Below are 60,983 nucleotides of genomic sequence, written 5' to 3'. Positions count from 1 at the left end.
TAAGGTCTAAAGATGTCAGCGTTGTTTGGCTAAAAGTGTATGGTAGGGGCTGGGGCTCAGTGGTACCTGTGAAGCACTGGGTTCGATCCTCAGCACCGCATAAAAATAAATAAAAAGGTATTGTGTCCATCTACAACTAAAAAAAATATTTAAAAAATCTCTATGGTAAATGCTAGAGGTAAAAACACTGCGAAGATTCTAGAGCCTATCACTTAATTTTGAGGAAATTTTGAAAGTATTAGAGGAGACAGACATTTAAATAACTGATCAGAGTGATAGTATTTTGAGTGATCAAGATCCTGGATGAAAGTGCCTTTAGATTGTCTTCATCAAACACTCAAAAGCCCAGGTGTACATGGAGAACTCTAAGTGGGATGTGTATAGATGAACTGTAAAGATATTGTAGAAAGAAAAGTTGGCACCATGTCATGGAAACGTTGAACATTAGCTTATGAGAAGGCTTTTGCCCTCATGGAACAGAATAACAATTCCAAGCAGTTGAAACAATAAAGACTTCATTATTTAACTTCGGTTCAGAGATAGAGTACCTCCCAAGTTGGTAACTTGGGGGTTCAGCACACAGTCAACTCGCTTTTCTCCACCTTTTTACTTTGTCACCTGGGTCATTGTTAACAAGATAGCAACAGAAGTACATAGACTAGAAAGCTGAAGAGTGCATATTCTGTCTTTATTGGAAGTGTGGAAAACTAACCTACAAACTACCAAGTAACTAGAGTTGCATCACATCATTGATAAAAGTTTAGGATCTATACAGGACTACCACATTTGAATTAGACTGGGGCCTCAATCTTGTGGGGTTTCTAAGAAGCACTTAGCCATGAGGAAGAGAAATTCTGCTAGGAGGATGTCGGGGCAAGGAACAATGGGTATTGAGTGCTATACCAATTTATGAAGAACTTGTTAGCCAGCCACTAAAGATTCTTTGGGATTTTATTTTTACTGAAGGACAAGGGTAAGGGACAGGGGTGGGTGGAGCAGTGTGATAGTAGATGAAGCTAGTAACCAAGTTGTTGTGCCTTGTTGAAGGTCAGGGCAAAGGCTTCAGCTTTTCCTCCTAGGCTAAGATGTTTTGAGTAGAAGCTTTATATAATTTGATTAAAATAAATCCCTTTTTTCTCTAGTTGAGAAACTTAAGTGGGGCCAAGGCAGTTCTCAGTTGGCCTGGCTGAATGGCTGGTTGGTTTGTTTTAGTCACCAGTGGAGGGTATGGTGAGAAGTGAAGATCTGTATCTTTTTTGTTGTTTTTTGTGGGGGTGTGGGGGTTTACCTGGACTTGCACTTAGGAGCACTCAATCACTGAGCCACATCGCCAGCCCTATTTTGTATTTTATTTAGAGACAGGGTCTCACTGAATTACTTGCCACCTTGCTTTTGCTGAGGCTGGCTTTGAACTTGCAATCCTGCAGCCTCAGCCTCCCAAACCACTGGGATTATAGGCGTGTGCCACGGCGCCCGGCCTGGATTTGTTTTTAAGGTAGAAATATGGATTGGATTTGGGTACAAGAGAAAGAAAACCAAGATGACCTAACATGTTTAATTAAACGTTGGACATTGAATAGATAAAGCTGCAAAAGTTTTGGCTGAGGTTATCTTTCACCAGAGAGGTTTTATTTTATTCTGGCTGGAAGTTAAAGTAGAAGCAGATGATCTTTAACCAAGGATTCAGACTTTCTGAGGGCTGATCTTTCTTTGACTTGCCCTTATTCTAGAGCATCGGTTTTTCTGTCCTCTCTCAACAAGAAATCTGGGAATGTTTAACAGGTCCCCAGATTTGGGTGATCGTGAACTCCATTTTCTTTCTTTTTTTGTATTTCCAATTCTATGAGGTCGTTGAAAATTTAGGTCGTTAGCCATTTAGTGACCACTAGTTTCTTGTTTGCCAGTGCCATTTCAGCTTAGAATTAACTCTGATTTTTACCTCCCCAGGTGTGAAAGGCTCTTGACACCTGTAGGAGCTGCTTTCTGCTTTCCCTAAATGCCCTGCAAGAAACTCAGCAAATGTCCCAAGGAGAAAAAGCAATGGGAAAGTTCCTACCACTTTCTGTATTTCCTTTTTCCCTGGGATCCCAGTCCATCATATTCAAACCTATTGATTGCTCTTCAGAATCTTCAAATAACCTGTGTGGTTTGGTTGTGTTGTGTTTTGTCTGTTCCTGTTTTTCTTTTCAGGGAAATGTGCTCAGATTAAAGCTATTCAGTCATAGCTTGATCAGAGTAACTGGAAGAATGAATTGTCATTTACTGTTACAAGAAACACTGGAGAGGAAAGGGTTTTGGGGTGAGTGTTGGGCACATTAAGTTTTGAAGTTCAGTTTTGGTCACATTAAGCTTGAAAGGCACATTAGTCATTGAAGAGGAAATAATTGAGAAGAAGTTGGATATGGGAGTCTAGAGTTTCAGGAGACTAGTCCAGGATAGGGATAAGGATTTTTTGATTCAACAGCAGGTAGATGGCATTTAAAGCCATGAGACTTGAGATATTAAGGGAATATAGATGAGAGATGAGCCATTGAGCTATTCTAGTGCTTACAGGTCGGGAAAATGAGGAATAACTGGCAAAGGAGGATTAAAGGGAGTGGCCACAGAGGCGAAGGAAGATGCAGAAAGACTGGTCACCTGGGATTCCGATGTGGATAGCGTTTCATAGAGAAGGGAGAAATCAGGCATGTCTGATCTAATTCTTGAGCCAAATAAGAAGAGAAACATTAGATCCAGCAACAGAGAGGTAGTTGATGATCTGTGGAGTTAAGAAGGAGAACAGTCAATTGCACTGGATTTAGAAGAGAGTGGGAGGAGAGGATTTTGTGATTTAAGGAGCTGGTAGCAAATTTCACCAAAGGAAAAGAAAGAAATGAGCTGTACCTAGAAGTAAATTGAGTCTAGAGAGGGTTTTGTATTTTTTAATGGCAAAATTGAGTATTGAATATGTTTATGGAGTGACTCAGTCCATGGAGCACAGTGGAGGATGTAGGAGAGAGAATTGGTGGAATGATGTAAGTGAGAAGAGATGGGCTTTTATGCACAGGTAGCGGGGTTGGCTTGCACAGAAACATGGACGATTCATGTGTAGTAGAGAGAAAAGGTAAGTTGTGACCACAGATAATTCTCAAATTCCTTAATAATTAACAGGGCATACATAATTATATATGTAATTTCACTTAGTTATTATAATGACCTCAGGTAGAAATGACTCTCCTTAGCTTATAAGAGAACTGAAGTTTAGAGAAGTTAAATAAATTCAGCAAACTCATGCATCAAGTGATAGAAGCAAGACTTAAACCCTTGTGTCTTTGATCCTAGCACCTTTGAACTAGTGCATCAGCTTATCGTGCTTGTGGTCTTCCCACCTCTGACCCTCCCATTTCTTCCCTCGTGCATTCTTCCTTGCTGCCCCCTCATTCTCCACATCCCAATAATCACAGGTCCTGGCTTTGTTACTTGTTCCTTGATTCTGAAATTATTCCTTTTGTATCCTTCCTAATCTCACCAGCCACTGACCTGTTCATTCCAACCCAGTGTATCCTATATTGGACCTCCGATGGAGGCTCAGAATGTTCCAGCTGAAATGCAGCAGTTCTCTCTTCTAGAATTTCCATACCTGAACTGCCTAATGAGTTTAGGTTCCTTAAGCCACGGCACAACCTGTCACTGCCTGGTTACTGCCTGTTTTCCTATCTCAAATCTTACTGGTTTCTTCCTTGGGCCTTTTCCTCAATAGAGCTGGGCCTTGAAATCCCACGTGATATTTCTACCTCAGTGTCTGTGTTTTTTGCTTTCTCCCTGTCCCTTCTCCCAAATATTTTCTACTCATATTTTAAATTCTCAGCTCCAGTTGTTTTCTCCGTAAAGACTTTCTGATTCCTCTAACTTGGATTCCTGTAGTCCCTGGCCATATTTCTGTCTTTTACTCACCATGTGTCATTTATAATGGTCTGTTAAACATGTTTGTCTCTACAGCAAGGATGGAGTTCCTTCTGAATAGGGATCCTGTCCTGCTCTGTCGATAGCCCTACCACATAGCTTCACATTAAATAGCAGAAGTGCACAGTTGACCCAGGGAAGAGGAGAGGGAGCATCTTTTCCTATTAGATGTGAAAAAAGTGAATGTGTTAAAAAATATTTTAAATTATAGGTAGGAGAGTGCAAGAGAAAACTTAGAACAGTTTACTGTTCAGTAGACATTAAGCAGCTGCCTTAAACCAGGCGCTGTTGGAAGAGCTGGGGTTAGACAGAGATTCCTCCTAGCATGTAGACCAGAAAATTAAAAAAAGAAGAAAAGTTCAGAGAATGATAAGAGCTATGATAACAAAGTGGGGTGTTATGGTCAGGAGTTCTTAGTGGTTACTTTAGATGGTGGAAAAGACCCGAGAAATAAAAATAAAGACCCACTGTTGCAAGGAGGAATTGACCACAGGGAGTTTTAGGGTTCAGCAGTTCAGTAGAGTGTGGTAGCTGGAGCACTGTGACTGAGGAAGGAGCTAGCCTATCCGCCTCGTGGGATGGGAGAGGAGTTTGGATTAAGAGGAGCCATTTAGAAAATTAGAGGAGAATGATATGGCCTGAGTTATGGTTTACAAAGATTACCAATTACTACATGAAGAATGGAATGTGAGAGGTGAAGAGTAGAATACCAGTTTAGGTGTTGATGTGGCTTAGAGAGGGGAGATGCCTTAATTTAGGGCAATAGTAGGGAAAATGAAGATAAGGGCATGTTTGGGATACTGTGGAGAATGGATTAAGCTAATTTACCAATGATAGAAGTGAGAGTAAGAAATAGAGGGATACAGGATGACCACAAAGGTTTTGGCTTGAGTAAAATGACTCAATAATCATGTCACTCACTGACAGTCAACTGTTGAAGGAGTAGGCAATCAAGAGTTCTGTTCAGGATGTGTTGATCTTGAGATGCTATTGGGCATCCAAAAGCACACATCGAGGTGCGAGATGTGAGTCTGGAATTCCTTGCAAAAGTCGGAGTAGAAAGAACTGAGCTCTAAAGGCTTTATAGGTAGGAGGAAAACAGTGTGGTCTTGCTGAACCAGAGGTTTCAGGAACAGTGTCGTCAATATGGTTAAATATACTGAGAGATTTAAGGAAGATGAGAAGTACCCACTGGGTTGCCAGAGGGGAAGTTATCTATGAACTTGACAGTCAGCTGTTTCTTTGAGGTAGTAGAGATTGAAGCTCATGTGGAGTAACTGAGGAGAGCATACAGTTGCAGAATTAGAGCCTGTAACCATAGATCATTCTCTTCCAAGTTTTACTCTTGTCTTAATTTCTTAGTGAAGTGCATAGGCCTTTGGACTAGTTTCAACTGAAAAATGGGTAGCACATGAATTAAATTTTTGCCACAAGGGGTCGCCAATTCTTTACTGGTTTTATTAAGTAAAATAATGGCAGCACAAGTGTTATGTTACGTTAAAGAAATGCTGTTTTTTAAAAGTCATGTTTATAAAGTAGGTCATTTGGAAGAAATTATTTGCATTGTGGAGGGGTTTGCTGTCAGAGTCAGAGTCTTTCCTGTTTGACGAATGTGCATAGGTGTAGGGTGATGATTTGAGCTCCAACAATGGAAGATCACAGCTCTGGATTTAGAGTAAGACCTGAGTTCAATTCTTGGTTTGCATTACTAGATGTGTGACCTTAGTTAAAGTTTAAACTGTAGTCTTTGTTTTATTTTGTTGTTTGTTATTTTAAAACCAGAGATAGTAAAGCTTCTCTGCTCATCTTACTCAATGATCTTTGTATCTTAAAAGAGATAATGTAACAATGTTTAGAAAAGTGTGAAATGCTATGTTAATGAAAGATTTAAACATTATTTATGCCAAACTTTATAGTAAAAATATAATATATGTTATATATATTACATAATGAAAGTCGTAATAATGTGGACTCTCAGTTGTTTATGTTAGGCAAAAGGGGATGGTTTGAGGCTCAAAGGTCCTTCAAGAATGGGCACAGGAACTACCTGTGGGCTGCAGGTAGCCCTGGAGTTAGGGGCTTGAATGATGGCAATGTGTGTATCCCTCTCTTCTTTCAATCTGATGTCTTTATACTTTTTGGTCCAACTTGCTTTATTTGCCTCTGGGGAACATTGTGATATTATGAAGGTTTTAAGGACATCCAGAGGACAACAGTCTGTAGGTTGACTAGGTGAGATGCCAGGACTGGAGAAGTAGAGGCTATATTATTACCTTGATTTTGGTGAAGAGAATATGAATTTTGAGTTTTGCAGTTGACACTAATCTTCAACATTTTAAAAAATAAAACTCAGGTGCTCAGAAGCAGTCTAATATGTTTGAATCTGTATGTCTTTGTTTTCTTAAATTTGACAGTATTATTGTCTTTTTCTCAAAAGTTTGGAGTTATAAAAGGTTTAGATAAAGAGATTGATGAACCTAGTTTAGAATAAATTTAAAAAATAAATAAAAGATTAAAAACTAAAAATTTGGGCGGGGGTTGAAGCACAGTGGTAGAGTGCTTGCCTCGCATGTGTGTATGAGACACTGGGTTCAATCCTCAGCACCACATAAAAATAAATAAATAAAAAATAAAAGGTATTGTGTGCATCTGCAACTAGAAAAATATTAAAAAAAAACAAAACTAAAAAATTACCTAAGAAATGGCTAGGCATAATTTTTGACAAAAGAAACTTTAATTTAAAACTTTTTATAATGATATTTCTTTAAGACACATTCTGATATGAAATATATATTAATACTAGAACCTTTAATTTTTATATAATTCTTCAGGAATATATTCTATTGCATTTTATGAAATATATTCTATATTTCACTTCTTTTACCTCCCCAAATATGCTAATTGTTTATAACCCAAAACTCTTGAATAGAACTTTTTTTTTTTTTTAGTTGTAGATGGGCACAATACCTGTATTTTATTTATTCATTTTTGTGTGGTGCTGAGGGTCAAACCCAGTGCCTCACATGTGCTAGGCAAGTGCTCTACCACTGAGCAGCCCCTAAATAGAACTATAAATAAATGTTGTTTCCTGTGTATGCATTAACTAATTCTAAATCCTTTAGTTATCTGCGAGATCTCATCTAAACCAAATTTTCTTAACCTGAATTCTCTTAGTAGGAAGCAAAAGTATAAACTTGCTTTCACTGAATGCATGGGGGATCTTCTGCAGGACTGAGATTATACTGAAATCCAGAAGATGGAGACACTGTGACAGTTAAGTCCCTGTCCTGTCAAAAGAAAAGCATCTCAAAGTAGAGGTTGGGAGGCTGGTGTCTCCTGCTTTTCCCCTTCGTATAGCTTGCCTGGTGTCTGAAAACACTGGTAGTATTGGTAGGGTGTGCATTGTTGTGTATGACTCCTTGTCAATATTAAACACTTGGGTCTCTTCAATAAGAAACTCTAATGTAATGTAGATGAATAACTAGGCTCCCAAAGTGTGTTCAAGGACACTTGCCAAAAATTTCTAATATGTACTCATCCCTAGAATTTGTTTTAAAACTCAGGGCTTGAGACTCCTGGTTAAAATGGCACAAACTGAAGGTGAAGTTTCTTCTAAGTTCTAATGAAAGGGCATGGGCAGCAGGGACAGGGCACTTCCCAAAATCTGCAAGACCACAGTGGGTGGAAGCAAGGTGGTGGCAGGGTGATGGGAATTGAGCCTAGCAGTCTGTTTTTTGCCTGAAAAAGAAATTGACCATACATCAAGGTTGACAGACTGAGGTCAAGGGCAATTACAACATGTGTCTCTTGGCAAGCCCTGGGTCTGGGTTGACTTCCTTTGTTGGAGGATGAGGGTTAGGAGGAGCTGGAGGCTGAGGAAGAGGAGAAACTGAGCCTGTAACAAGCCTGTCATGGAAGAGGAAGGTTTTTTTTTGCAAGATACTGGGGATTGAATCCAGGGGTGCTTTACCACTGAGCCACATCCCTAGCCCTTTTCATCTTTTATTTTGAGACGGAGTCCCATAAAGTTGCCCCGGCTAGCCTTGAATTTGCAGTCATCCTGCCATAGCCGCCCAAGTTGCCAAGCTTACAGGTGTGCACTACTGTGCCTGGTGGAAGCTTGCTTTGAACAATTAGACGAAGGCATCTCTGAAAGTGAAACTCTTTGTTTTTCCTAAAGATGCCATTGGCACCAACAGGGTGTAAGAACAGAGAGCCATAAAGGGAAGCATTCTTAAGAGTAAAGATGACAACTGAATGTGATAGGGAGTGATGTTGTAGGCAAAATAATTTTTTGAGTGCTTATCATGTGCCTGGAATTTGTGTCAGGGGCTGAGGATAAAATTGTCCTTGTCCTTACAGTTTTTGAGGTGCCAGACAGGGAGCAGCATGCCCAGCACGGTGTGCTATGTGAAGTAACAGGCTGGACAGGGGGCAACAGCAGCACAGGGACCCCTGAACGTGTTGGGAATTGAGACAGCTTCCTGTGGGAGAGGTGCCTCAGCACAGACCTTAGGAAACGCAGGAGTTTGCTGGAGGAAGCAGGTGGGGCAGGGGTGTTCCGGGCCAAAGAATCTCCTGTGTGAAGCCTAAGAGGTGAGAAAACCTCAGAATTTTGAGGAGTTGAGAGAAGTTCATTGTATCTCAATCAGAGTATGAGTCAGGAAATGTTAAAAAAAAAGTGATTAAGAGGAAATTAAAAACACAATGATGGAATTCCAACCCACATTAGAGAGTGTTGTTGAATGAAAATCAGTAATTTAAAGAACCAACCTGAGAAATGTTCCCAGAATGTGAAGGATTAAAATTGTTGACCAAGTTCATAGATACGTAGGAGAAAGGATAATGATTCAACCTAAGAATCTTAGGTATTTCTATCGGAAAATACAAGCAACAGTTAAAGACCTCAGTAAACAAGTGTTTGCTGAATTGAAAAAGTACTTGAATACACAGATCAAAAGGATGCACCCAGTTCAAGTGAAGCTGTTTTAGTCAGCTCTGCATCGCTGTGGCCAAAAGACCTGACAATGCAGAGGAGAGAAAGTTTATTTGAGGCTCATAGTTTCAGAGATCTCAGTCCAGAGACAGCCTAGTCATTGCTCCAGGCCAAGATGAGGCAGCAAATCTTAGCAGAAGGACCCAACTGTTCAGCTCATAGTGGGGTCAGGAAGCAGATAAAGTGAGAGGGGAGAGGGGGCCACAGGGAAGATGAGTCCTTCCAGGGCATACCCCCCAGTGTCCCACCTCCTCTGGCCAGCCCCACCTGCCTACAGTGACCACCTAGTTAGTCCATTCAAACTAGGATGGACTGATTGGGCTACAGTTGCACAATCTAATGGATTCACCTTGAACATTCCTGCCTCAACACAGGAGCTTTTGGGAGACACCTCATACTCAATCCATAACAGAAGCTAATGGCAATATTTTTATATTACCAGGATGCAGGAAACAGATCTTACAAGTATTCAGGCATAGAGAAGCCAGTAATCTACGTAGGAATTTGGAGTGGGGACATAATTCAACACATAATACAAACCCAAATCCCATTTACCAAAGAAAATTAACATTGGTGACTTATTAAGTGGTTTTGAAAATATTGCCATGAATTCATTCTTTCCATTGATGGTGGGGGCTTTGTCCCCTGTCTCTGAGTTGGCAACTGCTTTGCCCAGTGATCATGACCCAGGCACCAGAGAGGGAATGAAAGAATTCCAGACATTTTTGGTCCCCAGCTATCAAGTCTTATATCCAGCTTGAGTCTTATTGACCTGAGGTCCCAAATATCATGGAGTCAGGACAAACCATTTCTACTGGACCCTGTGAAATTCTGCCACCCAGGACCAGTGAGCACAACAAAATGGTTATTAAGTATGATGTTTAATTTTATGTGTCAACTTGACTAGGCCACAGGGGGCCCAGATATTAGGATAAGAATTATTCTACATGTGTCTGTGAGGGTGTTTCTGGATGAAATTAATATTTGAATCAGTAGATTAAATAAAGCAGATTTCGCTCCCCATTGTAGATGGGCCTCAACCAATCCACTGAAGGATAAATAGAATCAAAGATGGGGTAAAGGAGCATTTGTTCCCTCTGCTGACCTCTTGAACATGGACGTCAGTCTTCTTGCCCTTGGACTGGGATTTACACATCATTGCTCCTGGTTTTTCAGTCCTTTGGACTCAGTCTGGAACTACACCACCATCTTTCCTGAGTCTCCAGCTTACAGATACAGATCAGGGACTCTGCACCTTCTATAATCAGATGAGCCAATTCTTTATAATAAATCACCTATACATAGGCGCGCGCGCGCACACACACACACACACACACACACACACTATTGATTGTGTTTCTCTGGAGAATCCTTATACATCATAAGCCACTAATGAGCAGGGGGACCAGTTACACAGCAATGAAAATTAGAAGTATTAAAGATTTAAGTATTAAAATATTAAATATTACGTCTTCTTTCTATGCCTTTGAAAACATCTCGTCCTGAATTGAATCATTAACTTCTTAGATCAATGAAAATGATAAATTCCTCAGAATGTGATATTATTTGGAAGTAGGGATTTTGAAGATGTAAGTAGTGAAGTCAGAATGAAGTCCTACTGGAGTGGGGAGGACCTTTAATTCAATATGCTGGTGTCCTCCTCAGACAGGGAAATGTGGACATAGTCAGACACAGCCCTGCCAGTGGGAGCAACGCCAAGTGAAGATGAAGGCGGAGAGTAGGGAAGCACTTTTACAATCCAAGGGAGGCAAAACTTGCCAGCAAACCACCAGGAAAAGCGTGAGGGCAGAACCTTCCCTCTTAACCCTCAGAAGGAACCAGCCAACCCTGCCAGCGCCTTGACCCTGGACTTCTATTGTTTAACACCCCCCCAAACCAGTCTGCAGTGCTTTATTACAGCAGCTCTACAAAGTGAACATAGGAGGCTTTTAGTTTACTATTTATGCTTTTAAGCATTTTTCATATATTTGACAAGGGACACATATTTCTTTAATAATGACAGAAGTAGGGTTGATTTCATATAACACTTTCAATTTTCATGCCTGTAAAACATGAAAGTATACCAAAATCTTGCTTTGGATGTGTCCGGGAGGTACTGTGATTACAGGTGATTTGTTTAATCCCTTCTATTTCTCTATGGTTGAATGTTCTCTTTAATGAGTGTGAGGAAAGGAAGGCTGGGGCGAGCTGCCAGGGATGTGGAAAGGGCCAGGGCTTCAGTGGCTTGCCCTGGGACCTCCAGGGCCACTGGGCAACTCTTAGCCTCTTTCCTGATGTGCAGCAGGGGAGTACATCTGGGTACTGCTGTGAGCCAAGGTAGGTGGACCCCAGCGAAGCACCTGGCGCCACCTGGTGCTGGTGCCTTCCTTCTCTGTGTTTGGCAACCTGTCGCCAGGATTATGGGCTGGGTGGGGGAAGATGTAGGTACTCTAAGGACAGGCATGTTCTTTTTAATGATTGTTAATGGAAGACCAAAGGCTTAAAAGACTAGGGAGCCCAGAGGTGGCTCTTACTGTAAAGCAAAGCAGCTTGGGGCTCAGGGCCTCTTGCTTACAAAGGTCCCACAGAGGCTTTGGGAAGAGTCCATATTGGGTTCATGTGCTTATGTGACTTTGTAAAATCTCCAAAAGGTATTTTGATATTATCAATTAAGACTGCTGTTTCCACGCTGACTTCCCATCCTGTTGGAAGGCCCTGGAGCGAGTGGCTGTGAGGATTTTAGGACGAGGCTAAGGGAAAGTTGACTTAATGATATATGTAGTTTAGGTTCATTGAGTGTCTTAGTCCCTCTGGGATGCTATAACAAAATGCCATCAACCATGTGGCTTGTAAACAACAGAAACCTAATTCTCACAGATCAGGAGGGTGGGAGGCTCAATGTCAAGGCACTGGCAGATTCAGTGTCTGGTGTCTGATGAAGACTCCTGTCTGGCCCATAGCAGGTGCTTCTTCCCTGTGTCCTCCCATGATGAAAGGAGTAGGAGGTCATTCCCGGGCCTCTTTCCTGAAGCACAAATCCCATTTGTGAGGCTGTACCCTCATGAGCCCAAGGTCTCCACCTCCTAATACTATCACCTTAGGGGCTGGGATTTCAGTCTACAGACTGTTGGGGCCACACTAACATTCAGACCACAGCAGGGTTTCTTTATGTGCTTTGCAGTCACTTCCTTGAAGAGGTAAGTGAGGAATAGCTGCCCTGGGGTGGAAGGGTTTCCAGAGAGACTCCCACTAGCCTTGGTGGCTTCCAATAGGTACTACTGTAAGAACTCTCCCACCATCTAGCGTTAGTAGTATGTGTACAGTGGAGGAACGAGGTTTGAAACAGATGGAGCCAGAAGGTAGTCTGTGGACAGATTCCCCCCACCACCAGCTCGACCCCCCCCCATTTTACATTGTCTTTATGCAAAACATGTGATAGAGTTTTCTACAAACTCAACAATCTCAAAAATTTTACATGGCCGTTACCAATAATGACAGGAGAAACTGAAATAAATCATTCTGAACTTCTGCCGTTGAAAGGAACCCCAAATTTCAATCAAGCTAAAAGGAAAACACCTGTCATTCTTTCTATAGAAAATATTTTCATTTTTAGAAAGAAATGATTTAATGCCTATGCAGTTAAAAATGTAGAAAAAGGAGCACTTGAGAAATATGTCAGGCGGTCAATAAAAGAGATGTGATCAGGAGGATTTGTTTGTTGTGTTTATCAGTTTTAGTGAATTTGTAAATTGTGATTTTGTTTCTCATTCTAAATAAATATTTGTGTTCATTTGTATTTGTAAACTTGCCTTTTCTTCCTTCCTTCCTTCTTAATAGAGAAACTCCAAATGTATATAAGCATTGGGGCCTTAAAATCTCAGTTTGACCTGACGAAGCAGAGCTTTCAGATTGATTCTTGTTCTTCTGCCAAGTTGTTATTTGAACTGATGTGAATACTTAGAATTGTACACTCTCTACTTTTCCATTTCCTACAGAAGAACTCAGAATCAGAGAAGATATTTACTGATCATTTCCTTTTGATCTAGAAGCTTTCGGTGACTCTCTAGCAAGAGTTTGGGGATGCTCACCATTCACCCAGTCAGAGTAAAACCATGATTCAGAGTGTGAACAAATGGCTCTCATTTTCCTAGGAAATTTTCAATATAAAAACATGCTTTTGAATAAAAAGTAAAATTTAAAGCCAATGAATGGAAATTTCTTGTAAGAAAATATAAAAACCCCCTAACCCTTCTATTCTTGAAAATGAGAGTTGTTTTTGTCAAGAGATCTGAGAACTGAAGTTGGCAGGTAGTGGTAATGCCTGTGATCTGTGCTTCCACCCTGGGCAGACCCCCTACGGTACTCCTAAATCACATGCTGTGGTATCCTCTCACAGTTTAAAAACACAGGAAGTGTACTTATGGAAACAGGAGTACTTCTGGCTGTATGAGATTTAAATTTAAAGCCAGGTGTTTCTTTGCCTTTTTCTCTGGTCAAACATAAGCTTTACTCATTTTGATGAAACTATAGTGGTTTGAAAAATTCTTCAGGTCTGTCAAATATAACAGATTCATTGCAGAAAGAACATAAAATCAGAATCCATCCTTGAATATTTCTGTGCCCTGACCCCAGGCATGAAGTGAAATGGCAGGTTTTTAGGGTATGGCACCCTATGTTGAAATACCAGCTGCAGCTCCGCTTAGCTGTGGGACCTTGCACAAATTACTTAATCTTCTCCTCTACCACAACATGGGTGTTGGTACTCACCTCAGGAGGTGGTTGTGAGAATTAAATGAGTTAGCAGTAAAAAGAAAACAAACCAAAAAACAAAATATGATAAAGAAAAAGCCCACCTCATCTAGTTGTAGTACCTGGCACAAAAATGTAACTAAGTAAATCTTTAAAGTAAAAGAAAGATAGGCCTTACATGGGCATCCAAGGAGTGAAGAATCTAGAATGTGGCAGACAAAAAGGCTTCATGGGAAAGGGTTAAAGTATGGAGCATGTGGCAAATTGTGAGGGAGAGGGGAGAAAGCGAATGAGTGATACTAGTCTGGGGAAATTCCAGTGCAGGGAAAGTTTTATTCAAAGCTGAGCTGCAAGTTGCTAAAATATGTGCAAGGAACCACTGTCATATTTTCTTGGTTGAATTGAAGAGCGCGTGTTCATTTCTTTTTTTGTTCTTTCATTAATTAAGCAAGCACATAATGAAAGCTTTAACAGGTTTCAGTAAGTTTTTCAGCACTAGGGAAAGCAAGGAGGAATGGCACCCTTAAAGAAGTTCCAGTCTACCAGGGGAGAGAGGCAAGGAAACGATGAGTTAAAGTGTGGGGTACAAAGGAGGATGGGAGGTGGGCTTCAGGAGATTCCTGAGGTGAGGTGGAGGGGAGCCGGGCTGGCTAGGCATCCCAGGTGGGACAGGCTGGGGAGGGTACAGCCGAGCATCAGCTTTGCATGTGGTGGGAGCTGTACCAGGGTGACAGCTGGGGTCCCAGGGCACACTTGGAACAATGGGCTGCAGAGGGAGGGAGGCAGGGTCAAGTGAGGCACCTGGTCCACCTGCAGGTCACATTCAGAAGAATGACAGTAGTGGAGGTGGTGTCTCCAAGAGCAAATAGACGTCCTTGAGTGGAAAGCCTGAAAAGCCAGGCTGAGGGGGTGTAGAAGATGGGGCTTCCGGTCATTATGATACCTTATCAACCCCCCAGGGAAGACAAGTGAGGCAGGGACATTACATAAGGAGATGTTTTATAAGGCTGATGATGCGGCGCTCAAATCAGTCAAGTGTGGCTTAAATATTACCTATCTTCTAGGAATGGCTGGAAATTTGGGGAAATCACTCTCTTCTATGGGGATAGATAGATACCAGGGTCCACAAATTGGATTTGAAATCTGTCTCAAATAACCTGCTTAAAAACGGATGTAATAGGAGGAATCTCACACATGCAAATGAACACCTGTGAAAATTCTTAGGCAAGAAATGCTGGATTTAGCAATACCACATTAGCAATTTGAGAGGGGATCTGTTTTGGGGCTAGATGCCCAGTTTCACAGATTGCTTTGCTACTTGGATCTGCTGCAAGGTTTGTTGAACAGACAAGCGATCCCTGTTTTTAAAAGAGTTATGGAATGTTCTTTCTAATTAAAATTCCTGAAATGAGTGAATTTAGGTTATATGCATCTCAATGTGCCATGAAGCCTGTGGTGCTGTCCTTTAAAGAATTTAGACATCTGAGAATTGTCATACAAATGTTTTCTTAGGAAATATATGCATGTAATTCATGTGTCATACCACCTATAAATTGGCCAAAAATCTAGATGGAGGATCTTTCTTATTTTCAATCATAACAAAAATCTTATAACTTTTTGCTACAAATCCATGCATAAAAATAGATTGGGTCACTAGTGAAATGATCAGATGATGACTCTATCACCTACCAGTGAAAGCCCTCCACTTAATGTGTTGCTATTTCATTTTTTAAAAAAGACTTTAATATATCTTAACATGTATTTGGGACATATTTGCATTTTGGGAAAATGGCCAGTTTCTACATATATCTGAATAGCTCTTTGTACTGGATAGTACATTTAACATGCCAGAATAATTGTCCTAGAAATGATTGTATGTTATCCTTTTAATAAGCCTGTCAGTGGGCAGGGACACCAGCCCATGGTTGAGGACTCTTAACGAGGTGTTGCAGATGGAGCGGCAAAGGAGACTCGCACCCAGAGGTATGGCTAGTAGGCCCAGCCTTCCATGAATAGCACTATAAACTCTGGACAAACCACAAAAATCCATGACCTAAGGGATTCAGGGAGTGAACAAAAAGCAGGCCAGGGGTGGGGGGGGGGTGGGGGGGGTGGGGGGAGTTGAATCTTGGAGCTTCCTACTTTTAGTTTGGGCAATGGCCACAAAGTGTATATATGTGTGTGTGTGTATGTGTGTGTGTGTGTGTGTGTGTGTGTAATTCAAAAGGAAAGCCTTCCGTCTTTCTTGGTGGAAGAACCAGGGACTGAGTCTGGGGCAATTATGGGCACAAGAATTAAGGGGGAGTCCTTGAAGGGACCAAGCCACAGAAGGGGTGACCTAGATTCTGTGTTTGAATTCTGCCTAGGTGTCTAGCTGCCCCAGGAACCACATGTGTACAGGGCAGATTTATAGCAGCTTGCAGGTAAGGTTAGCAGTGAACTGAGATTTGAATTGCCACCCTCCAGAGAAGAGACAGAATTTACAATTTGAATATAAGCAGGTCAATTGCCCATTAAAACAAAAATATCAGCAATCTTGGGATGAATATAAAAGAATTTAGAGTCTTGACTATATAATACCTACAATGTCTAGGATAAAATCCTAAACTACTCTAAATCTGAAGGACTAGAAAATTATGACCTCTTTTCTACAGACTTTACAGAAAAGGAAATTATGGACTAATTTCCCTCATGAACATAGATGAAAAAATCCTGAACAAAGCAACAGCAGATCAAATCCAATGGTACGTTGGACAGAATGTTAAAGAAATTTGTTAAAGATAACATATCATAGAGCATACATAGATAATGCATATTAAAGTTTATTCTATGAATTCAAGGTTTGGTTAACATTAACAAATCAGTTGTAATTCATCACTTTAACAGACTAGAGGGGGAAAACCATATGATGATTTTCATATGCAGAGACAAACTATAGAAAAATTCAACATCCATTCATAAAAAAATTGCATTGAACTAAGGATATAAGGGTAGATCTTCAAACTCATAAACAACACTATTAAAAACCTATAGCCAGCATCACATAAAGGTGTAATAGTAAATAATATCCTACTAAAATTAGGAAAAAGGTAAATGTCCTCATTTTCACTATTTCTACTCAATAGTAGAGTCCTAGCCATTGCAATAAAGGAAGAAAAAGAAAATGATAAAGATTAGAAAGGAAGAAGCAAAATTATCCTTGTTTGCAGATTATTTGATTATTTCCATAGAAAATACTGAGGATATATTAAACAACTAGAAGTAATAAGTGAATACGGCCAAGTTTACAAGGTTAAAATACAAAAATCAATTCTGTTCTTATGTTCCAGCATCAAAAAAACTAGAATATACATGAAAAAATCACTTCTATTTATAATAGGTTCCAAAACAAAATAGTTGGGAATAAATTTAATAACAGATGTTCAGAGCACACTGAAAATCACTGGACACTGCTGGAAGAAATTTTAAAAGCCCCACATGAGCAGAATTATTTAACATATATTATTTTCATGGAATGGAAGACTCACTAATTTTAAGGTATCAATTCTCATTAAATTGATACATAGATTCACTTCAATTCAAATCAAATTCTCAGAAATTGACAAATTGATGTTAAAATTTGATGGCTGGCTGGGTATGGTGGGGTATGTCTATAATCCCAGTAGCTTAGGAGGTTGAGGCAGGAGGATTCAAGTTCAAAGCCAGACTCAGCAATTTAGCAAGGCCTTAAGCAACTCAGCAAGATCCTATCTCAAAAGAAAAAAAATAATACAAAACTTTTCTTAGATGGATGCAAAGGACTTAGAGTAATCCAAATAATTTTAAGAACAGAGTTGTGGGACTTATATCATGTAATTTACAGACTTCCAGTGAAGTTTCAATAATCACAACAGTGAGATAAAAGCAGAAGAATAGATATATAGATCAATGGAACAGAATAGGGTCCAAAAATAGACCTGTACATATATAGTCAATTGATTTTTCACAAAGACATCAAGGCAATCAGTGAGGAGAGTCTTTTTAAGAAGTAGTCTTTCAATGTACAAGAAAAACAATCTACACTGAGTCTTACCTCATATCATACACAGAAATTAGCTTGTGGTGGATCATAGATAAGCCTAAAGATAAAATCTTAAACTTTGACACTTATAGCAGAAAACAGAGGAAAAAAATCTTCATGACAAGATTTAGGAAAGGATTTATTCAACAGAACGTAACAAGCACAATCAATAGAAATATTGGAATGGGTTTCAGCAAAATAAAATCATTTGAGCCAGGCATGATGCAATACTCCTGTAATCTCAGTGACTCCTGAGGCTGAGGCAGGAGGATCACAAGTTTGAGGCCAGCCTCAGCAACTTAGAGAGAACTTAGTCTCAAAATAAAAATTAAGAAGACTGGTTTTGTAGTTTAGTGGTAAAATGTCCCTTGGTTCAATCCCCAGTACCTAAGTAACAACAGCAATAATAATAAACAAAATCAATAGAAAATTCAAATTAAATGAGAGGCTATTACATTTCCATTAGAATGGATAATCAAGATAAATTTGTCAACAACAATAAAAAAATGAAGCAAATCTGATTATGCCAAGTCTTACCAACACCATGTTCAGTGTTTTGACTGATGATGTTTCTACAGGTGTGAAAATCAGGTACAATTCCTCCATTTGTACATTTTTAATAGATTCATATATAAGTTATACCTCAATAAAGTTGATCAAAAATATAATCCAATGGAAGAATAAAATAGTTCATTATCTTGATGAAAGACCAAAGAAAAAGATGCTTAGGTACTTATTAAAGATGACATTCACATCGTAAGTGGAGCTGGATCAGACTATTTTCTCTTCTAATGAGATCATACTGCTGCGACTTGAATGCAGGATTGAAGGGGAGGAAGAACAAGCAGGGAAAGAAATGTCTGAGAATTTATCTCAGCTTCCCCATAGTGACATACAAACCCTTCCCCACAATGGCCAGGACCTGTCTTGCTTCTGGCCGTGACTGAGTGTGGGTTCTCTACTGAAAGCAAAACAGGCCTGGGGGGCGGCAGTGATATCCTGGGGATCCAAGTTCTTTGCTCTCAGGGCGGCTTGGCAGGGCTGGGAGCTGGCACTTTTAGTTGTTGGTAATGTTGGACAGGGCACCCTGCATTGGCATTGTGAACTGGATCCTGCAGATTTGGGCACTCTCTTCTCACTTTCCAGTTTTCCGTTCGTTCCTCCGTCCTTCTTGCGGAAGCCTCTATGTCTGGGATTTTGGCTGCACGCGTTCCCCAGCTCACGCACATTACTATTTCCTCATTTCATAGGTGGAGAGACCGCTGCTCAGACAGGGTTAGTGCCTTGTCTGTGGGAGTGGATCTTGGGGCATTCGCAGGCTCAGGTTCTGTGCACTTGGGTTGCGTGCTCTGGCCGGGTCCACATGTTGTCTTTCTATTCCCACGGAGATGTGAACATTCTGTGTTTCCTTTTTCTGGCAAGAGTTTGGACTCTGCAGGGTTGCTCATCTCACAGCACTTTCCTCTCAGTACAGGAAGAGGGAGGCACTTCACGCCACTGGGTTATCCTCACGTTTGGTTTGTATTCTGGAGTGGATGAAATGCAGGGTCTCAGCCTCAGCTGAAATAGTGTTAAAATGGGATTCACTTCCATCTCTAAGGAACTATTTCTATTTCTGTCTCTTTAGTAATTTTCCCATTGCAGGTGAAGAGTTAAGATTATATAAATCAATTGAAAGAGAAACTTGAACTATGTGGGATCCCAGTGCATTGGCCTTTTGTAGACTTGACCCTCCAGGAGGAAAGCAAGTACTGGTGGTTCTTCCCACGAGATCACAGTCAGGAACATTCGCCCATCTATCTTTTTGGTCACTCGTGAGGATCCACAGTGTTTGTAACAGCTCTTTGGACGTTCTCATCTCTGGTCACAGGAAGCACCATGGCCTTTAGCTTTTATTTGACTTATTAGTGCTGCAAACTCTAGCTGCTGCTTCGGCTGCCGGAGGACCCGGGGCAATGCCACTAGAATACTTGTTGGGTTGAAGTTCTGAGGCATGGCAGTTGTGCTCGGCTCCAGCAAAAGCATCCAACTTCAGTTCTCTTTAGGAGGAGAGAAAATTTCCCAGGGGAGTAGACCTGGGTTTAAGGGGAAGCCTTGACTTCCAATCTCATTTCACCATGTGCCTCGCTCTGGGGCATCAGGCACATTTGTGACTGCCCCATTTGCCACGGTATGACCTTGTTATGGTTTAGATCTTTAATGTCTCCTGAAAGCTCAAGTTTTGAAAGCATGATTCCCGATGCAGAAAGGTCCAGAGGTCTGACTTTTGGGCAATGATGAGAGCTGTAATCTCATCAGTGGATTAATCCCCTTGATGGATTAATAATAACTGGAGGTAGGTGGGGTGTGGCTGGAGGAAGTAGGTCACTGGAGGGGCAGGTCCTAGGCATATATCTTGCCCCTGGCTTCTCACAAGCTTTCTCTCTCTGCTTTCTGGGTGCCATGAACGGAACAGCTTTCTTCTGAATGCCCTGTGGCCACGATGTCCTGCCTCAGCTCAGGCCCACAGCCAGCTGACCATGAACTGAAACTCTGAAACCCTGAGCCCCAAACAAACTCTTCCTTCTCTAAGTTGTTCTTGCCAGGTATTTTGGTCACAGTGATGGAAAACTGACCAACACAGGACCTTACGATGCCCATGAAGAACAGAACCCTGGTGTTCCTGGATTCTTGACTGAAGTACCATGTTAGTGCCATCCAGATATCGATGGAAGCCTTAGTCTTCTAGTTACGGTTAAGTATTAACTGAGTTGGTGTAATCAAGGTATCTTTAAGTGCTATTTTGCAAAATTTGGTGATCTGAGATGAATTATGTCCCCCTCCCATCAAAATTCACACACTTATTAAAACTATATGTACATTTAACTACCTATACCTCAGAATGTGACTGTATTTGAAGATAGGGCCTATAAAGAAGTAAAGTGCTGTCATTAGAGTGGGCCCTAATCCAGTGTGACCAGTGAGTGTCCCTATAGGTAGGGGAAGCTTAGAGACAGACACACATAGAAGGAGGACAACGTGAAGAACACACCATCTGTGCCAAGGAAGGGGCCTGGAACAACCCTCCCTCACAGACCTCAGAAGGAGCCAACCCTGCAACACCAGATCTCAGAGCAACAATAGCTACCTGCTGGCCACACCACCTGCTCTGTGGTACTTGGGTTAGCAGCCCTTGCAAATGAATGTATGGAAAATCCCAATTGAAAAAGTCATGGCCCCATGGATGGAAGCGGGGTTCCCACACCACACAATACCTGAGATGGTAACCGCACCTTCTCCTCCACTCTTAAAGAGTAACGAGGATGATATTGCTGACTGCCAGGAGCCATAAGCGTCTGCCAACAGCGTGGTTCACATGTGCCGGGGAATGCCAGGCTCACTCCCACTTCGTATTTTTAATTTTAATTATTTATTTATTTTTGGTGGTATTGGGAATTGAACCCAGGGCCTCATGCGTGCTGGGAAAGAAAGAATTCTTGCCCCTACTTTTTTTTTTTTTAAATATTTATTTATTTATTTATTTTAAAGAGAGAGGTGAGAGATAGAGAGAGAGAGAGAGAATCCTTGATATTTATTTTTCAGTTTTCGGCGGACACAACATCTTTGTTTGTATGTGGTGCTGAGGATCGAACCCGGGCCGCACGCATGCCAGGTGAGCACGCTACCGCTTGAGCCACATCCCCAGCCCTTTTTTTTTTTTTTTAATAAAGAAATTTGGAAATGATTTCCACAAACTGGGTAAGATCCCATGTAGCTCAGGTCAGTGGTAAAGTGGGAACACATTTGATGCTTCCTAACTCGTAGTCTTAGCGACCTTTTGAAGGGAATTCTCTGATTCCCATTAAGAAGTTACTAAGACCATAGTGGAAGATATGTTTATTTACATATATATCTATAAATCTCTCTATGTAACTATATATACATTTTATCAAATAGTGAAATACTTAGCATAGTTCTTGCAGATGGTGAATGCTAAAATTATTTTTTTGCTGTAAATGATGAGAGCTGTAACCTCATCAGTGGATTAATCCCCTTGATGGATTAATGATAACTGGAGGTACGTGGGGTGTGGCTGGAGGAAGTAGGTCACTGGAGGGGCAGGTCCTAGGCATTATATCTTGTCCCTAAATTGTGCTAAATTCTGGAAAGGCCTTGCTCTTCTTCAGTTAGCGGTCACATGGGGAGGATCTGCCCCATTACAGGGACTAAATAGAGTATTTTTAATATCAGGGCTGAGCAGTTGCCTTGAGCAATCTGCTTTATAATGTGGTTAACACTGTGCAACATTATTAATAAATCACCTTTGAAAAGAAGGGATCTTCATTATTCTGTAGTTAGCCAACACAAAAATATTACTGTAACATGTCAAAAGTATACACAGTATTTTGTGAAAAAAAAATTGACAAAATAAAGAGAGCTAAAGTTCACTACTCTAAGATATTGGATAAATATCTTTATCACTGACCAGGAAAATTCTAATATGTCACATGTTTTATCATTATACTTGGTAACAATTAAGCAAATCGAGCATCAATAAAAATGAGGTAAGATAGGTAAAAGCACTGAAAAGCCTAAAACACTTGAAATGGAAAATTTTGCATTTATTATACTACACTGTATTGGCATACTAAATTTTTCTGGCCTCTGAATGACTGCCCATTGAAAAAGTGGCTTATAGTGGGCACTTTCTTATGGTTTTGCAAACTCCCAGACACCAGGGCTGAGTCTTCCTGAGCGCAGGTACCCAGGCTGGCCTGTTGGTCAGGTAGTCAGTAAGTGCTTGCTGAATGAACCAGGGTGTGAGTAAATTTCTTGGTAGATTCTATTCATTAAGGGAGAGGAGGTAACAAGTCAGTAAGAACCAGGATTGTGGTGGCTCATGCCTGTAACCCCATCAACTCAGGAGGCTGAGGCAGGAGGATTGTAAATTCAATGCCAGCCTCAGCAACTTAGTAAGATCCTGCCTCAAAATAAAACATAAAAAGAACTGGGGATGTAGAGGACCCCTGGGTTCAGTCTCCAGACCTAAAAAAAAAAAAGAAAGAAAGAAAGAAAATTTTCACTTGCAAATAAGAAAGGTAATTTATTGTAGTGAAATTACATTGAAGTTTTGTATATGATCCCCAATGCATATAAAATCATTTACCTCCAAACTGTTGCATGACACCATTGAACCACAAAGAAAACTCAAAGTGCTCTAAGTGAGTTAATATTGACGTAATGTGTTTCCACTAATCTATCCTAATTTAATTAGATCATTAAAAGGACTTATTTAAGTATTTTCGTAATTTTCTTTATGGTCTTTTTTTCTAATGTTTTTTGACAACTCTGAACGCTGAACTCTATTTCTGTCTTCTGCTGTGGTTAGTTAATAAACAAACCTCCTTAGTAGAGTAAATATACACTGACGATTTAAACATTTTTCCCTAGATGGAATTGATGGAAAATGTGAAAATTGGCATGACATTTGAGGCAACATTAAAAAAGCAAAGAAGATTTTAAAACACTAACCCACAAAAATATGCCCGGGGGTGGGGGTGGGGGCAAAGAATAGCAACGTACCACAAGACACAAATAAATGCATTCAGGCATTGGGTAGACAGTCCTTGCACCTAACACCTGTCTATAATACATTTTATACATTTGCTACATATTGCACAAATCCAGGTATGCACAGAAACTCTCTGAAGTGCCACCATGCCGCTGTCCTCGTGGAGGGCTCTATACAACTTTCTGAAAGAGCTTATTCATGACTTTTTTGAAGACAATCTACAAGCAGTTCTTTCTGTAGTTACATATTTACAGAGATGCCACCAGCTAGTCATGGCCGATGGCCTTCCTTCCTAAATGTAGGATTCTCTAGCATATTGGAGTTAGTCAGCCTCAAAGATGGGCTGGCTACATCGTCGCCTGAGATAGTCCTGCTTGTCCTTCTGCATAAACTCGGACACAGTCCTTAGCCTGGTAAGCTCAGGCCTCCCGGGTGTGGTCCCAGGCTCTTGAGTTTCCCCAGAGGGACTCACAGTCCCACCCTGTTCCCAACACTCAGTCATGGAAGACAGGCTGCGTCCACTAAGTGCTTCTTCATGGCAGACAATCCTGGAGCCTCCTCCATGGTAAGAAGGCAGAAGAGGTGGCGGCGTGGAGTCCTGGCTCAGCATTCTCGCCCGCATACTTCCCACGGTCTGGCTGCCATAGGCTAAGAGTCCAGACGCCTGGCACTGAATGGCCTCTTCATAAGATGGCGGGCTTCCTGGGCTCCTCTGGTCAACCATCTGGAACACGTCATTGACTGAGGGGGCCCCAGGTGGCAAGCCACAGCCTGCAGCTGCTTGGCTGTAGACGTCAGGCCTGCCCTCCTGGACGATCCTTCCAGCAAGCTGACTTTCTTTTCTCACGCCCTTCTTGACTTGGTCTCTGGTAAAGTCTTTGGGTTTCCCAGTCCCACAGCTCGGGGTCTTGGGCAGCACTTTTTTGTGAGAGGCAAAGGAAAATGACAGGGAGTGCTTTTTAATTTCTCTGCTGGGCTTGCTTTTCTCAGTCTTCACGGTGAAAGACTGGTGTCTGGTGAAGAAATTTTTTTTGGGACAGGAAGGAGAAGCTGTAGGTGAATTGTCAGAGGACCCACCCAGGGAGCTGCTGGAGAAGGCTTTGGGTCCTGGTCCCTGCAGCAAAGGCAAACTCTGGGTTGAGTTCTTGATCATCAGGTCCATTGGTCTCTTGGCTCTGCCTTCTACTGCAGGGAAGACCTCCTCTGGAAATGGGTCTTCGGTGTCCTCGCTTTCCAAATGAGGGCTTGCCTGTGGCATGGTGAAGTCATCCTCACTTTTGGTTAGTTTTTGGTTTGTCATCCGGCTCTCATGGCACTCTTGTGAGGGTGGCATGCCGGGTTCTGAGAACCTCCTGTCTGCCTGGTTGATGGAGCGTTTCAGTCTGGCTACTGTGCTCACAATGGGCTCTGGGCATAACTCACAGGTGTCCTGGGGCCTTCTGTTGTCCAGACCAGCAGCCATGGCTGTGGGAACCTGGGGCTGCCTTCTGGGATTGTGGATGGCACTGGTGGGTTCAAAGTCAGGATCATAGCTGTCGTAGGCTGAGTCATTCTGCAGGGTCGACATGTCTGGGGAAAGTTAATGAAGAGTTGAGCTTTGTGTTCAAGTTCTTTAAGAAATAATATTTACTAGAGCCCACCCTATTCATGCCCAATATGGTTCTAGGTGATTTGGTGGAACTGTTTTGGAGCGTGATATGACAAGAAATTTATCACATTAAAATTTTGTTTCCAAATTTATTTCAGATGGGAAGAAGTAAAGAAGAAAGAGGAAATGAATGAGGGAGGGAGGAAGAAAAAAGGGAGAGGGAAAGAGAGAAAGAGTAAGGAGAAGAAGGAAGAAGGACAGTCTTCACCGAATTTTTTTATTTTATTTTATTTTAAATCTTAAAACCAATCCTTTGAATGGCTCCTTTGTAGGATCCATTTCCATTTTAATAGACTTGTACTTCATTATGTAGAGACTAAAATTTCTTACCCAGATATATAGTTCAAGGTTACTTAGTAAAGTTAGCAGTTATTTGAGATCTAGAATATGAAGGAGAAAAGTTTCAGACTCAGGCTAAAAGAGTGACAGAAGAGATATTAGAAAGAAATTTGGGAGCAAGGTTGTCAGGTTTCCTGACTTTCCTACAGACTCGAGGCCAGTCTGATTGGTGATTATAAAGGCAAATTCTTTAAATACCAGGGAGACTTCACATCACTAGTATGGACTGGCACAAATTTCTCCCCAGGATCACAATCGAATGACAGCACATTCTATACCTGAACTGTCGGTGTGTTCCAGAGAGTCATCAGAAGTGATGCTGGAATGAGCTGGAATGTTCTCCCCGAATATCTCAAAGCAGTTGTCGATGAGGAATTCCACCAATGTCTTTACCTTTGGGGTAAAAAAACAAGCAGATCATAAACTTTAGGGCCATTTGCTTTAGGACAGAGGCAAGGAAGGAGGACACACTGGAGTCAACTACTAGGGAGGTGCCCAAATGAGACTAGAGCATACTGGAATTTGGTAACAATATACATTCAAGTTAGATATATGTGTTTTGAGATATGCATTTTTAAATGGAAGAATTTAAAAAAACTGACTTTAAAATAACTAAGGTATCTGAGTGGACATTTCATAATATTACTGTGAAAATGCAAAAAGTATTGTTTAAGCAGATAGTTTCCCAAATTGGTAGTTGGACTGCCCGAGTGCTTTGGGTCCTGGTCCCAAAGCACAGACAGAAACAAGAGGGCTTCCTACCCAGGGGGTGTGATGTTCTCTGTCTCCAGGAAGACAGGACACAGATTTATTCAGTTTCCTCCACACCTCTAAGAGAGCAGAGCCACAACAATAGCACTCTGCATTTTAGACCTGAACTGTGACCCCGAGTCACTTTGAGAAATCCAGAAGTGTCTCATTGCTTGGCTTCTGCCAAAGAGGGTGAGATCATAAACCAGGGGTTTCTCATAAATAAGCAAAACCAACCTTATTGTTCAAGTCTCTCTGGGCCTCCAATGACAAGTTGTGGTCATTCTCCAGGGTGAGCATGTTGGGGCCGATGCAGATAGCCAGGTTGCTGGAGTCCATCTTGTTAACCTCCGAGTTTTTGCTGATCAGGTGCAACACATAGACCAGGTGCCTGAGCAGCAGGAGGTTGGGTCGAGGGAGCTGATCTGCAACCCTGGAATAAAGAGAAGGGACAGTAATTTTTAAGGGGGCTGATGGCCTATCCAGCTTTATTGTAGCTTGTTCAAAGCTTCTGCCCAAACCAGACTTCCTTTAAAATGGGGAAGGTGCATTTTCCCAGTAATATTGTGAAATGCCCTTACAGATACTTCAGCAGCAACTGACACGGAATGAGATTGATTAACCACAAGGTTGCTATAACCGTGACACCAGTAGCACTGCCCTTTATTATTTATATGGATCTTAAATTATGAAACAGAGCCTGCATTAAGCACCAGGATGTGCCTTTACGTTTTCAAAACCATTTTGTTGAGTAAGCATTTGACTTTGTAGAAATTCTCTTTGAACATTACAAGATTGATTTTCTTGACTTTTTTTTTTTTTGAACTGTGAGCACCAAACCAAGATGACCCATTTCTATACCATTCTGAGAATAAGTCAGACTGTCTGGATGTTTCCATAAATGTGGTTCCAGGCAGCACTTAAATAGAAACATTACTACTAATGACAATCATTGGATTTTGAAGTCTCACTTTTTCAAAAGAATGAAATGGTGACCCCAATATACAGATCCTTCTCATTTCTCAGAAGAATTGTTGTTATCAAAGAGTTTTATGTCTAGGTAGAAAATTATTGTGATAATCTTAGGGTTTTTTTTTTTTTTTGGTGGTGGTGGGGCAAACACTCTGATGTCTTCATGTCTGCAAAGTTGGCATTGAAAATGTTTAGCTGTGGGGGACATTTCTAATACATAGATAGGCTTCCTTAGGATGTGGCAAAAGTGCTGTCTCCAAGAGGTCACATTGTCATTTATATATGTAATCATTGTGACTCACTGGAATGTCTTATATGGTTTTCCTTTTTGTTAATTATAAGAACAAACAGTGGAATTTTATGAACAAAAAGTCGCATCCAAATGGCTCTCCTACCCTTTACGGGAAGTTTATGGTTGAGTGTCTTGCTCGACACCAATTACTGTAGTTAAGAATAATCCTAATTCCTACTCTCTGCTGATTAGTTTGTGTTAAAGTCTCCACGTTTGATTTTCTCTTATACCTTTTTGAACACTTTATATATTTGGATCCTCCACCCCTTGAACTCTGTAAGTATTAAAGTCATTTTCTATGTTTTGAAGAAGTACTTTCTTCTATTTGGCTAAAACTACTTTTAAAAAATCCAGGGAACCTCCTCTTTTTATCTTGGGAGTGATTGAGCAATTACACTCTAATTTCCCAATCACAATTTCAGGGAAACATGGGTTGCGGTGCACTTGGCCAGTTTTATGAACGGGCAAAAAATGGAGACCCTTGGGCCCTGCCTCCTGACTTCGAGGACTTACTGCTTGAGAGCCTCAATTCTGTCCTCCTCGTTCTGCTTCTCCAGGGCACCCATCCACTCTTCAAAGAGGTCACAGGACAGTAGCTTCAAGGGGATGCTCCGGAGGAAGTCCTGGAGGGGAAAAGTGGGTGTGGCTGTTTACACCTCGTGTTGTTTTGGAGGAATGAAATCTGGGATTGTTAAACCCGTGTGCTTATGAGAAGAATTAAGAGGCTCAGCTACAATGAAACTCCAGTTTCAGCTGTGTGGCTTGTAGGGAGAGGAGCCTGCTCCTTGCTTCCTGTGGCTGTGGAGGCGGAGCCCTCTGACCCAGGTGTGGTGGCTCACCTTGAAGACCACGGCCAGCAGGTGTACGGGCAGCCCTTCCAGGTCCACGGTTCCCCCGCAGTTGAGCGCTTCCTTCAGCTCCTTGCGGGCTTTCTCACTGGCTGCTTTCCTGAATATTCCTTCAGTCGAGGGGCCTTTAAGGCAGAGGATAGCGAGAATATCCTGTGGGAACAGACGTGGGATCAGGAAATGCTGACCCAAGGCTTGGACCCATACTTTGCTGGTACAGATACATGAAAATCTATACAAGTTGGAAAAGAGAATTACGGCAATGTTCATGAATAGTCCCTCAGTTTACCTGTTGTAAAATATCCTTTCCCCCCAAAGCTAATTCTTTTTTTTTATACTAAGATAGTCATAATGAGAGTCTTGAGGCCAGAGCTGGCTCCTAGGGCAGCCACTGCCAACTGTCTCCCTTCACCCTGCTGTTTTTCTAAGAGGTAAATTGTGAAGCGCTCATTTTTCAGTCTAAAATGACATCAGACCTCCCACCTGTCAATACTTCCTTGAAAACATGGGCTCTCTGATCATATCCTCTGTACTCTGTCTCTGCCTGTTGATGTTCAGAAGCTATACATTTCCAGCCTTCTTGCCTCTGTGAAGTCAGAGGAGTGAGGAAGAGACCTTTACCCTGAGCTCACTGGCAAACACTAATTTCTAGATCATAAACTGGCATCTTCTCTTCCAACTGTGCTTGGATGCGGGAGCACCATTTGCAAGAATGGAAAATTCCAAAGCTCAACCCCAATAAGGTTAGTAGGAGAAGCACCCTCATATTATCCAAGGATTTTTCACATGACAGAAACCAAAGCAGGTTTACAAGTGAAGCACACTCACCTGAATGGGTCTGGGCAGGGCGCCGTTCTCATGGCAGATAATTGACAAGGGTTGATCAAATAGTGACACTTTCAGGTCTGGCTCCAAAGTCCCAGAGAAATCTGACGAAGGGGAGAGTCTTCTTATGAGGAAGGGCCAAGACAGAACTTTCTTTCTCTTCTTAACTTCTAGAGACAAGAAAGCATGAGGAAGAGAAAAATCAGCTTACAGGGTTCATAAGCAAGGATCCACACAAGAAAATGGCTGTCGGTCACATACTGGCATCTCTAGTATGCCCTGTGGGGAAATAATTCAGAAAAACTGAGAAAGCAAAGGGCATGACTTTTGATCTAGAAAAACAGTTGAAAAAACAACCACATGGTTACCAGGGCAACCAGCCCTTGTATATCACCCGGAGGTTCCTCATCGTCCCCACCTTTCCTGTTTTTAATCTTCTTCAACTATTTGTTGCAAGAAATTAGCAAAACATAACCTTGCAGGTCATAAACAACCATCTTAAGGTACTAGCCTTAATAACTACAGGGGACATTTATGACTAAATAGATTATTTTAATTCGCTACTTTGGCTGGTGAATGAAAACAAAACTTAACAGGAGAGGAAGTGACTTGCCCAAAATCCTTTAGAAGGTTCTTGGCTGGGCGGGCCACATCAACCCTCGGCAGCCGCACTAGCACTATGTAGTCACTAGAGGGAGCTACACCACTCAGGACTTCTGCTGTCCCCTTGGCTTTCAGGGTGCTATTTTGGACAGGGGCCCCATGGGTTGCTTTAGGAAGGCTGGAACCTAGTCCTGGCATTTGAAAGTTATCAGCCACACATTATCAGTGTTCTGTTCTTCCAAAATTCAGAGTGTGCAATGACTATTGTATCTCAAAAGTTCCCTTCCTTCTCCTTTTGGCCTAATCATGAAATCTGCATTTTCTAAATGACTGGCATATGTTACCACATGTTTTGTACTGGCAAGTAGAAGCTGGATGAAAGTGAAGTGCCCTGTCCTGAGTCTTCAGGAAAACTGGCTCAGGGTTTATGTTACAATGAAATGCACCGTAAAAATAAATAAATAAATAAGAGCAAATGTAAGTTCTTTGGGATTTGAGATCAACAACAATCGCTTCATGAGCTCTTAGATGCATTCTCCATTAGGGAAGGAAGAACACAGAAAAGGCACTGTGTATTTTTCAATGTACACATGCTGTGACCATCAAAACAAATGGCCAGGAGATTTGTCAGCCCCACTAAAAACCCCTCACATTGCGGAGTTTGCCTGTAAGAGGATCTCTCTACTGACGGTGCTCGCTGTTCTAGTGAGCTGGAGCACGCCGGCCAGTTAAGGGTTAATGTTCTGCGGTCTTTAGGAGAACAGTTATAAAAAAAAATTCCTAGTAGAGTAAAATACTGTGGTTTTGCAAACCAAGAGCACTGGTCGTTAGCACTTGCAGAAAAGATCAGTATTTTTCAAAACTCACCAATTAGCTGGCAAATGCTGTCTTCACTCGCACATGATGCCAACAACAGGGGATGTTCCTTGATGTCACCCTAAAAATATAAATCATGTATAAATCAGTATAAATCATGACTGAAGAAATCTATTCAGTCTTTCTCCACAAAACACACACACAACATTTTATTCATCTTAACAATTAGGTCAATAGAGTGTTTTGATTTTTCTAGTAAGAATCAGTATCATAGGAGATCTCAATTAATATGTTTAATTTATTGTATTTATCATGTTCATTTCTGACTGATAATCAAACAGCCTAAATAATATTCAATTAAAACAGAAAGCTTTTCATCTTCTGGTAATACAAATAAGAAGTTTAAAAAAATCACTTCCTTACCTCTGACTGACATTCAATTAATGTCTCCATGTTACTGGCACTTAGTGTTTTTGACTAAAAGAGAAAAAAATAAAATAAAATTAAGTAAATGTCTTTTGGCTCTTGCCTCTAGAAAATATGAATGAGCAGATGTAAAATGGGCACATACCGCATCGAAGTTGCTTCTCAACCTCATTGGTATCTGGGCTGGCTTTTTAGGGATGGATTTCACTTCTGGGGGACCTTGACTCTGTCTACAATAAATCACATGGAAAAGAATAAGTTGGCCAATTTCAGTGCCTCTTTGCCAAAGCGGAGTTTGAAACTGTTAGAAAAGTTTTCATTCAGCCTGTTACCAAATGTCAGATGCCACTAAGAACAGTATTTGATTGCACTTATTTCTAAAACCTTAAACCAGATGTCCTTACCATCCCGAACTTTGCTATTTATTATTATATCCTCAACAAGAGATCGGCTGAATATTAATTCCAATAACAACTACCCTTTTTTCTGGAGTGCTCTCAAGTACTATATTAATTGCTCCGTATTAATTTTTTTCATCCAACTCAAAAAGTATAAAATGTATATCCAGGATGCTATGTATAGTAAGCACGAACCAAAGATAACATTTAAAGAATTCCTACTCCCTAAAAGTGCCACCTTCACATTGAAGCCAAGCATTCCATGTTTGGAGCTTTTTAAACACGGGCGTACCCTCCGCATCGCCGTTGTCTGTTGCACGTCATTTCAGGGAGCTGTGACCTGGGAGGCAGCTCGTTTTCTCGTCCTGTTAATCTATGTACTTACCCTCGGAGGGTCTCTGGCCAGAGTGCTTTTATCTCGGGTGCGCTGTGGGAAAGGAGAGACACGGCATGTCACTCCGCTCTGGCTAACCCACTGGCAGAGGGACTGACCTGCTCTAACTTCATGTGCTGTGCGTTATAAACTGCAGGGGCGGGCAGGTGGAAATTCACAATATTGCTGGGACCGGAAGGAACATCACGGGCTGTCACACAGACCGAGCCAGCCAGACACTGCTCAGTTCTCATTTCCTCATTCCTTTTAGGGCAGGGATGGTTCCCCTCACCCCTACCCTCGCCTCCACTTCAAAGCACAAAATCTGTAAACTACTAGGGTTGGAAAAGATGACATCCTGCACAAAGGTAAAGGCGCTGATTAATGTCAGAGGTGGGATGTGCAAATAAGAAATTGTGTTATTCTGTGCACAAACATTGTTTTATTTTCTAAAGTGGTAATTTTAGGTGCCTCCCCCCACCCCCTGCCTCTGTATCCTGTTTCAGTGCTGTTTCCCTTCCACCCTCCCTGAGCTCTGTCCACCAGGACCAAACATTGATTGGCAGCCCTGGGCGCAGGGCACTGTCCTGGAACCTGAAAGAAACCCCAGACATGTTCCCACCTTTGAGAACTGATCACCATCAAGAGCCAGGCTGATTTCTTTGGAATGAGGAAAAACCTCACGAGGGACAGTAATCCACATATTAACCCCTTTATCCTTTCCGTAACTCCTCGTCAAAATGATTGATACCTAATTTATAGTCAGATCAATTCTAATTTCCATATGGAAGGAAAACAAAAAAATTCCTTTGGTCAGACCAATTTAAAGTGGACAAGGGAGGGCGAGTGTCTCTGCAGATCTCTCCTTGGGCATAAGGAAAGTTCTGATCTTTTCTATCGAAGTATGTAGGAAAGAACTTCCACACACACAAACTGTGACACATCACAGTGCAGACAGTCACGTAGCACTGAGAGGAACAGCCTAAGCCGTCCAGCGATGGGCCCAATCTCACAACGTGGTGTGCAGCCGCGAGGAGTGTCCCGCACAGTGCCATGAACGCACAGCTCAAGTGCTGCACAGCGAGAAGTCCCAGGACGGCTCCCCAAAGAGGACAGTGTTGACTTCAAGGGACCCCATAAGGGCTTGTCATGGTCCATTTCTGGATCAGGATGCTGCCAGACATATGCGTATGTTATTAAGAAAAAGTTTCTAAATAACTTGACTGGTTCATCATTAGCATCTTTAATTCCAGAACCTTTTCATATGGATAGCTCTGTGGTCCATACATTGACAGAGGTCATTCTGAGGTGTGTTCAGGATATCCAAGGACAGAGCAGTGGAGACTCGTCCTGTAAACTGGTCCTGTAACGTCCTGAAGGCAAATTCCAATTAATAGACTTCCTGAAGAGAGACAGATCCCTCTCTTAAAACTGCCATAGCCCAGCGCCAGAGTTTCCCCAGTGTCCCCAATTGTCCCTCTCTTGCCTTCATAACCTCCAAAGCAAATATGCTGATTTTTCTTTTAAATTAAAAAGGGCATTTATGAACTGGGTTGTGGCTTAGTGGTAGAGCACTTGCCTCGCATTTGTGAAGCCCTGGGTTCCATCCCCAGCATTACAATGAAGAAAGAAAAAGAAAAGAGCATTTATATTCAATGCATGCCCGGACTAGTGCCAGGCACACACCAGGCACTCACTAAACAATTTCTGAGTAAACATATTTACTTATAAAACAGTTGCAATACATTATTTTATAATATTCTCTCCATGTTATAATATGTCTTCTTTGCTAGTATATTTTATGAAATTTTCCTCACTTGAAACACATATTTTTTGATTTTTCTAGAAACCATATATATATATATATATATATATATATATATATATATATATATATATATATATACTGTTCCTACAATTGAAATATCAATGCTTGATTGAAATATTTCCCTCCTTTTAAGAATGAAGATCATCTTTCCTAATCCTCAGGTTTTTTTTCTCTAATATGTACTGTGCCTACAATACACATTGTACCAGTGGTTTAAAAAATTACAATTCTGTTTTGTTCTGTTTCTGAGAAGGTGCTGGGGATGGAACTGGGGCCTTGCAAATGCTGGGTAAGCCCCCCCCCTGAGCATAGCCCTAGCACTTTTTCTTTTCTTTTTACTTCTAGGTTCTCTGAGATATGCATCTTCAGGGATTTGTTGTGGCTGAACATCAGAGTGTATAAGCATGACTTGACTAATTCATCATTAGCATCTCCAACATCACTGGGGATGGAATCCTAAGAGTCCTCCACTGAATGTCCAGTTTGGTGTTCACTGAAAGGTCATGTGGCATGTAAATGTTTATAAGACATAAAATTTTCTTTAATAAGAAGTATGTTTCTCGGATGGGAGAAGGGTGGGAAATCTTGGGACTGTCCACTTGCCTCTTCTGACAAACCCAAGCTGCAGTCCTGGAGGAGATTCCAGAAAACTCAGGATTGCTCTATATCAGGATTCTCAAAAAAGTGTGTTCAGAGGCCCCTAGGAGTCCCTAAGACCCCCACAGGGGTTTGTCAAGTTGTTTTTGTAATAATATTAAGATCTTATTTGCCTTTTGAATTCTACTTTTTTTGAAAAATTTTTGAGACAGGGTCTCATGTTTCCCAGGCTGGACTCAAACCTGAGACCCTCCTGCCTCAGCTTCCTGCAGAGCTGGGATTACAGGCATGGACCACCATGCCTGACTTGTCTTTTAAATTCTTATTTTCTGGAGTACACGATGGCATTTTTCTAGAGGCTACATGAAGTGTGTTGTTCAGATGGCTAATGAAATGCAATGTTGTGTGTGTGTGTGTGTGTGTGTGTGTGTGTGTGTGTGTGAGAGAGAGAGAGAGAGAGAGAGAGAGAGAGAGAGAGATTTGAGCCCAAGGCTTCATACATGCTGGGCAAGGGCCCTACCTCTGGCCTACATCCCTACCTTCTAGTCTTGTATATTCTTGTGTTTGGTTTAAGATTTCCTCAGTCTTCGTTTCTCCTGTGGAACATAGCGATAGGCATAACTTACCTAAATTAAAGCTCCTGAGCATTTGTTAAGAGTCTCCAGTGACCCAAACGCGTGAGAACCGCTGATTCACATCGTGGGTTTTCATGTGAGAAAACGCCACGTCCTTGGGTACTACATGCCTATGATTCCTCCCTGGTAGCCGTCGCTGTTTTGAAAGTCCTCCTCCAGGTATGTCGTCCGAGGACCCCCACCCTGTCATATTGCTTTCTTCAGTTCTGACAGCGCCTCTCTGCCCAGCGAAGCCCACAGAGCTGTGATGTCCCACACTCTCCACCGCAGCCCTGGCCTCCAGCTGCCCCACGTGGTCTTCACCCCCTCTCCTCCACTCCGGGACTCTGATTTTTTATGGTGGTCACTTCACTTCTCAGTTCCTCTCATGACACAAATGTCCCCCCATACAAGCCCAGCCATCAAAAGACCAGTGGAGAAAATGGGGAAGTCCGCTGTACCCAGCCAGGGCCATTTCCCCTTCGATGGTACTGGTAAGGCTTTTCCAATTCCTACGTGAGAGTTGATTGTGGCTGGGAAATATATTCCTTCCTCAGGTAGAGGATGATGTCTTTCAATTGATTATGCCTTACATCTAAACGTGTTCATTTGTTTAACAGCAGTTTTGAAGAGTGGAACGAGGGTTCCAGGCTTGTTAACAATATTGTGGCAACTTGGGAAGAAATGATTTATATGCAAATGCTATGAATTACATTGAATTTCAAAAATGCCTTCTCCTTTGGCATCTTCTTCCTCTCCTCCTCTCCCTTCTTCTTTATTTGAGAATGAATTACGGGATTCTAGGCGGACATTTACTGACTACACGGGGCAGCTGGAGGTAAGAGCTACGGTGGAGAGTGTGGAAAGCCACATCTCTGCGGGCCTTGGTGGGCAGGAAAGTATCCTTCCTCCTCTCTGAGATGCCTCAGGACTGTAATAAAACAGAAGACGCGTGGAGCGAAGGCTGGGTGGGTTTAACACCAGACCCGTGTTCTGGTGGTGTTAGTGCATCTGCACTGAGTTCTCTAAGACTGTTCCCTTACTTTTCTGTGCTGGGGACTGAACCCGGGGCTTCAGCATGTGCTCTACCAGGGAGCCACACCCCAGTCTGGGTTGCTCTTGGCGTCCTCGAGTGCCAGGGCATTGCTGCCCCTGACACGGTCATTTCTTCATCAGGCAGCAGGCTCCTGGTGATGGGAAAAATGGAGCCTTCCAAAAGCTTCCATCTGAAATGCTGACTTTTCCTCTGGGAGATGCAACTAGCAAGCTCAGCATCTCTCCAAACCCCATGTTCTTGCCCCAAACAAACAAATAAATAAATAGGATGTCTCTTTTTGAAATGAAAAGACTTGGATGTCTTCATCATCCGGTAGGAGCTGTTCTTTCAACACCATGCAGTATCTTAGAGTCTGTCCTTAGCTCTGTTTGCTAAGATTCTGAGGCTGGAAAGCGGGTGGAGGGTTTCTCTCAGCACCTCCATGTGCTCTGCTGGGCGTTCTCAGATATTTCACTGCTGTCACCGGCTCACTGGAAGGAGGTTGTTCTCCTGGTTTCATAGTGAGATAGCTGGCATCCTCTGGTCAGTTAACCTGCCCAAGCCATTTGGCCACATTGGAATGTCTGGATCCTAAGTCCTGACTGTTCCATGCTTTGTCTCAAAGATAACCCTTTAAATGCTTCATCTGTAGTGCATCGATTTACATCTGACAAGCTAAGGTGGTCCTGAGGGGGAGCACTCACCTAGCAGACAGTTAGATACAGAGCAAGATCCTGAAACTTCAGCATCTCTTTTGTCAGTTTCTTTAATAAAAGTAATAAATAAATAAAATACTGTTTACATCATCTTTAAGTGTACACCAATGATTTGGTGACCTGCATAAATAAATGCTTACATCAACAAAATTTCCCTCTTACTTGCAAGTCTTGCATGAAACTACCACACCTACTTTAGTAACCAAGGAATGTGCTCTCTAGAATCAAGTTAGTAGTAAATATGACAAAAGAAAGGGAAAGTTAGGGTTCCCACATTTTTAAAAGCAGGAAATCTTTGGCTCCCATCATAGACTCAATTATTGATAGGACCCAGAGGGAGGTGCCCTCACTTGGTGGCCCTGGAGAGTTTGGCAGTGGGTATTTAATTAATAGGTACATTTTGTGACTGATACAGAGCCACCATGGGCAGCTGGTTCTGGCAGGATGCTGGGGGAGACATTCTTCTCTCATTAGTGTGGCCCTGACCAAAGACAGTTATCACATGGAAATGGAACTGTCCTGCACCCCTGACTCTGAAAATCTCACAGTAACTTTAATTGCAGTTTTCTGAGCAATAGCAGAAGTATATGTAAGTACAGTGTGAGGTTTGGAAGAAGTCATGTAAAAATTTTTTTAAAAAAGATGAATAATCAGTTTTACTTTTTCATATTTTTGGGTCCTACAAGGCAAGTTTGTAACATCATGCATGACTAGAATCTTCAGAACATGGGAAGGAAGTGGTTTTGCTAGGCTGGATTGAAGGTAATCTCAAGGAGACCCTGTACAGCACCTGTACAGGTGCTTCTTACACCAAGACTTTGATCACTTAGCACCTGGTCACAGCTGACTTTTCTCCCAAGAATGGGCTTTGCCGTCTCTGAGGCAGGTCTGTAAGGGCAGCAGGCTCTGCTCCCAGGCCTGTCCTTGCTATACCGTGTGTGTGAGTGCACGCTGTACCTGGAGGAACTATTGTCCCTTCTCCTGCTTCTAGGTTCAGGTACCACTTTGGTTCTGCCTGTTGGGAACAAGACTTTGGGAGATCTCTGCCCCTATTGTTTGCCCATCTTGCCTGGGACGCACCTCCTGAACACACTTTCTTTTCTCTTCCTGGGGCCACCTAGTGACTCAGACCTGTGTCCCTTCGTTTCTTTGCCATGTTTATGTCAACAGCTTCCTGCATACACGGCTGTTTTCCCAAAGAGTTCCGTTTCCTTAAGGAATTGCACATCACCCCTGTGTCTGGCTACCCAAGGGCTGATCTTCTAGGAAGATCAAGTTAAGATAGTTTTTTAAAGGAAGAATCCAGTCTTTTCTCTACACCCTTTCCCTCCCCCGCCTGTCATATGCTTTAGCTACATTGTCCAGGGTCATTTCCTGAAAGTGTCTCTGGTTCTCCAGGCCTTTGGTAAACTGGCCCCTCCTCCTGGACTGCTGCCTGCGGAATCCCCTCCTATCCCCAGGCCAGGGAGCCCTATCTCCTCAAAGAGCCTCTTGCAGATTGGATCAAACTTGTTTTCCTGCCCTTTGGCATCAACCTCACCCAAAGGCTAACCTTACAAGTGTCTGACACCGTATTTTGCACGTGGTAGGCATGCATTAAAATACTTTCTTTTCCCGACTGAGATTGTGTGATAAAATGAGGACTTTGAAATCTTACTATATGTTTCTGATACTGAAATTTGCTTTGGGAGATCTTATTTTTACTTATTTTTTATTAACTATTTTCCTTTCACTGAGAGAGCCTTCTCCTTGTCACAATGGAGTAGTGATCATTCCTGCAGACTTGGATCCCTGTGGAGGCAGCCAGCCTCTGCCTGCACACCTGGCCCTGGCCCTCGGCAGGCTAATGTTAACAGCAGGGCTTCAGAGTGGATACCTGGTCTTTCCAGCCCTTTGGTAAGGAGGCCTCACCTGAGTTGGGCTGGAGATCACACCCAATCACCATGGACAGTGAGATTTCTGTGAGTAGATATCAGGGTGAGCTCGCACCTGGCCTGTCTCTCGCCTCCGTCTGTCTCTCATCTCCTCCAGAGGAGAACACCTCCTTAGGCTCGTCTTGAACTCTCTAGTTTCCTCTGCCCTGAGTGATTTGGATGTGTGACTATTCTGGGGCCAACTTCCTTGGATGTGGAGGCTGAGGAGGTCCTGGAAATGGGGACTTGGAATAGAGGTCTGAGGGGCTGGGGAGCCAGCCACACCTGGTTGTCCTGACACAGGCACCCGCTGGACTGGACTTCAGTGCTCTCCTTTAAATGACCATCTGGGATTCAGTGATCTGCAAAGTACCCCCCCACCCTGCTAATACGGTGACTGCTGGCTGACTGTCCTCTAAGAAACGTCTAGGAAAGCCTGTGGGAGCTAGGATGTGGCTGAGGAGGTGTTGCATAACTCCCCAGCCCTGGTGCTCACCGAGGGCCCAACGGCGAGAGTAGCTAGGGACTCAGGCTGGGCCAGAGTAAACGAGGCCACAGCCTTTCAGGGCATCGTTTTTTTCCTGGCAGAAAAAGGGCTGTCCTCCAGCCAAATTTTAACTCTCTGTGGTATGAATGTCACCTGAACTTCTCCAAGGTTTGCTAGGACCACGGCATCCCTGAAATAAGGCTGAACTGTCACCGTGTCTTGCAGAATAGTTCTCCGTACCCACAAAGGCCCGCATCTCTGAGGTGGTGGGTGCACATATCTTAGGTTTGCCTCTCAGATCTTTGTGATAATTAATTTATCTCTGTGTTGGAACACAAAATAGCCTCAGCATAAAATAATATTTTAAGAACTCCATGTTTTCAGAAAGCTGGCTTGAAAAATAAAGACTAGAACAAAAAGATCTTTTGAAATTGGCTTCCTCACATATTGAGATTAAGATGAAGGATTAAAAATAAAACATCCTGAGATTAAGTGATTAGGATGTGTATTGCTGATGATATAAACTACAGGCGAAGCTTCAACTAATTGCATATGTCACCTCAAGAACCAGAAAACCCCTTCTTACTGAGAATAATTTGACCTGGAAAAGTGCCCACAGAAAACACAATGTCAAAAAGGGCACAGCAGTGACCTTGAACACCAGTCTCCTATGATATGAGCCAGTAGTTTATTTTTAAGAAAGAAAACTGAGGTTCTTTGTTAGTAGCCTACAAAATTCATGTTTGGCATCTGTGAAAATATGAACAAAAAAAGTAGAAACCACAGAAAAACACTTAGTTAGCCCCATGAATTTCTATTAAAGATATATTTACTGTAGTTAAGTTTGATTTTTTTTTTCACTTAGCACTTTCTTCATTTGTCATATGAAACAAATTAGCCAGGGCTTTTACGTCTCTGCTTAAAATTTTAAAAAGTATTTGTTATTTTGAGTGTGCGTGGTCTCTTTTTCAAATACTGTGCCTTATTTGGTGTCTCCTGAGGAAACCTCTTAGCAATGGCCTTTGAAGATGGCTCCCAGTCCTGGGGCTGGGTATGTGGGCAGCTGCCTTGCAGCTCCTGCCCGGGGAGAGGGGTACGCTCCTGCCTGGCTGGAATGGGCTGGCAAGATTAGAGTGCTGTGCTCATTGGCTGGTTTTGTCTTCTCGTGTCCCTTCTTAGCACGGGTTCTGTCAGCTACCAGCCACTCAGCAGGCCCTTACCCACGAGTGGTTGGGCCTGTTGAGTTAGTTGCTCATTGCAGACCTTTAGACATGCTGATACGACCCCAGGACACATCCTGGTGGGCTCCTGGAAAGCTGGTGTCATTTCATATGAGAAAGGACTTTGGCCAGTGAGGGCGAGGCCAGCCAGGTACACCTCCCATAGAGAACAGCCGGTGAGTGGGAATGGACAGAGAGTGAGCAAGTGGCCGCTGGCCATGGGAGAAGGTTTGGACATCTGTATACGCAATTGCTCAGCCCTCCCCTTCTGGAATCTTCCTGGAATGACGGAGATCATGCCACCCTGGTGCTCTTTTTGACCCACTACTCCTGGGATCTTCCTCCATAAAAATGACCCAAGAGATCTTTACCTCTTGGTAATGAACCAAAATGTTTTATGCTTTTGGGTCAGAAAGTATTACAGGAAACACTAGAAATCATCAGACCTATTTTTTTAAGAATTTCTTTTTTAGTTGTAGATGGACACGATAACTTTATTTTGTTTAATTATTTTTTAATGTAGCGCTGAGGATCGAACCCAGTGCCCCACACATGCCAGGTGAGCGCTCTACCACTGGGCCACAACCCCATCCCCAGACCTATTTTTAATAAACTCTTACATCTTTCCTAAATGTCACATATGTCTATTGGAAAGTGAACCCAAATGCCATTTCTCTGAAATATGTCCTATGTCAGATCTTCAGTAAATTTCAAATGACAACCAATTTTCAGATCTGTAGCACAGTGGTGCCCAAACATGAGCCATGTATCGGATGCTTTTGGGCTTTGTTCAAGCGCAGGTGTAGGACCTAGGTCCAGAGGCTCCCTGGAGCTTCTGATTTAGCAGGTCTGGGGTGGGCGTGAGAACTGCTTTTGGTTCCTTCTTTTCTTTCTTTCTTTTTTTTTTTTTTTGTGGTACTGGGACTTGAGCCCAGCGGTTCTCTACCTCTGAGCTACACCCCTGACCCCTTTTCTTTCTTTTCTTCTTTCTTTTTTTCCAGTACAGGGGATTGAACTCAGGGGCACTTAACCACTGAGCCACATCCCCAGCCCTTTTTATGTTTTATTTTAAGACAGGGTCTCTCTGAGTTGCTTAGAGCCTCACTAAGTTGTTGAGGCTGGCCTTGAACTCATGATCCTCCTGCCTCAGCCCCCAGAGCCAAGGGATTATAGATGTGCCCCTCTGCACCCGGCTCCCTTTTCATTTTACTTTTGAGACAGAGTCTCACTAAATTGCTCAGGCTGGCATTGAACTTGTGATCCTCCTGTCTCAGCCTCTCGAGCAGCTGGGATTACAGCTGCATGCCACCAGGCCTGGCTAGAATGTGCTTTTCTAGAAAGCTCTCAGTGAGAATGATGTGGCTGGTCTGAAGTGCACACTTGAAAGATGCAAGTATCAAGAAAGAATACAAAGTAATGCACTGCGCCTCTGTTCCTGGGCAGGGGCGGGGTTTAGTTAGTGGTGTCTTACAAATACTTGGTTATTTCCTGATTCTTTGCTGGTTTTCACACTTACATTTGCCCCTGAAATTAGACCACAGGCCATTACAATGAAAAACTTCATCTGACACCCAGAGATAAGCCCTGGGATCCCTGCCTGCAGTTCACCAATGCTTACTTTTGAGTAGGGGTGAAATGACAGGATCTCCCATTATAATTCATACTTCTGCTTGTTATTGGTTGTTTGGATACATTTCTGCTCCCAATTGCTGTGCTCAACCCTGTTTTCACAGACAAGGATGTTGGGGGCTACTCCTAAGGAATTTTTCAAACAAAATATGTTAAGAATAACCCAAGGATTATTAGGGAAGGGGAAGGGATCTTGAGGTAGAGGTGAGTTAGAGAGGGTAACGGGGAGTGTGGATACCACCAAAGTACATTATACATATGTATGGAACTGTCTCAATGAAGTCATTACTTTGTACAATTACTATGCACCAATAATTATAATAACTTTAAAAAAGGAATAATCCCTAGAACTTGTACTAGCTAAACAGAGATAATTAAATAGGCTTTGCTAATTTTATGTTTTTTTTTTTTTTTAATAAACATGGTATTCCCCTATTGGTGACTCACTTCCAGTGGCCCTGGGTTAAGGAAATGAGATGAGCCACAAGCGGCAACAGCTTGCTCTGAGCCTGAGAGTCCGTGGTGTGCCTACAGGTGTCTACTCCCCATCAGGAGAGCTCAGTTTCCCCCGGGGACCCTTGGAAGACCCGGGATACTTGATGGCATACTTCCTTTATTGTCATCTACAAGAACACGCAGGAGTGTGTAACATGATCCTTTTCCTACATGTCTTTACTGCACACAAATGACCAGGTGTGTACAATAAATAAGGCATTAGTTGATTCTTTCTTGCCAAACGAGAAAAAGCAGTTTAAAGTTTAAACACCAGTTCTCCTCAATCTTAGCTGCATAAGAGAATCCTCTGGAGAGCTTTCAAAATTTCCAATGTCCAGGCTGCTTTTTATACCAATGAAACTGAAATTTCTGGAGAAGGGATCCAGACATTAGTGCATATATGTGTATGTGTGTGTGTGTGTGTGTGTGTGTGTGTATACACACCCATGTATATGCATACACACAGATGTCTATGTGCATTTATGTACATGTATACATATAATTTTTTTTTTCAGTGTTGGAGATAGAACCCAGAACCTCAGCATGCCAGGCAAGTGCTTGACCACTGAACCACCAGCCCTTGACCTCAGTATTTAAAAACAAGAAAATATCTCTCCACATGATCCCAATATGGAGCCAAGTTTGAGAAGCTGTGGCTCAGCAGCCGTTTTCTGGGAGGATTAATCTGTATGGTTTGTGTTGAATCCTCTCCCAAGGCAGCCATAGGCACTGGGCCCCCTTGGAAGCAGCAGGTGCACTCTCCACGTGGGTGGGAGGCAGGGCCTCAGTCTCCCTCCATTGAAGAGCACCATCTCAGAGACACGGCTTTCCCAACTCACCGGTTTGTGCTCATCAAGTGAGAACACTGGAGCGACTGAGGCTGCAATCCTGCGGTTGACTGAGTGCGGCCATAAGGTTTTGCAGCCTCCCTATCAAGAGTGGAGTCTACTTCCCCAGACCTTGAAGCTGGGCTGGTCTCATGACTTGGAGAATGTTAGCAAAAGGGATGTTGTGCAAGTGCTAGAGCCTGGGCCTCCAATGGCCACGAGCTTCTACTTTTGCTCTCTCAAATGCAGCCCTGAGACAGCCACGTGAGGAAGCCAGTCTGGCCTTCTGGAGGACGAAAGGCCACGTGGAAGAGAGACAAGATCCGCCAGCCCACAGCCAGCACCAGCTTTCAGATATGTGTTTAAGGCCTTCTGGGGCTTTCCTCCTCAGACACTTTCCTGAATGTTGTCATTTGAGTGAGTCCTGTACAAACAGCAGAGGATGTGCCAGCCAGCCCGTAGGATCAAGATAAAGCAGAAACCTGATGGTGTTTTCACAGACCCGAGTTTTCCGGTTGTTATCACTCAGCCATAGATAACTGATACAAATCATGACTCCATAACTAATTACCATGACTTTCGCACATGAGCCATGAAGACACCACTGCAAAGCACTGCAAATGCCAATTTGAAAAAGCGCCAAATGCCTCTTTTTTTCTCAGCAGAAGCCATCTAGTTTTATTTTAAAGCACCACAGTGAGCCATTCATACAGTATTTCTCATGGTGTTAAGAATAACCCTAGGATTATTAGGGAAGGGGAAGGGATCGTGAGGTAGAGGTGGGTTAGAGAGGGCAACACTTGTCATTTGTTTTTAGTGCATTCAAGATAATAAAGTTTAAGATACTGAAGAGATGTAAAATTAAAGCCAACCAGTTGTGGGGGAAAAAACAGTGCTTATAGATGAAATTAAATAGAAGGTAGTTTTCAGGATGCAAAACTGAAGGGTGGAGTATATACAACTTTGAGCAGGACTTCTATAAACTCCAGAAAAGAATGACATTCTCTGGGTGTTCGAGGATTAAACTGGGATACTTCTGGAAATTTAGTTTTGATATTATTTGTATTTAGCCAATCAATATTTTTGGAGTCCCCACAATATGCAAAGTGTTTTACTGAGCGTTAAGGGAGTTTGAAACCCATGACTCTGAAATGGATGGAGGGTATATGTTAGGCGCCTTCTGTTTTTACATTTTTTCCAAGTTGTCAGCTGCTGTTGATGTGTGTCTCTTGGTTCTAGCAGCAGGCATTCAAATTTAGTCTTGTTCCACAGTCCTTCAGTGTGAAGAGAGGAGCACTGGCTCATAGGGCATGCTGTGCCCATAGGGTTCTATGGGGCAAAGTAGCTGACCACATGTCAGAGTGTGGCCAGAAGGGCCCTTACACCATTAAGAACAGAGAAGGGAGGAGTGGGACTCTTCGTTCCTCAGCGTAGACAAGGGGCTTCCAGCGGGCACCAGGATCATGGGATGCAACAATCGAGAACTGGTTTGGTGAGTAGGCTTTGCCTTGGGACTACTCAATCCAATTTTTATCAGTTCCTCATTTTATACACACATGTGTGCGCGCGCACACACACACACACACACACACCCTATTTGCTAGAGCTGCCAAAATAAAATACCAAAAAGTGAGTGGCTTACATGACCAAAGTATATTTCCCACAGTTCTGGAGGCTAGATGTTATCAGGTATTGGCAATTTGGTTTCTTCCAAGACCTTTCTTATTAGCTTGCAGATGGCTGTCTTCTAGCTGTGTCCTCTATGTGCACGCCTCCTGGTGTCTCTGTGTCCATATTTTCTTTAGTAAGGATGACAGTCAGATTGGATTAGAACCCAGTCTAATGGCCTCAGTTTAACTTGATCCCCTCTTTAAAGACTCCATCTCCAAATATAGTCACATTCTGAGGAACTTAGGCTTCAACCTCTGAATTTTGAGGAGGACGCATTTGTGTGTGTGTGTGTGTGTGTGTGTGTGTGTCCAGCAGCACACCTGCACTTGCTTTTCTGTCAAAGAGTATCAGTTCTCTACCTTGTGGGCCACCTTATGTTTTGATAGCTAAAGACAATAAACGAATAAATAAATAAAATAAAGCAGGTGGTTTTAAAGCAGTACCAGGAGAGCTGCTGGTGTCTTGAGGGCTCAGGGTCAGTGATATCAACTCAAGCGACTATGCAAACGTGCAGGCCAGCCAATACCATCAGGAGGGGCGTGGGCTGTCATTTCTAAGTGAATTAACAGGGACAAAACCCCCACATCCCCGAGAGATTGCTCAAGTTCTTATTCAGAAATAATTGTCAAAGGGGAAATTACATTTTTTGGCGGTTCTTTTCTTCCTTCTCATTTTCTAAGCTCCCCTTAATGTGATAGGCAGACAGGAGTTCTGCTTCCTTAAACGAAACTCACTTACTTCCTATTTTCTCCAACTGGAGGCATTTCAAATAAAGAGTCAGGTTATCGAGAGACAAAAAAAAAAAAAAAAACAAAGCCACACCCACTTCATAACTGAAGGGGAATTCTCCAGAAGGCTGGGAGATCTGGGCACAGGAGCCGGGGAGGCGTGTGCGGGTTCCCCGAGGTGGGCCATTTCCCAGCTCTGCCCACGTGCCTCGGTTGGCTCAATCCTCCTGTCTGAGCTTCCTTTCCCAAATTTTTTTTTTTTAACTATGTCATTGTTTATTGACTTGTTCTGTTGGTGACTGAGGTATTTCACACACAACCAGGAAAATACTAGGTTACTTGTACAATGGTAGAAATTTAACAAATATTCAGTCATTCACCCTCCAGCAGCGCTGTCCTTGGTGAGAGCCGCACTGTATGATAGGATGCTTTGCTTCTTCTTTTTCTTCTTCTTCTTTTTTTTTTTAAATAATTTGTTTAGTTATACATGACAACAGAATGTATTTTGACATATTGTACATACATATAACTTATTCTAATTAGGATCCGATTCTTGTGGTTGCACGTGATGGGGAATTACACTGGTCATGTATTCAATAGAAGGATAAGAAAGTTATTATTATAACTTTCCCAAACGGTTTTCATGTAGACTCTGCTCAGTGTTCTTGGTGGAGGTGTTAGGGGTAGGCAGAGGGGGACTTCCCGCACCCTTCCCCAAGAAGGGCTTGGAGCCTTCGGGGCAGGAGGTGACGCCCTTATGCTGGCTGTGGAGGACAGAAGTGGGGTTTCAAAAAGGAAATATGAAAAGCCTCCCCAGGAACAGTGAGCCCATGCTAACACCACAGCCCCCAAATTGGAATTGCCAACAAAAATAGCCAGGTAAAAACATAAAATCCTACAGACACTGAGTCCCATGGCAGAAGTCCATACTAGGAGACTCGGGGGATTCTGCTCATGTCCCCACAAGTGTCCCAGATGGAAAATCTTATTCCTGCAGGTTTCAGTTTTGCAGTTGGTTTGCCTTCCTGCACACTTTTGTTTTATTTTGATTTTCAAGAGGGAAGACTCCAAGAGAGCTTGTGTGATATTTCAGCAGTGTCCCTGGACATGAAGCTGTATACATTTTACTCAGAGCTCATTAAATGAGTGAAGTATGTAAATATTTCCTGTACTGCTATTTCTCAACAGGGAACCCCCCTAACAGGAGCCTTATCTGAGACACCTCATCTCACAGCCTCTTCTTTGGAAATGAAGGGTTTGCTTGTCTGGGTGAGATTGTCCAAGAGCAGAAGGCCCATGAGGATCTCCTAGGGGTCTCTGCCCAGATTTCCTCACTTACACTGTTGCTGAGCCTAATAATGGAGGTCTCTTCCTAAACACCAACAAATTTAAGTTGAGAAATAAAGCTGGCTTAGTTTTAACCTTCCCCCCTCTCATATTTATCAAGTTTCTCACTAACAGTCACCTACGGTGAGATCTACTCAGTGATGCTGCTGGACTTGGTATAAAACTATGTACAGTCATACAAAACTGTTTTACAGCCAACATATTAAAGTTTTATGGTGACTCAAAAAGCTTCACCTGACTTTCAGGCACTCTGACACGTAAACAAGACTGGGAAAGAAGCCCTGGGCTATCTAGGAGGTTAGGAGCTGCATCTCATTAAGACCAGTATCCTCCCTCAGTGGGTACCCACTGGCATTCAAAGGCTGCTAAGTGAACAAGTTCCTGTAGGGGACATGGGTGAGCTTCAGGCACGCCCAGCTGTCACTCTGCAGCTTGTGGTGATGAAATGTCGTCCATTGGGCTCATCCAGGTGTTAGTCTACAGGCAGGAGAGAGGAGAGGCAGAGACCCTCTGGTTTGGGGACTCTGTGCCACCTGGCCTTGCCCAGGTGGAAAGGGAGATGCATTTCCTATGTGGTACTCAGGCTGACTTTCTCCGTGGCCCTTCTTAGAAGCCACACTTTCCATCATGAGCAGAGGAGAGAGCTCCATCCTGGCAGCTTCTTAGAAAACTATAATGAGTTTGGGAAAAGACAATGGGAAAAGGTGGCCACAGAATCAGGAGGATGGCTGGTCTCCCAGTCTGTCTCTTGTTCTTTGATGGCCACAAGCTCAAGAAGTACTTTTCTGAATCTGGGCAGGGGGTTGCTCACTATTAATGCTAGTGATGAGCCAATCTCTCTCTAAGGGTCAGCAGTGATGACTAGCAATACTGTCCCAACTGTGTATGGGGTCTATCAAGACGTGTGAGCTGGGCCTCCACATCTTCCTCAGGGCCAAATGCTTCAGAGATAACAAAGACAACTATTTTTCCTTTAACAGGTGGAAAATTATATCCAGTAGGAATTAATTTTCCCTTCTCTGATCTCCAGACCTCTGATCCTTCTGGGAGTGTGGATATTGGGTGGTCATGTCTTAGGACATCCCTCAGTGTTGCTTGAGCACTGGGATCACCCGGGCAGCTTTTAATAATCCAGGGCTTGCCTGGACTGGACCCAGACCAAGTTTCTGAAATATTTAATTTCTTAAAACTCATCAGTATTTATTTAAAAAAATTTCTTCCATCAGTATTATTTAAAACTCCTCAAGGGTTTCAATGGGAAGCTATCCCTGGGCACAACTGCTCAGGGTCCATATAGTCCTCAGATGCAAAGTTTTTTTTTTTTTTTTTTTAAATTATTAAAAGACTTCCTGGTTGATGACATTTATTTAGTTATTGTGGTGCTCTGGTTTGGGGACTCTGAACCCAAGGACCCATGCATGCCAGGCTAGTGCTTTACCATTGAGCTCCCAAGTGCAATGGTTTTAATCAAAAAAATAATAATAAGGCTAAGTTTTCTTTTACTTGGAAAAAGGTTGTTTTAAAAAGCAGTCACACAACTCAAAAGTTATTAACAGGATTTTTTCCCCCTGAACTTTCCATTAATAATAATCGCACATTAAAAAAAAAAAAAGCTACACTGAAAACAATTATGAGAAAATTCAGCCCAAATAGAATTTTCCCGAAAGTTATGGGCAAGTGAAAAAAAAGCAAACATTATCATTGAAAAAAGAAAGTTTTTACTGGAATTTGATTTTAAGTTCATTTTAATGAACGTTTCATCTCAAAGATGGATAAACAGCATTTGCCAAAAAGTCCCACCTCTGGCTGTTGCTAAGAAACTCTGTGTCAAGTGATGGAAATGCCCACGACAGAGTTAACTCAGTGTGACTCAATGTGGGTTTTAAAAGAGAAATTAACAAAGTTTAACAGTAAGAGCACAAGTTGGGGACAAAATGACTAGCCACCAAAGAACTACCTGAATGGATCATCTAGCTCTCCAGGACTGATGGATCATTGTGCAAACACAGCTGTCTAAAGACTGTGACAACCCTATCTTTTGGTGTCAAAAGAAATGTGTGCCTGCATTTTGATAATAGTATACAGCATATCTCAAATCACTCTAAAAAGAGTAGAAAAGGTAGCATGTAATGTATCTGTTCTTGCCCCCATCCAAATGCATCTAGGAATTGTCGACCTTATCTTTCATCTGGCACAGACATTGCCCTCCCTGATTGCTGTGGTATCATCTTCCCATTAGTTGATGGACATTTATGAGCTGGTGGATACCTTGCATCAGCTACAGGATAAAGCTGAGGTGCAGGGAGCTATGCATGCCTGGGTCCTGCTAATCTCCCTGGATACTTTTGCCTGAACATAGATACTTTAAGGGAATTGGAACAAAACAACTCTAGGCCAAGCTGGAATTGCTCTACAGGAAGGGAGGAGATGGGCACTCTGTGTCTGCTATTTCTGTTGTGTTGCTTAACTCCGTGTTGGAATTCGGCAATGACCTTGGTCATGACGGAGGTAGCTTCAGATACGAAATCCAGCTCAGCCTCTTCTCCAATATGGCTGCTGTCTTCTGTGTGGGTGCACCTTCTCCCTGCTTGACCTTCTGGAAGGTCCTTTCCACGTTTCTCCACAGGCCCAATCCTGCCTCTCCTACAAGACCCAGCTCAGATGCTCCCTTCGTCTCACCCTGAACTTGAGGTTAACTGCATGTAGTTGGTTGAACTGGGACCCTCAACAAGATTCTAGCTCTTGGTACCTGTGAAGGCGATCTCACTTAGAAGCAGGGTCTTTGCAGATGTAATTAAGACAAGGATTTTGAGATGAGATCATCCTGGATTAGGATGGACCTTAAATCCAGAGGTGGGTCCTTATAAGGTCAAAAAGGAGGAAGACACAGAAGGACCATGTAAAGATGGAGGCAGGGACTGAAATGAAGGAAGGCCAAGGAAGGCCACGGAGGTCAGAAGGACAAAGGCCCAGAACAGATTCTCCCTCTAACCCTCCAGAGGGAACCCACCCTGTGGGTATTTCAGGTTTGGACTTCTGGCCTCTTGAGCTGTCAAAACTTGTTACTGTAGCCCCCCAAATGAACACATGGCCATTCTCCTGTCATTCTACCTGGTTTTTCTCCGGAGAACCGTCCCCTTGGACTCCATGTCTTACGTTTTCATGTATTGTCTGCCTTCTCCTGCCAGGCCATACCCTCCACAGGGTAGGATCTGACCCCATGGCCCTTCGTATCCCCACTCCTGCCTGGGGATTTCTGCAGAGTTGGTGTTCTGGGATATCTGCACAGCACTGCCCAAGGAAGCTGGAGCCCCTCGGTCAGTGCTGAGGGGCTGTAACAACCCGGGGGAGGGCCTGGCCCCCAGGGCTGCTCTCCTCTGTGGCTGGGCACAATCCCATCCTCACCCAACCTTTCCTGGCCAACTCCAGGCAGCACTGGGCAGGAGGCTCTTCCTCGGTGCCCCCCATTGTCCCTATCAGCACTTGGTCTCTCACAAGCCTGTCTTCATCAGACTCAGCTCCTAAGGACAGTGACGGCCGGATTTATCTCTGAATTCCCTGAGCCCAGGACGGAGGATGTACAGTGGATGTTCCGTGAACACCTGTAAACGGGTTGGTTTCCCACGAGCTTTTCAGGCCCTTTGTCTTTTCTGTTTGCCCTGCCTTCTCCCCCGAGCCTCACCGTCCACTCTCCTACTCAATCCAGTGGTACCAGTCTCTTGCTGTTAGGTTGAATTGTCCCTTTTCCTCAATTCATGCGTTGGAGTCCTGACCTCCAGCACCTTGACAGTGGCCTGACATGGAGATAGCACCTTTGAAGGAATGATCAAGTTTAAGTGAGGGCATTAGGCTGGGCCCTAATCCAATATGACTGCTGGCTTTACAAAATAAGATACTTGGGCATAAAGATGCATAAAGGGAAGAGCACACCAGACCCAGGGAGAAGACAGACATCTATAAGCCAACAAGAGAAGCCCAGAACAGGCCCTTCCCTTGAAGCCCTCAAAGAACCAATCCTGCCAACACCTTGATATTTTGGTCTTCCAGCTTCCAGAGTGTGAGACAATCCATGAAGCCCCCTTGTCTGTTGTACTTTGTTATGGAAGCTCTAACACACTCTTTTTTTAAAAAAAAAATTAAATTTTTTTTTGTAGGTGTAGATGGACAGCATGCCTTTATTTTATTTTTATGTGGTGCTGAGGCTCGAACCCAGTACCTCACATGTCCTAGGCAAGCGCTCTGCCACTTAGTTACAGCCCCAGCCCCTCTAACACACTCTTGTATTTCTCAAATCAACCAGGTTCTGCCCCAAGCAGGCTCTGAGCCTGGGGCTCACGTGCATCAGCTCATAGCAGCTTGGGATCTGAAGCTCCTCTGCGTGAAGAGAAATGTCCCAGATGCTGGGTGGCCTGGGCTGACATTAGAAATGGACTCTGGCTGAGCCAAGAAGGGCCATCATATGATCTCATGATATCCCAGTGGCTACAATAGGTCACAGGGCGTGGCCATCCCCTGGCCACCATGAATGGATTTGCAGAGGACCTCTCCATCTCCTGGTGGTGGAGGGAGTGGGACTCCCACATTAGTAAAAGAAGTAACTTTCTGTAACTCAGGGGAAGCCGGTCTAGAAAGAGGAAAATCTGTCTGTGACGCCCAGTTTGAAAGACTGAATACTGTAGCAAGTGGGAAAGTAACACAGTCCTGTCCGCTTCCTGCCCAAGCTGTCCTCTGTGGCTGCCGACTTTGTGGGAGTGAATTTCCTCACATCTCAGTTCTTGGGGTGGCTCTGGAGGCCTCGGCCTAACGTGGGTCTCCTCAGGGCTGCAATGTACCTTCTTCTTAGCTCCCTCTGTGCAGATGTGAGTATCTGCTCTACAATATAAAAACCCTCCTCAGATTTTACATTTAGCACTTTTAAAAACATTAAGCACTTTTTAAGAACAATTTGAAACAAATAGGGAGGTTGATGGTGAATTCCTAAAGTCATCATCAGAGATCAATTGAGACCAGAAACTTTGGCAAATCTTTTTTTGTTTGTTTGTTTGTCACTAGGGGTGGAACCCAGGGGTGCTTTACCACTGAGCCACATCCCCAGCCCTTTTAGTTTTGAGATAGGGTCTTGCTAAGTTACCTAGGCTGGCCTTGAACTTGTGATATTCCTGCCTGAGCATCCTGAGTTGCTGTGATTACAAGGGGTGTACCAGAATATCCATCATTTTGATTGGCAATTCTAATCTTATCAATCATCTCGGTTAATGGCCTCAACTTCCCCTTGGAGAAAAAGCAATTAGCAGCCAACATTTCTATCACAAAATCTGCTAAGGAGTAGGAATTCCCTAATAACCATTTTAATTAAGGTGCCTCATTTCTTAATCCTCAAAACTTACTTATTCCTCCTCAAAATTTTATGAGGCAGATTTAATCACTTCCTTAACAGATGAGGAAGCTGAGAGGGAATTTGCTCATGGAAAATAGGAAAAGGTAGGCCCAAGATTCCAAGGTAAGCCTCCGTGGTTCTAAGTTCTAGGTTCTTCATGTCCAGAAGAACCTCCAGAGCAGGTGGGTCCTGCCAGCTAACCAAGGGCCCAGATGAGTTTGGATGACAAAGAGATGAAGAAGGCGCCAGAGAAATGGCCAGAAAAGAGCAACTCAACACAATTTTTGGATGCTACCATGTACCATTGCCAGGCTGGGGACCAACAGCAGGTGGGGGACTGGGAGGCCTCGGTTTCTGGGGATGAGGATGGAACTGCCCCTAGCAGTGTGTGTGTTACAAGGGTCCACCTGGCAAAGAATGTTGAAAACAAACTTGAACTTGTTTGCAAGACCTCTGGCCCCACGTGGAAGGAACAAGTGCTGATCTTTGGAGGCTCTTGTCCGTCCACATGGCTGACATGGACAACCATTGCCAAAGACAGAAACAATCACTGTAATAATGCTGTGCTCATGCTGACTGCAGTGGCACACCCTTGTAATCCCAGAGACTGGGGGGACCCAGGCAGGAGGAGTGCAAGTTTGAGGCCAGCCTCGACACTTGGGTGAGGCCCTAAGCAACTTAGTGAGACCCTGTCTCAAAATAAAAAATTAAAAAAAGGTTGGGGATGAAGCTCAGTGGTAGAGCATCCTTGTGTTCAATCCCAGTACCAAACAATGATGATGATGATAATAATAATAATAATAATAATAATAATAATAATAATAATAATAACAACATCATATCATTATCTTTACAGCAATTTTACTCTGAGAAGGACTCTGGGAAGGAGCTGCTAGAAACATGTAAAGAAAGAAAGAAACATCTCCAGTGCTAACCCGGTTCGGAGTCTTCTCACGAGAGATCCGGGTAGGAGCAGCCCTTTAAGGAAAAGGGGCTTAGTTTGTGTAATAAGACCTTTATAGAGAAACCACACTGAGAGTCAGCCCGAGTCCTGGCATGGATAGGGAAGGATACGAGTCAACGCCTTCTCTTCCAATGTTCCTTTTGCATACAACTTACTTCTTTAATTTCTTTAAAAGCAAACTAATTTGGGTAAATTCAGGAAAAGGTAAAAACAGACTGAGAAACCCTCAGGGGACCACACTGCAGCCACACCTTGGTCTCCCTTCCACAGATACGTCCATGTTCCATCTGTTGTGATGGTCAAGAGTTAATGGGAGGATTGGGGGCTCCTGGAACATTGTGTGGTAATTGTGCAGTAGAAATGGCTGGTACTCACTGAAACTCTGTAACACAAGGGTCCAAGGCCACGGGGAGGAAGGGAGAATTTCCTGGATTGGGAATGAGGTCACGGGCATCATCCAGCAGTTCCTCTCTGTCCCAGGATGCTGCCTGCAAGTCAGAGAGATGCAGCTTCTCTTTGGATCTGAAGCTCTTGGTAGACCTGGAAAAAAGAAAATGAGAAGTAAAAAAAAATTTTTAATTGAGCCATAATCCTTGTTTATATTTACAGGGCACAGTGTGATAATTTGATAGAAGAATACAGCCTGTAAAGATCAAATCAAGGTAAACAGCATTCCAGCTCCTTACACATTTATTATTTCTTCGTGTTGGAAAACTTTAAACTCCTCTCCTCTAGATGTTTATAAAATGTATAATAAATTGTTGTCATCCTATTGTGCTGTAGGATGCTGAAAATTATCACTCTAACTAGGATTTTGGTACCAGTTGTCCAGCCTCCCTCCATCACCCCAACCTTTCCAAGCCCCTAGTGACCACTACTCTACTCTCCACTACTGAGAACAACTTTTTTTGGCTTCCACATGTGAGCGAGAACATGTATTTGTCTATGTCTGGCTTATTTCGCTTCACATAACAACCTCCAATTGCATCCATGTTGCCGCAAGTGACAGGATTCCATTCTTTTTATGGCTAAGTAATATTCCATTGTACATATACACCACATATAAAATGAATGTTTGGTCTGGATCCTCCATCTGACTGTTGGACACTTCTGCTGGAGTTTGATGGAAAGTATCCAGTTAATGGCCTCAATTGTGAGAGGCCCTGAGCAGCCCCCGTTTGGAAGATTGGCCCTCATGGCTTTTCTATCCATTCTTTTATTTGGTTGTTCATCTATTTAGTTAAAGATATTTCCTGGACATAAAGAGAAGCATCAGCAAATGTTTCAGGATCTTCAAGTATGAGGCTCTTAAAGTAAGGAGCTGTCAGGTAGCCTTGATTTGACATGGTACCCACACACCTGAGACTTCTACCAGGTCCAGTTCCAAGTGGAGAAGAGACCTGTGTTGAGATCTGGCACAGCCTCTATAACATGGCATCCTGAATGCAGTTGAGAGAGGTCATTGCCCCGACCCCCATCCCAGCAATGACGCACTTGTGGCCAGGCGTTCTGATAATAAAAGCAATAATAACAGGTGAGGGTCATTATTTTTTTCCATGACTTTGGTTTTGAAAGCATCAAAAGTCAATGGAAGGACCTCCCCTCTTTTATTTAGGAGCTTCCCAGCTTTGTTGTAGGTATAAATAAAAAGTGTAATTTAACAGATCAAAAGAAAAGTAAAACAGCAGGCCCATCGTAGGCACTTAATGAAGAGAAATTTACAGAAGAATCAGAATTTATCAGGAGCTTTGAAGGATGAATAAAGACTCCTGGGCTCCCAAGAGGTTCGAAACATTCCCTCCTGACAAGGACAGACTTGAAAGTTTCCCTCTCAATCTTATTGACCGCCACCATGTCCCATAACACAGTTCCTGCAATTAATAGAAGAAACAAATTCTGAACCTGCAGGAAATGTTCCCCCCAAAAGCAGGATGTGTCTGGACTTCTGGACTCTCATCAAGCTTTTTCTAAATGAAGCTCCTAATTTCAGCTCAACAGGAGAACTGTAGGCAGAAAACAACCATGGCTTTGGCTAGGAGTGGAGAAGTTAAGAGCCAGGGCTGGAAGGAGGCCCCCGTTGCCCCTTGATTTAGGAGGGGAGGATGGCTTTATCTTGCTGGGTTGATCTCAGTTGAATGAGAATGGAATAATAGTTCAGTGCAAAACAAGGGACCCATAAATATCACTGAGCCTCAGGATGTTTGCAAAACATCTCAACCATCTCTGGAGCACATGGCAACATAACGTTGACCAGGGGGAATGGGGACAAAAGGGAGGGAGGGCAGGGGCTGGCCACGGCAGCAGGTCTCTCATTTCTCCAAAGGTGAACCAAAGGGATTCTCCTGGCTGCCTTGAAACAGCCCCGTTACTCCCTAGGGCAGGCCGACCTGTCAGTCCTAAATATATATATTCGTAACAACAACTTTTTTTTTTTTGCCTGAAATAATAAACAAGAAATATGGGTGCATTCCATTTCCCTCTCTCACACTGCACCAGGGAACCTCGGCTTATTTAGACTGCCCAGATTTAAGGAGCATGGCCAGTGAAGATCTCCACAAGGACACCAAGAAAGAGGTCACCATGCACTTTCCTACGGCTTACACCACTGGGCAAATTTACCCTCCTTAAAGATGTCACCTGCTATGGTGAGATCATGGGCTATTCTATTGGAGGAAAATAGGATTTCAAGTCCTTCTTTCAAAACTTGCTTTTGTGAGGAATGGAGTATGTCAAGAGCTGGTGTGACAGCCCTCTTCCCAGCACTGTTTTGGGATGTGTTTGGGGTACAAACTTTGTACTAACACAACTCCCCCTTGCTGCCCATCATCTGTCAAAAGCATAAGAGAGGCTCAGTGTCTTTTTTTTTTAAGCAGTGACAGTCACCTTCTTCCTCATTTTGAGAACGTAAAGCCATGCTGTAGATACTCAGCAGTGACTGTCCCTTCTCCTGTCCCTCAGCCCATCTCACTAAGCTTTCTGATCTTCATAAAGGATTTTTGCCCACCCACCTACTCAAGGGAAGCAGCCGGGCCTTGGTGTTTGCTTGTGCTATTGTGTTATTTAAGTAGTTTGTGTTATTTACTGTGGGTGGCTATGCACACTACCAACTAATACAGGACTTCCTCCTTTCGATCAATTCTGTATCTATCAGGACAAAGGATACTGAATCCAGTAAGATGCCGTGTTTTATTTATTATTATTTGGTTCATGTGAACAAAAAAGAAAATCAGGTAATGGTTAATATTCTCTCCTAGAAGATGGGATGAAGCCCTTTATCTTCACAATCAGTTTTTGGCTCTTATTTTTTTTTTTTTTTTTGGACTTTTGACTTCACCATGACTGAATATAAAAATATAAGGTGTGAAGTATGATTATCAAGTGGTGATGTGGGTTCCAGGACCCCTCTCCTTGTTTTGTGGTCACCATTGGTATGTAGCCATTAGAACATGGAGTGGGAGGGCCGAGCAGGTGCAGAGTAGGCAGGGCACTTCCCCAAGAGAGGGCCCCGAGTGGTGTGTGTTCTGGGGGACTCATGGTCTCCCTGAAGTGGCCAGCGTCTTGCCTCACTTGCAGAGGGTTACTAACTGATGTGGAGCTGACTCAATGAGGCAATGTGTCTTCAATTGCTAGGCAGCTCAGATGCCAGGAGGACAGCTTTCCATGCTCCTGGGAAAACTGCATTCCTATTCTGGAGACACGCTCTTATTCCCAGGAGTAGGGAATGTGCAATGGGGATGCCCCCTCTTTGAAGAGATGGTGGAATTGGCTGTTGAGAGAAGATGGCAAGGGGATGGCTCTGAAGCCTCAGAAGAGGGGAAGGCATTCAGAGAGGCCAAGATGGCGGCCCCTCAAGCCAGGGAGCTGTTATCCAGAAAATGACCATCAGTCAGTTTTTACTAGGTGACACTGATTATAACCAGGGGAGTGCCTGGGTAGCGGGGGAGAAAAGTGAAAGTGAGCCAGACTCACTTCCCCAGTTAATGGATGTGATCTTGCTTGTTGACTGGGCTTCAGCGTGTGGCACTGCTCCTCCCTCAGCCAGGATTATTGGGTCGGAAATCTATTGTACTTAGAAACACACTTCTAGAACTTTTGTTTCCCATAGTCCTGATTTTGAGCTCTTCTAGGACATCTTGTTTAGAAGGAAGGAATGCTTCCACTAGAGGAGCCAGTGGTGATCCCATTGATTGGAAGATGAAGTTTCCCCTGAGCATCTGGGGATCCTCACGCCAGTGAACCAAATGAAAAGGAAGGGAATGACCTCTGGCAGGGAGCAGGCCACGCAGTCAGGCATCAAGAGGAAACTGGGTTGTTGCCACACAGATCACAAAGGAGGACTGTCTGGGATCCTGGTGATTCACGGGGCTGTCCCTTAGTCCCTCTGTAGCTAGCAATGACAGTGAAGGAAAACTACAGCAAGAGAGAAAAGTGCAGTGCCGGTGAGGATTCAGACCTCGTGGAATGAGGTTCAAGTCACTGTTCAGAGAACTTCCACAGACTGAGGACCCAGAACACAGAAGGGGTGGTAGAGAAAGAAGTTACAAATACCAATCACACAGCCTCTTTTTTTTTTTTTTTTTAAAGAGAGAGAGAGAGAGAGAGAGAGAGAGAATTTTAATATTCATTTTTTTTGTTTTCGGCAGACACAACATCTTTGTTTGTATGTGGTGCTGAGGATCGAACCCGGGCCGCACGCATGCCAGGCGAGCACGCTACCGCTTGAGCCACATCCCCAGCCCCACACAGCCTCTTGACTGTAGAAGCTACGTCCATTTTCTCACGTGTTTGTCATGTGCGATCCGAGGGTGTGCCTATTTATCATCCTATGTCTTCTTTTCTTTCCCTTCCTCTTTATTACTCTGAACAAGTGTTCTTGGAGGTTCACTGCCAGGTGGCCTTCCGGTAAACACCGTATTCAGATGGGACTGTGGCTGAACTGGAGGAATAACAAGTCCAGTCCAGAGGTTACGATGGTGACTGTTCCCCAGAGACAGCAACAATGACCGCTAGGACCTGGTGTCCCCCCATTTGGCGGGGGACGGGAGCTTCTTCATTTTTCATGAAAGAGTTCCACATCCTGTTAAGTTGGAACATGGAGTTTAAACCAGGAGAAAGGGGTGTGTGGAAGCCAGACTGCCACAGGTGACATTCAGCATTGCTGTTCTCCCAGGCCCAAACCAGCCCTCTGCTCTGGGAGGCAGGTCTGGGCCCGCACACCCCATTCCTGCTTTTCTGCCTCTGCCTGGGAGGCTCTGCTGATCAGCAAGCTACAGAATGGTGGTGGGGGAGAAGGGCTCCTGCCTGGTTTTCCCTGCTCTGCTTGATTTCTTCTGGTCCTTATCAGCATCACCTGAGAAATGCATCCTCACTTTGGCAGAGCTAGTCCCACCCAGTAACGGGATCTGATAGCTGAGTTCAGACTCCCCCCACCAATCCCCCACCCCACTGAAGATTCTCAAAATCTGCCTTGTCACACAGCTTTGGGGCCATTAGCACCTGCTGTCCTGACACCTCCTCAGAGCTCTAGGATGCAGCCCCAGGTCCCTCTTCTGATCTTGGAGATCCCCGCGGAGCCATATCTGAGGATCCTAGTTCCTGCTCTGCAATAGTCTCCTCCAAGATGCTAGGAATTCCAACTTCTTCCCTCTGTTCTCCCAGCCCAGCCGAGATAGCTGCCTCCGGTTGTCACACTGGTGATGTCTTGCTGCTTCCACTTTGCCTTTCCATTTCTTCAGCTGGTCGGCCACTCTGCAGGTCACACTCTCCCTCTCAAACTGGCCCGCATGGGGCTTCTGCCTCCTGCCTGCATCTTTTAACATCGCTTCTTCTCATTTCCCTTCCTGACTTCCTGGAACTGACCAGACTTTCTTTTAGGTTGTTTCAGAATTTTCTTTGATCTCCTGTTAAAATGTAGAAACATACATTTCTTTTCACTATTTTAGAGGTAACCCACTCATTTTGAATGTGTATACTTTGCCCTTGTGTTTTTCTAACAAAATCTACAGGTGACTAATGGATCTATGCTTTTCTTGAAGAGTTAGAATGGCTTCACTTCTTTCTTTTCCCTTCCATCTTTTTGTTATTGTTGGTTATATCAGGTCCAGTCTGATTTTAAGCAATTCCCAATTAGCAGTTACTATTATTTGTACAAGTCCATAAGTATTTAGATGTATGAATACACTTAATTGAATTCTTGGGCCACCATGGTCTTTGGATCTCCACTTTCCTTCTTGTAGAAGTACCTCTTTCCTTCTCATTGGACAACAACAACAAAAATAGTAATTTTTTCCCCAATAAGACTATAGGCACTCATCTTTTTTAGCCTTTGTATGTCAGAAATTGTCTGTGTTTAGCTGTTAATTTGAATGGTAATTTATCTAGAAGTTAGATTTGTGTGATGATAATTTTTTTGCTGAGTCTTTTAAAGGTGTTCATGGTCTCTGACATACATCATTGTTTCTTAGAAATCTGTCAGTTGACTTGTTATTCCTTTCAATTCATCTGTTTTGTTTTCCCTTTAGATAGCATTTCAGGTTTTTTTCATTTTCTTTGATAGTCTACAGTTTTATTACCAGGTGCCTGAGTGCTTTTATTTATACTGCCCTAGATCCAGTCTACTTAGAAAATCTGAAGACTCAAGTTTTTCCTTTAGTTCAGAAAAAAATTCGGCTATTATTTCTTGAATTTGCCTCTCTTTTTCTTTACCCTCTGTTCTGGCATGCTGATTAGACCCCTGTTAGATTTTCTCATTCTGCCTTGGGATCTTTTGTACTTTACATTTTATCTTTCTGACCTATATTCTAGGTGATTTCTTTAGTTCTAGATCCTAATTTACTACTTGGTCAGATACATGTAACTTACTGTTAAACTCATCCACTGAATCTTTATTTCCAGGCCTTCTAGCTTAATTTGCATAATTTATATCTGGGCTTTTTGGGAAAAGGTTCATCTACTTTTCCCCCTTCCGCGTACTCATTCTTTATAGTATATCTTTCCTTATCCCTATGTATATACATACATACATATAGATATATTCTTTAAAGATTGTTTTATTATTTCCAGTTCTTACAATGCAAATATTCCCATTTACTGTGATTACTAACACCCCCTTTTGGTGTTTGTTCCCTGGTGTGATTTGGAGTCTCCTATGCTATTATTTATGGAAATAGTCCCACAGAGCAGTTTGGTATTTCCCAGAAGACACTAGGAAAACTTTCTCAACATCTCATTGGCCAGAATGAAGTCACATGTCTATCTCTGAACCAATCATTGCAAGGGGTAAGGATTAGCCTTAGGTCAACTAAGTCCACCAGAGTCAAGCAGAGAAGGGATCAACTTCCCCTAAGAACTGAGGGCTAAGGGGGAAGAGTGAATGTTTACAAAACCAGGATTCTTCAGAAAGGAAGAAGTGGATATGCATATATGACACCAACACTCTGAGATCTACAAATATTCACTTAAGAGTTCACCATCCATAGAAAAATTCTTCAAGGGATGTAGAAGGGGGAAGGAGAGAGAGAATGATTAAAAACAAAAACTCAGTAAGGATAAATTCTGGTGAGACATATTTTGGTGGAGTGTCATTTGTATGTTCTTCAGAAATGCCTCACATTTTTGGGAAAGGCAACTTTGGTTTTTGTTGTTGGGTGGGGGTAGCATTATCCATACTATGGTTTTTCTTTTTTTTCCTTTCTTTCTGTAGGGAAATAAAAACAAATGTAAAAGCCATTCAATGAAGAAAATGTGAATAAAATTATCTGTAAATTTCAAGAATAACAAAACAAAAATTTAGTATTAACAATTTGAATTAATCTGTACATGTGCTATGGTCATTTAAAGGAATAAAAGTAATTCAAAGTAGAAAAAGCTATGTTTACAGTATTGGCCCAGAGCCGTGCTTGGTTCCTGGTCAGACAACGTGGTAGTGAAGTAACTTACTAGTTAAG

The 60,983-nt window shown here is 42.9% G+C and overlaps 1 protein-coding gene across 1 annotated transcript; it reads right to left on the bottom strand.

Moving 5' to 3' along the window:
• Window positions 1-22,803: 22,803 nt before the first annotated feature.
• On the bottom strand, window positions 22,804-31,733 carry Tagap (T cell activation RhoGTPase activating protein). The gene is made up of 10 exons (XM_027939441.2): window positions 31,601-31,733; window positions 30,963-31,047; window positions 30,815-30,868; window positions 30,443-30,512; window positions 28,976-29,142; window positions 28,139-28,300; window positions 27,813-27,922; window positions 26,273-26,468; window positions 25,564-25,678; window positions 22,804-24,867 (listed from the first exon to the last, which is right to left on the bottom strand). Exons 2-10 carry the CDS (start codon window positions 30,987-30,989, stop codon window positions 23,621-23,623), a joined length of 2,148 nt encoding a protein of 715 aa, XP_027795242.2. The 5' UTR covers window positions 30,990-31,047; window positions 31,601-31,733; the 3' UTR covers window positions 22,804-23,620.
• Between the last annotated feature and the right edge of the window lie 29,250 nt (window positions 31,734-60,983).

The sequence above is a fragment of the Marmota flaviventris genome, chromosome 6 (genome assembly GCF_047511675.1).
Source record: "Marmota flaviventris isolate mMarFla1 chromosome 6, mMarFla1.hap1, whole genome shotgun sequence".
In the NCBI taxonomy this organism is placed as follows: domain Eukaryota; kingdom Metazoa; phylum Chordata; class Mammalia; order Rodentia; family Sciuridae; genus Marmota; species Marmota flaviventris.
The sequence above is the reverse complement of the archived record's forward strand: the minus strand, read 5'-3'. Positions and strand labels throughout refer to the sequence as shown.

What these genes read in the sequence shown, in the direction of transcription:
- Tagap (XM_027939441.2), bottom strand. Translation starts at nt 30,989, where the DNA reads ATGAGGTTGAGAAGCAACTTCGATGCG. An exon ending in TGAGAAGCAACTTCGATGCG is followed by an intron (nt 30,869 to 30,962) that starts GTATGTGCCCAT and finishes TTTCTCTTTTAG; the next exon opens with TCAAAAACACTAAGTGCCAG. An exon ending in CCCTGCCCAGACCCATTCAG is followed by an intron (nt 28,301 to 28,975) that starts GTGAGTGTGCTT and finishes CTGTTCCCACAG; the next exon opens with GATATTCTCGCTATCCTCTG.